This window comes from Carassius gibelio, chromosome A1 (assembly GCF_023724105.1).
Source record: "Carassius gibelio isolate Cgi1373 ecotype wild population from Czech Republic chromosome A1, carGib1.2-hapl.c, whole genome shotgun sequence".
Classification (NCBI taxonomy): domain Eukaryota; kingdom Metazoa; phylum Chordata; class Actinopteri; order Cypriniformes; family Cyprinidae; genus Carassius; species Carassius gibelio.
The window spans coordinates 26421681-26493769 of record NC_068371.1 but is presented as its reverse complement, the minus strand read 5'-3'; the positions used below and the strand labels follow the sequence as shown (position 1 = coordinate 26493769).

The 72089-nt window shown below is 36.6% G+C and overlaps 5 protein-coding genes across 8 annotated transcripts; all 5 read right to left on the bottom strand.

The window, feature by feature from the left end:
* Positions 1-12083: 12083 nt before the first annotated feature.
* LOC128016839 (carboxypeptidase Z-like) lies at positions 12084-19666 on the bottom strand. 3 transcript variants are annotated; one of them, XM_052601673.1, is made up of 11 exons: positions 19471-19664; positions 18784-18810; positions 17223-17597; positions 16728-16943; positions 15914-16110; positions 14464-14625; positions 14114-14275; positions 13894-14029; positions 13617-13756; positions 12824-12923; positions 12084-12708 (listed from the first exon to the last, which is right to left on the bottom strand). In XM_052601673.1, exons 1-11 carry the CDS (start codon positions 19565-19567, stop codon positions 12365-12367), a joined length of 1956 nt encoding a protein of 651 aa, XP_052457633.1. In that variant the 5' UTR covers positions 19568-19664; the 3' UTR covers positions 12084-12364. The 3 variants fall into 3 exon arrangements, 2 of the variants coding, with proteins under 2 accessions (XP_052457633.1, XP_052457643.1); XM_052601683.1 differs by having other exon boundaries at positions 17223-17592; XR_008184294.1 differs by having other exon boundaries at positions 12656-12708; positions 12824-13391; positions 19471-19666.
* A 77-nt stretch (positions 19667-19743) lies between these two features.
* LOC128016879 (G-protein coupled receptor 26) lies at positions 19744-23673 on the bottom strand. The gene is made up of 3 exons (XM_052601743.1): positions 22460-23673; positions 22254-22367; positions 19744-21495 (listed from the first exon to the last, which is right to left on the bottom strand). Exons 1-3 carry the CDS (start codon positions 23128-23130, stop codon positions 21234-21236), a joined length of 1047 nt encoding a protein of 348 aa, XP_052457703.1. The 5' UTR covers positions 23131-23673; the 3' UTR covers positions 19744-21233.
* Positions 23674-38293: 14620 nt separating this feature from the next.
* Positions 38294-45724, bottom strand: htra3a (HtrA serine peptidase 3a). Of its 2 annotated transcripts, XM_052601712.1 has the most exons (10): positions 45063-45723; positions 43466-43565; positions 42995-43217; positions 41007-41201; positions 40862-40894; positions 40656-40770; positions 40368-40427; positions 39522-39579; positions 39249-39344; positions 38294-39065 (listed from the first exon to the last, which is right to left on the bottom strand). In XM_052601712.1, exons 1-10 carry the CDS (start codon positions 45529-45531, stop codon positions 38897-38899), a joined length of 1518 nt encoding a protein of 505 aa, XP_052457672.1. In that variant the 5' UTR covers positions 45532-45723; the 3' UTR covers positions 38294-38896. The 2 variants fall into 2 exon arrangements, with proteins under 2 accessions (XP_052457672.1, XP_052457680.1); XM_052601720.1 differs by lacking the exon at positions 40368-40427 and having other exon boundaries at positions 45063-45724.
* A 1421-nt stretch (positions 45725-47145) lies between these two features.
* LOC128016899 (ras-related protein Rab-33B) lies at positions 47146-50675 on the bottom strand. Its single transcript, XM_052601824.1, has 2 exons — positions 50345-50675; positions 47146-48465 (listed from the first exon to the last, which is right to left on the bottom strand). Exons 1-2 carry the CDS (start codon positions 50555-50557, stop codon positions 47992-47994), a joined length of 687 nt encoding a protein of 228 aa, XP_052457784.1. The 5' UTR covers positions 50558-50675; the 3' UTR covers positions 47146-47991.
* Positions 50676-51083: 408 nt separating this feature from the next.
* LOC128016831 (N-alpha-acetyltransferase 15, NatA auxiliary subunit) lies at positions 51084-64515 on the bottom strand. Its single transcript, XM_052601663.1, has 20 exons — positions 64266-64515; positions 61183-61267; positions 60678-60782; positions 58434-58591; positions 58151-58285; positions 56986-57139; positions 56678-56797; positions 56452-56547; positions 56264-56370; positions 56107-56179; positions 54600-54769; positions 54251-54403; positions 54034-54162; positions 53725-53938; positions 53334-53527; positions 53120-53228; positions 52841-52939; positions 52522-52665; positions 52328-52425; positions 51084-52072 (listed from the first exon to the last, which is right to left on the bottom strand). The coding sequence occupies exons 1-20, from the start codon at positions 64317-64319 to the stop codon at positions 51872-51874; spliced, it is 2598 nt and encodes an 865-aa protein (XP_052457623.1). The 5' UTR covers positions 64320-64515; the 3' UTR covers positions 51084-51871.
* Positions 64516-72089: the final 7574 nt, after the last annotated feature.

Below are 72089 nucleotides of genomic sequence, written 5' to 3'. Positions count from 1 at the left end.
ACGGAGGGGCCAGTCCCAGTTCTCACTGCATGGAGTTTGGGAGGTAAAGAGCCAGTTAATGTGTGTTACTATCTCTATTCCAGCTGGGGCTTGACTCTCTCTTTCCCTCTTTCTGCATCTGTACCTTATTCATACACACACACACACACACACATTTGTTTTCACAGTGATGGTGGAGAATTTCCATTGACTTCTATGTTTTTTTAACGTTTTATAGCCAGTAATATTTTCTATCCTCATCCCTAAATTTAACCCTCACAGTAACACTTACTGCATTTTCATTAAAAGGGTACAGTTAACCCCACAAAAATGTAATTATCATAATTCAATAATTGAAAATGTTCTATCCTTCCTTGAATCTGACCCACACATGAATAGACAAACACACTAAGCCGGCATTTACACAACCCCGTTTTCAACTATTAACGTGAAACTTTTTATGCTTTTATTGGAAGTTAATTTAGATGACAACAGCGTTTTTTGGAATCGTACTTGAAAATGCAAACTACTGAAAACATATTTTAAAGTTCAAGATTAAAAAAAAAAAATGACACAAATATCATCTCTGTGTAAACTACAAAACACAAATTTGTAAAAAAAAAAAAAAAAAAACTGACATTATGTGCAAAGTAGTGTTTCTTTAAAAATGACATCTCTAACTACTGTCCTGGTAAGCATAATACAGTGACTTAAGTCATTTTTGCAGATCTGTGTGAATGGGAAGCATCTGTACATGAAAAAAGCGAAGGAAATCTTTTCTGTTTTTATCTCATCATTGACATGTAAACATACCCTGAGTGCTTATGTCTTCAGAAAATGTGTTAGTTTCAGAAGAGTTAATGCATTCGTAGTAAAAGCCAAAAACATAATTATGTGTGTTCAGCCCAACGTAAAAAAAACAGCCTGTGTTTCTACACTCTTGCTCTGACAGTATGGCTGTGTCCAGATGCACAGATGGTGCACTGCCTTACCCCTGTGTGTTCATGCGGCCATGCAGCCATCTACTTGTTCCTAAAAGTATGCCAACTTCAGGCCCACAGCCATACGGTTACACTAAAGTGTGGTTTCCATTACAGTTGTAGTAATTATATGCTTGAATATGCACAATGGAGTCTGACTGGCTGATTATTGAGCTCTTTGTTTTCAATATCAAAAGAACTGGAGCTAAAAAGCTTTGGTATAAAACTAAATGAACATCTCTTTCCTGGAAGTACATATGTGCAACCAGATTAATTCAAAGGGGCTAATGGGGACAAAAGGAACAGGACATTAAAAGTACCAAGCCTGAGTGAAGCATTCACAGAACGTTCCCAGTGTTAACTCTCATAAGAGCATTGCATTTATACTCTTTCTCAACCAAAACCCACCTAAATAGCATTATTTTAATGGTTTAAAATAACTTGCTCTCTCCTCACCTTTGGAAAGGTTTGCACTTGTTTAAATCTTCCTCTTTTCTCCATTTCAAAGCTGAGCATGGTGACTTTACACCACATGAATTTCAACTTCAATGTAATTAGCTCACTATGTACTAGCAGAAGATCATCTGGAGATTTTCTGCTAGCTTACGGGTCACATGCAGGGGATTGGAGGAGTTAAAGTCTTAAAGGCGCTGGAATATGCTTTACATGCTCTAAGTTCTGCCTGTGATTTGATATTTTTATTCAATGTCTGCAGTGTATAATAGCTGTGTAACAATGTGTATCTGTAGTAATTTTACCAAGTTATCATAAACATTGTTTACAAAGTAATGCTGATTTTACAACACTTGCATTGCATTGCATTTGTGTATTGCTGAAGGCATCTAGGTATAAGTGATAGAATTATTTTCACAAATAATACAAGTTTTGCCAATATCTTTATTAAATAAAAAGTTGTTGTGATTTCTAAAGATTCTAGAGAAGTTTGCCATTTAACATGTACAACAAAATTAACATTAAATCGATAAATGACTTATCAAATTATTGGTTATATTATGATAATCTACTGGCTAACATTAAATGTCACATTTAGCTTGGTCATTAATTACTGGAGTGAAAAAACTCCAGATGATGCTTTTTTTTCAGGACCTCTGGGAAGCACTTCCGAGTGTTTTGAGTGACTGATTATTTGTGTAAGCCAATATTTCGAACATTTCTGCTTGTGCTTGAAGTATAAAGAGAAATAATTCACCATACAGCCAAGTGTAACATTATCAGAAAGAAGGGGCAGGTCTTGGTTGTTGATTGTATATTGAAATCAAAATAAACGCAAGCTTGTAGTCGACTGGAGGGATGGTTTTAGCACACTACATTTTTGGAGAAGTCTGACATATGTCAGCAGAGGGTAATTTTCATATTCACCTGAAGATCACTTATGTCATTTTGATTAAACATTACAAGGTCACATTAGAATAAAAAAAGAAACATACATGGATGAACTGTTCGCAATAAGATCTATGACATGCATTTACAAAACAAAGGCTGACTTTAACATCCAAAAGAGCAGCTTGAGGAAACACTTTACACTTTTCACACAGAGCAGAGCAATCAGGCAGACAGATGTTTGACAGCTGAGTGTCTTGGAGCTCAGAGAGGCGCTTGCTACATGGATAGCAGGACTGTTTCTGGAACTCAAAGTGATGCACACAGACAGAAAACGACAACAGAGGGAACAAAGCTTGTGTACTGCAGCTTGATTTATCAGTTAAGTCAACTATATAACAGTCAGAGCAAGAAACAGAGAGAATGAGAAGCTTGCAAAGTGAAGAGGTGACACAGACACAGTCATAGTGTCATGTGACTTTTCTTAGGCCATCATACTGATTTCCATTTGGGTAAGTTGTTTACCAACAGACAACCAATCATAAACTGTCCCTGCCTTCGCCTACAGAAACATTCACTCTCACCAACTTTCCGCATCAACCACCTTTCAACTTCTATACATTGTAAATCTATATAAAGAAAAAAAAAAAGTAATATCTGAGTGGTATGTAGATACTGAGTAATATGTGGCAACAAAATGGCCTGTTTTCAATATTATCACAATTCTTGCAGGCCAGAGAAAGAACAAACATGCAGATGGGATATAAATCTTAGTGGAGTGAAATATTGTCATGGGTTGGTTCAGTTAAAGTCAACACATTCCTTAAGGCTCAGCCCCGTTACTAACATGAAGTATTATATATATTTAAGGTAACAGAATCCTGCTGAAGACCTAGCTGAGAATCTTCTCTAGTCTGACCTGAATGGATACCATTGTGCACACCTAAAAGAATCAATCAGATAACTGATTCGCTCTATTGTTCACTGATGCGTAGACAATGGCCTCATGAAGAAACGGCAGTCTGTCGCTTGACTTTAATATCCTAAAATCATCTTATTTGTTGAAAAATAAATCATAATTCAACTTAATGACTAAATAGCCGGTAAGCCTCTCAATCAATAGTTCTTTTGATGGGCTAGTTTGAACATTAGACAGACGATGACAACTAAATCCAGAATCATAATCCTTGCTGACAGGAAAATAAAAATCCTCCAACAGAACAATACTTTCAGGCAGCTATTTTACAAACCTGCTGCCTTCAACCGTCTTTATTTCTTATTCTCTGGGCCGAAGCACTTAAAAAGTGAGTGTGCAGTAATGGATGGACTAGTTCCTGTGAGTTATGTAAGATAAATATGTTCAGTGGAGAGATGCAGGAACACTACATGCCGTAGGGCAGTATCTAATTGAATTGCATTTACTTCACTTGTCCAGGCGTATGCCTGAGATACACAAATTCACACGCACACACGCACACAAACTCAGGGGAAAAAATGAACTGTTTTAATCAAATGGTGCAGTTATATGAGGATGAAATGAATGCAATGGAGAAGAAAAGATAGGAGGAAAGAGAGAAAAATAAATAGAGGCTTCACACAAATGCTGCCGCTTTATAAGACCAATGACAGAGAAATGCCACAGAGGATTGAGTCCTGCTCCTGCAATGGCCTTTTGGGAAATAGGCATGCTTCATCTGTAAAGACTGAGGTCATACTGTATGACATTTACACTCAAGAGACATACAAACAGCATTTCTCATTCCCATCCAGCTATCCATGAAATCTGTTTTGGGGGCAAAGATTAGAACACAACCAGTTAAAGAATGTATATGACAAAATAAAAAATAAATAAAAATAAAATCTAAAAAGTCTGTATAGTAATTATATTTAGGAATAATAAATAATCTATTGTCAGCATTTCAACTGCATTTCAAAAATATTTGTCGTCTCAGCAGCTTGAGTTAGGTTTTACACGTGTTTCACTGGCCTTTGGGCATCTAAACCATTAAGCTATTCAGAAGAGTTAATGCACCTAGAATGAGTCACTGAATTTCCTTACAAACTGTTCATCTGAGTTAACCTGACAAATGCACTTTGTGGTGGAGAACAAAAGATGATACGAGAACACAGAGCACTCATTTTACTTAATAATATCGCAAATTAAATCGAATTTAAAAATAAATAAATACAACTAAATAAAATAAAACAAGAATTGCATTTTCTTTATATCTAGTTAGCCAGGTGGATTTTACATAAGGATTTCATAAGAGTGTCAAATGTAGCAAACAAACTAAATATCAAAGTGTGGCTGTAATAATACTTTTTAAAAAATCATATTTGTCCAATATTCAGGACCTTATGAGCATTATATGAACACCCAGACAATACACTAAATCCACCAGAATTTATAGTATGCAACCAGTTTACTATTTAACAATGTGTCTATCTTCATTTTTAGGATATCCAGCAATAAGGCACTTATAAGTCATGTGATAACCATTCAAAATACAAAAATTTACAACATGTTACAAACAGAACCGTGTATACCACTTAAAACATTAATAACATCCTATACAGTATTACTTATTGGGACGAATGAGGTAAAAGCACAAGAAGTGCAATCAGTCAGCCTATAAATCTTTAAGACAGCTTACAACAGAATAATTCTGTGTCTGGTTGAACTGAACTTATAACGCTTTACTTGGGAAAATATCATCAGTGCCTCAGTTAAATAATCCCATAACAAAAAGAAAAGGAGAAATTCCAGGAACTTCTTTTTTGTCTCTTTAAACCAACCAAATCTAGGGGACTACAGACTGTTAAATAGAAATCATAACAAACACAGGAAAAAAGAAGGGGAAATCTAAACAAACACTGCTGCTTGAAACTACGACTATGAAAAGCCTTAAGCCGTCAGATTACTTTAGGGGTCAGAGCTTTAACTACGCATGCTTTGTGTTGAATGACCTGTGAACGTTATGCCTCTACAGCCAAAATCAAATAAAACAATACCCACATTTCTGAGAAATCTGAGAAATTTCACTAAGCACTTTTGATGGCCATTGTGATTTAAGGATGGATAACCACCAATGTGTTTTTGACTAAATTGACTTGCACACACACACACACACACACACACACCACCCAAAACCATCACAAGCACCTCTTGCTCTCTTTTGTGTTGGAGACAGTAACATAACAAAGCTTTGGCATTACTAAACCTGTCTCTGTTAAGCATCAGGAGGTTTGAACAATACAAGACCACAGTGTGTGTGGTCAGAACCATGCTGTTCTATTTCTATTCGTCGTTGTGTCTAAACACACATCTGTGCAAGTGACCGTTTGCATGTGCAGGAGCTTGTGTGTGTTTCTGTACTCAAGCTTTACAACACAATTTTAATAATGTAATAATATTATTAAAAGAGAATTTAGCACTTTGAATTTAACACTTTGAGTTCATTCATTTATGCTAAGTAAATTCGGATGACCATATGCCAGATGCTTTCCAGAGAGTGTCCTGGACTATGTTTTTCAAAAGTGTTATGCGCTAAGCTGATCAAAGAGATCATTAGTTGGCAATGGGTATATAATCTACTAGCTCACGATGCTTTTGGGAAATGCAGCCATGTTTTTTGGTCCAATCACGTAGTGATTATTTTAGCTAACTCACTGCTTTTCAAGCGCTGCTCCTTTATGAAGAACTTTGCCTGGATGAGACTATTGCCACCAATTTGCAAAAGAGACACTGTTATCGATTTCAGGCTAGTCAAATACCATTAATGTTATATTAAAGTAATACTATTTGTATGTACTGTTTTAAAGGGCCAGAACATGGTGTGGATCCATAAATCAGATCCATAGATAAGCTACGATAATGAGTCCCGACAGACGCTAGTGGCTGTAGCCATTTAGCCTCCTTGTTAGTGCATCCGCCTCCCATGCTGGAAGACCCGGGTTCGAGCCCCACTCGTCGCGAGTGCGAGGAGCGTCAGAGAGGACCCGAGTAAGAGGGGTTTCACCTGCCTCCACTCAATAGCACCAGCTTGGACCTGCTCCACTTTCACATATTTAACTGAAGTAGTAAATGCTAGGCAATGGCAAGTGGCAATACTGGATAAATCTGGACATTCGCAAAGGAGCGCTCCACTATTTTTGTAAATAGGCTCATTCTCCAACTCCCCTAGATTTAAACAGCTGAGTTGAACAGTTTTCGAATCCATTCAGCCGATATCCGGGTCTGGCGGTATCCCTTTAGCTGTAGCTCATTGATCATTGAATCTGATTAGACCAATAGCATCATGCTCAAAAATGACCAAAGAGTTTAGATATTTTTGCTATTTAAAACTTGACTCTTCTGTAGTTAAATTGTGTACTGAGACTACTCTTATTCTGGCTTAAGATTCAATGAACTTTGCTGCTGTACCACGGGTGCTGCAGGTGCAGTGATATTACACAGCGCCAAATAATTCCCAGCTAACTTCCAACAGTATCCTAATTTCATATTTGCGCAATATCACTGCACCTGCTGCACCCATGGTATGGCAGCAAAGTTCCTTGATTATTACAATAGAATGAGAGTATAGTTCCTAGTCATATCTTCCTAGAAAATCGGTCTTAGTACACAATTTAACTACAGAAGAGTCAAGTTTTAAATAGGAAAAATATCAAAACTCTTTGGTCATTTTTGAGTGAGATGCTAATGGCCTAATCAGATTCAATTATCTATGCTAAGCTAAGCTAAAAGTGCTACCGCCAGACCCAGAGATCGGCTGAATGGGTTGGAAGACAGTAAAACTCAACTGTTTAACTCTAGGGGAGTTGGAAAATGAGCCTATTTTCAAATAAAGTGGAGTGTTCCTTTAAGTTCCATTACAATTAATGAAGCCCTACAATCCACAATTAGAGCCTTGCTTACATCTCATCTACACATTGGTTGTTATATTGAAAGGATTCGTGAATCGTGAGCATGCAGAACTGAGCACTGAAACAGTTGTGAGTGGATTCTAACTTAAAAACATTGCTCAATGCTGCAAAAACAAGATAATAATAAAACAAAAAGATTATAATAATATGAAAAGCCCTGTCCACGCAAATTAATGGGATTGGTTACATGGAAACAGGAGCTGTTTTAACCTGCGTGAGACTGTCTTTGTACACTGCGGTTTAAGATTTGCTCAGAAGTGGTGCTGACTGATGAATTTGCCTTTGAATAATGAATATTAAAAACACCAGACAAAAATGGAAACAACGTGAAAAAATAGATGTTCAACACAAGGGGTCTTTAATATTTGACTGGAATTAAGAAAGGTTGTGAGGGATATAAGTTAAAGTCCTTTCACTCGGCTGCCATCTTTAAAACGCCTCTCAGGCCACTATATTCAGTCATGCAAGTACATACTTCTGTCTCTTTGAATGGGAAAACATTCATTTCTTCAAAGCTGTTCGCCAAGCGTACAATTTAATTTCACATTTTAATTCACCAATGAAATTTTACATCAAGTGTCTCATAAATTCTGTTTCTTATGCTCAAATAGTGTTAAAAATCTAGACTAGCCAATTCATGTGTGCCGTCCTAAGCATGTGTCTCCTATTCATAATATGAGTGCATCTTTGTAAAGCCTATTTACAGTCTTTGACACTGCTTTGAACAGTTTTGAAAGTTGTGATATCTGACCTTTATATAGCGCATGCAGTTATAAAGTTTTGGGTGGTCAGGTGCGACTTATTTATCAAAATTCATTTGACATGAACTGAGAGAAATGAAGCAAGAGAAAACATTGCCGTCTACAGCAGCAAGAGGGCGCTCTATGCTGCTCATTGCTCCTGTAGCCTACCCCTGAGCAGCATAGAGCGCCCTCTTGCGGCTGTAGTCGGCAATGTTTTCTCTTAGTTCTTGGTTCTAAATAAATGCCACTTATATATGTTTTTTTCCTCGTCATGACGTATTTTTGGACTGATGCGACTTATACTCAGGTGCGACTTATAGTCCGAAAAATACGGTATACACTTGTCTCTCAGTGTGAATTTGTGCACGTCTGTGTATCTTGCTTCTGCTGACCAGTGTGTATTAGCTCTGCAGTTCAGCTAGACCTTCACTGACGCTGAGAGAGGGGACCAGAGAGAGACAGAGAATCCCCCTGTAATTACTACCACTGAGCAGCAGGACTCAATTGAAAACGACACTGGACCTTTATTACAAAATCAAGTGCTGTTTTTGCAAATTATGCTGGTTTGGCTGAACACAATGAATCAGACCCATTGAGACTTAAATCATTCACAAAGTGCAAAGGGCTCACCTTCTGCAAACTCTGCCCTGAACAATGGCCACTTTTCTTTTCTTTTCTTTTTCTCCTTTTACACAGGGTGGGTAAAGAGTTTTCGGACATTGAACAAACCGCATATGAGTGACTGGAGTTAAGAATGCTAGTGTGATGTGAGGAATTCGGGCTCAGATCCAGACTTTTCACGTTTTTCTTGTACAGAGAATAGTGTCCTTGCTCAGGAGGATTATAATGAAAAAGAAAATAGTTTACATATAATTGTTTAATTATACATATATTATAATTAACATTTTTAAGGGTAACAAATCAAAAACAACAATGACAATGCCAAAGCCGGCTTGCTTGTGAGATATTGCTTGTTTCTGTCTTGTTATATTAATAAAACATGCTATGGTTACATGTTAATATTGTCAATGTATGTCTGAAATATTCTTCATGTTTATTGTCATCAGTATAGATGTCTACAAAGACAGTGCTTGTATAAGATATTATAAACTTTTTTAATACATGTTAGTGATTTCAAGTATGTACTGCATATTGGATGACTGGCCTGTAATTCAACAAACCCACTGAGCTGCAGTGAGGACTGACTTTCTACCTGTGAGCAAACAGACATTAATTCAACATGGCAGCCGTGGGATGGCCTCTGCAACTTTCTCAGCCTCCACAAGTAATTGGTGACCCCTGAACTCTGGCTCACATGGGGAGCAGTGTTTGTGTGTGTGTGTGTGTGTGTGTAAGAGAGAGAGAGAGAGAGAGAGAGAGAGATATTTTGAGCTCTTTGTATAACTGTCCTTCACTGCTTTTTATTTAGCAGACATAAGCAATTTCTATGATATCAGTAAAGACACAGACTTAATGCTCACTCTTTTTAACAAATGAACAGTAAAATGAGGTGCTTAAGCCTCAGAAAATGTTATGTGTAAAACTCAGAAGTTCATACATTCATTCATATAGAAGCCATTTTCTTTTCTCTTTACTTAATATGAGGTTTGCATTTTTGAGCAGCCTGTTAGCAAAACCTAGAACATATCTAAATAGAAAGTAAAACTTTGAATTTACTAAAAGTTTTATTAAAACTTTAATAATAATTGTTTTAAATATAATTAACCCCCAAAATTACCCTCAATTAGTATTATTATTAATATTAATTAATTAATATTATTAATATTTAATAACTTCTTTTTTGTCTATACTGTTTAGAAACTCATGGCATCTCATTTTTTTCTGAAAAAAAAAAAAATGGGTTGCATGGTTTGTTATAAGCTGATATATGGCTAGGCTAACTCAGTTACACATTGGTCTGGTTATAGTTTTATTTGGTCAATCACGCATACAGGGCTCAGTAACTTTCATAAAGCAAACAATAGTACATATCACAACTGACTGATTTTAGAACACCACAGTTGTTTTCTCTTAGGTGCACCAACTCCTGAGTTCAGCAGAGAGTGAATGACAGGAACAGTGCCATTGTCTGTCAGACTTTAGCATAAGCAAGTTAGAGCTGATCTGTCTGAGCTGCTTATAGCGCACTACACTCTCACTGTCGCTTTATGCTGTACAAATCAATTTGTCTCCACTGATGTAAAATAATTGAAAAGCAAACAAATTATCTCTGCCACATTGAGCACACCTCACTGCCAGAAAAGAGAGAAAGAAGAAAGCAAGAGAGCTCTTTTACATGGATGCATATAGGCCTAAACCACGGATTCCACCCGACATGCTTCAACTGAAACTGCATTTTTTTATGTACCGTGCCTCCAGTTATGGGGAGATCAATGTAAAGTTGGAGCAAATGTGAAAGAGAAAAAAATGACAAATTAAGATTTGTAAAAATAGAAAGTACATTAAAAAGCAACAAATATATGCACTAAATCATGACTAGCATGTGGAGCCGAACATCTTGTAAGACAAAATGTTCCAACACACACACACACACACACACACACACACACATATATAAATATATATATAAAATTCCATCAACATGTGTTTGGAGGTTGTGAAGTGATGCAGTCATATTACAGGCCATTAGAGACTTTCTTGACAAAGCCACTGGGACAGACACCTGCTCAGCTGTAAAGAAAACTACTGCTGCAGCTGCAGTTGTACTTCACGACTGACTTCTTAGTAAAATAACAGTAACACAGTGACTGATGCAATCTGTGTCAGGAGTGGTACTGTACAAGCACATGACATATATGTCCAAAAATGTATTACAAATACATAAACATATTTGTATGGGCTAGATACAAATGTTAACATATGAAATTGTTCAAATTTCTAATAGGTTTCATATCTTTTTACTTCATATAAAAATATATTTTATTTATAGAATATATATAAATATATAACATTTGTGGTTTGTAGTATTTAGTCTGGTATATCTTATATTATATTTATCATGTTGGATACCTTGTTTTGTAGATATTTGTATCAGCATCAGCCATTTAACCATTTAACTTTTAAAATCCTACTTTTCAAAGACTTTTACTAAGACTTACTTTTAAACTTGCAATATTTCCAACGTTTAAGGGAACCATTTTACAGCAATCGAAATACATTCAACTCAAACCAAATATGTACTTGTGCTGGCCGTTAAAGTTATAGAGAACTGCTATTTAACATTATACAGGCTTTGTTGCCATCTAGTGGTTCAAAAAAAAAAGCATCCTATCTGCATAAAGCATTTAGGCCAGAAATTGCATAATACTACATTTGCAAGTAAAAAAAAAAAAAAAAAAAAAAAAAGCCTTCTGATTACTACAACAGAAAAAAACCCCTGAATACTACAACATACACTTAGTTTGTATAGACTTTTTGTATGATCTAACCACCGCAGTGTTTGTGATAGTGTTCTATGATTTGCACAATTTTAAAATGTACTCATCATCATCACAACATGATTTTTCATTATTGGGTGAACTATCCCTTTAAAAATTGTATTATCTCAATGCTGCACATTAGGAATTCCAGTTCTAATGTACAGTGAATGAAATTTATTTTAAAAATCAGAAATTGCTCAGAGGCTTATTCCTTTATTTATCTTGCACACCTGATGTTCAGTCCTCATTTGAAGGACATTAAGGGAAAAAAAGAACTTAATTAAAAAAGTACAATTAGCACTTCAACCACAGCCTTAAGGTCATGTACAGAACATCCCAAATGTGCCAAAAAAAGATTCATATACAAACATGGCCTTATAAAAGACTGTAAAACCACAGCAATGCTACAATTTACTATGCAATGCCATCCGTCCCATGTCTAGCTGCCAAAACTTATAAGAAGCTGCTTATAGCTGCAGTTGGGAAATTTGATCTAGTGCAGAATAGAAAATTATAAACAAAAAAGGCACATCTGATCTAATATGCCGGTTTGGTGCTAAAGTAACATTCTTATTATTATCAATATTAAAAACAGTTTTTGCTGTATAATATTTTTGTTGAAACCATGATTCACTAACATTCAGGTATTTGGGGTAAGGTTTTAAAAAAAGAAGAGAGAAAAGATATACTTTTATTCAGCAAGGACACATTACAATGATGCACTCTTGTTGAACAGGGACTTCTTTATAAAAAATAAAAAAATACACCACATTCCAGACTTTTGACTGGTAGTGTATAGAATGCAATAGCAGTAAAGCCTTCACTATATCCAGTGGTTAGCTGCACATCTTGCATGTCATAAGGAGATACTGTTACCATCATGTTGACTATCATCAAGTAAGGCTTGGGTGCCAAAAGTTAGTTGCCAGGTTGCCCTCCAATGGTGTTTGAAGGTTCCCTAGTTCTGCAGGAGCCAGGTAGGTGCAGATATACCTAACTGGCTGAAATAAGCCCACCACCAGGGCTTCTCAGTCCTCTCCTCCCCATTCTCTCCCAGTTCTCTCCGGCTGTTCTGTTCAAACTGATTAAATGGGTCAAAACGCTCATAGTTGTCCAGCTCAGGGATGTTAAAGTAGTTCAGAGAAGGTTCTCGTGGGACCTTCTTCAACACAAAGTCCACCCGTCTCACCTGTATGTTCCTTGGCAGGTTGATGCGCTTAGATGCTTTAGAGTAGCCGGAAGCAGCTACACTCACAATGTGGACACCTGGATTCAACAATCTCCAGTAATCACCATCCTCCGCTATAGAGAGAGACAGAGGCTACAGCAACCCTCATTTACATTTGCATTACTCATTTCAGGTTGATGCAAAAGAGAAAAAAAAAAATTGCATTATGACTTTATTATGAATAGTTACCTGTAGTGATGTCATGTCGCATCCCTTTAACAGATATTGTGGCTCCTTTAATGCCGTTTCCATGCTCATCCTTCACAATGCCCTTTATACCTCTGTGGACCTGCAAGTCATTTGACAACCCAGAGTAAAGGGTGATGATAAGCCTTTTTTAAATAATTATTTCTCTCAAATATAGGTAGTAGTGTGTGCATCAGGTGCAATGTGCATTTAGTTAACTTGTTAGGTCCTGTAAAAAGGTTAGCAAAAAAATAAAAAGGTGAGGAAAGTGATACAAATATGAAAAAAATAAGGTCATTTCAAGGCATAATAACATTTAAGCAGCTAAATAAACCCAAGACACCCTGTGGGGAGTGGGTGATAATGTAACTAATAGATATAACCATATTGCCCTAGCTGATTGATTACTTTAGGAGTTGCAAACATATTTCGTTTTACAAGTTTTCGGAAATCATAAAATATGTACTGATTTGCATAAACTTAGCTGAATACTGGATAAAGCCAGGCTCCAAATTATTGTTTCATTTTGTAGAATTATATCCCTTTTTATCACTCCATTGATCAGAATATGCTGTCAACAGCCAGAAAAGAAAATAATAATTCACCATGTTTTTAAGAATAAAATGTTGTATAAGATAACATATCAACAAACCCATTTGTAAAAACATTTTGAGACTGTAATTGAACTGTACTGTACTTTAAATCGACAAACAACTAGATGCAGTTTATCAAATAACTGTTGCAATGGATGCTTAGCTCAATCTCTGCTTATGACCCAATAGAAATATGAACTCACAAACTCCATAAAGCTGAGCAGTGCCTCCTTATTCCTGAGCCACTCGGGATAGAGTTCCTCCTCAGAGGGGAATTTATCACAGCCCAACTCCACAGTGATCTCATAACAGTTACTGTGCAGGTAGTTAAAGTCGGACATCCCTGATACAGTAACAGACAGGGGAAATACAAAGTGATATAGACAACAAAAGATGCCAAAATAATATAAAAGATTTTAATTGGGCATTAAATGCAGCATGATCATCTATATGTCTTCATTGATGAAGAATTGTGTTTACCTCCAGCAAAACTATACCACTGTGCTCCATTGGTTATTCCTCCTTTATTGGCAAATGAGGCTCCGCATCTCTCCGTGTCGTTGTTGGACATAGTGGGATGGGCATCTGCATAAGTCCTAGCCAACCGCCTGAAAATCTAAACACAGCAATGACTCGCAAAATAAAGAAAGTGTAAATGAAGTACGTGCAGGTGCTTTGCCTTCAACATTCATTTGCTCACTTGTTCATCTGGTGTGGGTGAGTACATCCTTTCTTCTTGGGGTTGTCTAGAGAGGTCAAAAGGGTATGAGATGACCAGTTCTCCTCCATGAAGACTGGCAGATATAACGAAAGGATAGGATCTTATCCACTTCATTACAGCATAGGTCTCTGGTGCAACTACCTGGGATACAAAAAGGTGTGAGCATGTAATTATGTGGAATAAATGTAGAAAAGTTTTCGAGAAGATGAAGAAGTTTCTCTATACTTTCTTCTAAAACTTACTGTATTTGATTTTTCATTCTAGTGTTTTTTTTATTTTTCAGTGTATTTTTTTGTTTGATAGAAATGGCTGTGCATTCATACTTCTACCTTGTTCATCCAGTAGGACTCAGGGATTGGGATGTGGTCACTACGGAAATGCCTGAAGCGACGGCGGTTGTAGAAGATGGAGGTGAGGTCAGGGAAGTTGCGGTTCAGATCGAGACTCTGTGCATTGGCCCGACCGCTGGTCCACCCGTTGTACTCATGACCCTAGATGTTACAAAGCTCATCAGTCAAAAACCAATGGCAAATTTTAACAGGGTTTCAAAAAGAGTAACTAAATATTTAAAGGGATAGTTCGCCCAAACATGAACAACATGTGGGTGAGTAAATGAGGACAGAACCTTCACTTTGAGTGCACTATCCTTTTAAGAACATACAGAACATACAGACTTTTTTTTAAGTTACTTGTAAAACATTTGCTACACATCAAACTAAATGACTAATTAACGAGTTAAACACATTGGATGGATCAGAAAGTCTAAATGAAGTCAGAAATTAAGAAGAATATTAAAAAGAAGGCAAGTATTAAAAGACTATACAAAGCAAGTTAAAATAAACAAAAAGAGAGAAAACATCAGAACCAGGCAAAGATATGTCTATAAGCTATAAGTGTTAAAAGAATGGACCAACACAGTTTTATCCTTTTATTTAACATTCAGTTCATTTTTATGTTAGCTAATCTAACATAATTTGGTGGAATAATTTTATACTGTAATTAATTCTAAAAATATAAATTATTATTAGAATTTTATGAATTAAATAAAGTGTCTAAAAACTGCTTCCAACACAATACTTTTCCCGTTTCACAGACAAGGCTTAAGACTAAAATGTAATTCTGAGCTGTTTCAACTAAAATGAACTCGCACTGACTGATCTTAAAACATATCAGTGCCTTTGTTTTGTCTCAAGATGCACACTATTAAGGTTTTTTCTAAGGCTTTTCAATAAAAATTACTTAAATGCCCTAAGTGATCTATGGCCTAATCCTGGCTTAGTCTAAATCCTGTCTGTGAAGCTGGGCCATTATATTTTAAAATATAGTGGTGATCAGTATTATTTTGAGAAGACTCAGATTAATTTACCATTAGTTTTGCAAGCAAATGTTAAAATACTGCTGGCAACTGAGACACAGAAAATGCAGACAATTGTCTATTAGAGTGGTTAGTCAAGACCTCCCTCTACCAGTTGTCTTTTTCAGTTCATAGCTGAATCACTGGACAAATTGTACCTTTTTTATGCTTGTTTTGTTACGGTTTTGATTTCATAGGCAGTATAAAAACTGTGCCAACAATGAAACTCAATTGTTCCACAACAGCAAAGACTGTGGTTGCCCTGACATGGAGTTAATCTGAGGTCTGAGCTGTTCCGGAAGATACTCTCTGGTGCAGGGAGCTTGGTATGGTCAGTCAGCCGACAAACAGACAGGCAGACAAACTCAGACAGCAAAATATTTACTTCCTGTTTGATGTGTTTCAGGGTCGTTCCTATGGGCTACCTCAGAAGCGGCAATCTCATAGCCGTCTGGATTCATGGAGGGTAGGATATGGATGCGTGTGGTGTTGATGATACTCTGAATTCGCTCATTGCCCCGCAGATACTCCGAACACAGATACTGAGCCAGGTAAATCAGCAGCTGCCGGCCAAGAACCTCGTTTCCATGCATGTTCCCAATTAATTTGATCTCTGGCTCCACTAGAGGGCAGTGAAGAGACAAATGGAAAAAGGAGTACAATCAGTGCTTAATTTGGAATAGAATAATACAATAGTACTCTCACTGTTGAATAAGGCAGAAATAGCAAGTTATACTGGTATGGCATTGCAAATTCATTTTCAAGATGCACACTATTGTGTTATAATAATAATTATATTAATAGTATTATAATAATATTGTGAAATATTATTACGATTTAAAATATTTCTATGGTAATATATTTTAAAATGTAATTTATTTATGACAAAGCTGCATTGCTGAATAAGCAGCCATTACTTTCATCTTTAGTGTCACATCATGGTCCTTTAGAAATCAGTTTAATATTCTGATTTGCTTTTCAAGAACCATTTCCTAGCATTATAAATGTTGAAAACAGTAGTGACGCTTAATGTTTTTGAGTAAACATGATACATTTCAGTACTCCTTGATCAGCAGAAAGTTCAATAGGCATTTATTTGAAATGAAAATAATTATCAACAATATAAATGCCTTTACTTTCAATTTAATGCATCATTGCTGGATAAAAGTAATACTTTATTTAATAAAAAAATCATACTGACCCCAAACTTTGTATAACGATAGTGTACCTCATACTCACATAGGTCATGTTGTCCAGGGTTATCAGAGAATTCAATAACCAGTAAGTCTTTTCCTTGCACACTGCGCCCGATGCTGTATGTTTGTGAGATATGGGGGCATTTTGCTGCTGTCTTCTTCAGGATGCTGAACATCTGCGAGTTGGTGTGGTAAGTGAACCGAAGGATAGTGAAAACTCCACCATCGGATATGTCGGCAAAGGCCACCTCCTGCTTTTCTGGGGGAAGAAAATGATGTGAAAATGTTATAGATTTTAAAGGTCATATACCCCTTATCCTTAAAAAGAATAAAACATCATGAATTTATAAACCTATTTATTATCACAACTGTCAGGATGACCTCAATTTACGTGATTTTTACATGACATTCATTAAATAAACAAATAATAAGTATGTAATAAATAATCATTAAATATAGTATTGACTAAGCATCTAAACCTATTAGTTAATAATTGATCTTACCTGTAGTTTTACTGTGATTTCCTCACAACTCTTACCTCTTAACTCTGACAGTGGGTCATAACAGCCCTCCTCACTGCCAACAAAGAATCGGTCGCAGTCCAGAAAGTAAGGCCATGCCATTTGGATGGCCTCAAAGGCATGAATACAGCTCTTTTTCACCATCTCACATGAGCTACGGCACGGCTTCATTATTCTGTTATCTTGACAACGGGGAGCCAACACTGAGCAGCCCAACAGACGGAGGTCTGGAGAACACTCTCCATTCAGCAGCGCGTGGATCACGCTCAAGAGCAGGTACTCGGCACCCATCTCTAAATCCTGCCGTGAACGATGGCCCACAATGTTGGGGAATGTGGTGTGGCTATAGGGCACATCCTGACAGTAACCAAGCACCATCTCCGTACACTGCGCTAGCCACGCGAGAGAAAGAAATTCATTTAGAAAGAATGTCTCACAGTAAGGTCTAGCAGTGTTTAAATTTAATATGGAAACTTTAAGAGTCAAAGTTTATATCAATATTTCTGTCTGCTCCCAGTTCTTGGACCGGAACATTTTGTGAAATGTCATCCGCAGTGGAATGTTTTGATACTACATTTTAAAGCGAGGGCCTAATGTATCAAGTTTATATAATATTTGAAAGTTTCAAGAAAGAATGCTTCACCTATTCAGCCTGTTAGTAATAAATACAGTTCATTGTATGTTACACTCATAATGAGTACAGTATTGCTTTTTCTTTTGACAGAATAGTTCAATAGTTCATAGAAACATTTAACCCGAAATGTATATGAGTTTGTTGCTTCATAAAAACAGATTTAGAGAAATGTAGCTTTACTTGCTCACCAGTGGATCCCCTGCAGTGAATGGGTGCCGTCAGAATGAGAGTTCAAAGAGCTGATAAAACAGCTTTTACACTGGAGGAAACATTATTATGAATAAGAATATGGACTATATATTTTGTCCAGAAGTGACAGTTCAGAATCCCTTAATGATGTACAATATTTCTTTCTTACAAGCATGTTGACTTTTGCTTCACACTGGTGGACTGGAGAATTGTGTAATGTGGATTATTCTGATGCTTTTATCAGCTCTCTGGAGTCTGGACTTATTCTGACAGTTCCCACTCATAGTAAAGGATCCAACGGTGAGCAACTGATGTAATGATAAATCTCTCTAAAACTGTTCCAATGAAGAAACAAACTCATGTACATCTCGGCCTGATGGTGAGTTTACATTTTTGAGTAAACTGTTCCTTTAATATATCACATTAATAATTCGGCTCTTTTAAACTAATTATAGACTGTACCTTTGCATATGCTTTCTCAAATCTTTCACTAGTTAACCCTAAGGTCTTCGAGAATATATCATGCCTATCTCTTTCTACAGTAATGAATAGACAAGTCCCATCTTGCAGCGGTGTTTGGTATTCGAAGTACCTTTTTCCCCCTTACCTTACAGGCTAGAGCTGTGAAACACTAGATGTTTTTGCACTATAAATTTTAGAAAACCATGCAAGAACAATATAACAATTATGTATATGTAACTTTATAGTCGGTAATCTGACCCAGTATGCATAATAGAAAAAAATGAAATACTTACTCTCTTCTGCAGGTGTTCTGCATCTTCCTAAAAAAACAATTATACACAGAGGCAGTTACATCAGCTGAAGTCTGGTGTCTGAAGGCTAGATGGCAGTAGAGTACAGAGTGGAAAGAAAGACGTCGTTCTGCACGAATATTGCGTGACAATTTCAATCCATTGCACAATTGGTGCGTGCATTTGCAATCAAGCAAAACATTATTTGAGCATTTATATTGCTAATCAATATAACCCGTTATATAACCAATCCGTTGCCTAGATCACATTTCTGGGTATTCAACCAACCAGCTTCATGAGATGCAACTTCTAAAGAGTGTTTGAAAGTATACTGGGAACTTTTTTTTTCCCCTTCATAAAGTAAACCATTTTAAAACACTGATTAAAAACATATATTAATATGATTGTTGCAGTAAGTAATAATAACAACAATACTAATTTCTAGTTCTAGTCACAGTTTAGGCTTACCTACTGATCGAAATTTTAGTAGCTTATTTAATTTTAAGCATTTTAAAGCAAATTTAAAAATGTATTTATGATCGTTAAAAATAAATTCAAAAGAGCGTTCAAATTTGAAGACTAAGTAACTTGGATATATTGTAAACGTCTCCTGTTTTCTCCAAATAAAATTGCATGGGTTACCTATAGCCTACTAAAGTTGTTGCAACACTAATGAATGTATAATGTTACCTATTGCTGCTTCTCCTGGAGAACATCTTCTTGGGACGCTCAAGCATGTCGCCAGTGCGCTTAAAAGTATTAAAACCGTCAGCATTTTGCTGTCCATAAACTGAATGATGTGGCAGTCGGTACGACGTAGCCTACAAAGATCATCTTCCGAAAAGTCCCGCTACCCCCATCGCTTAAGGGAGAGCCTGCCTGCACGAGCAGCGCTGCCAAGTGATCAAATTACAGCAAAAAGTTTCTCCGCGGTAAGCTGCAGCTTTTGTGCTGTTTCTGGGACCCAATGTCATTCTGTAATTACAGACCTTTAGGCAAGCCTGACTTCACGTTTACCCCCTTTGCTTTAAAGGCATATTTCAAAACCACTGTTTTTTCTTGTTGTTGTTGTTGATTTGTTTTGTTTTTCTTGGTGTGTCGTTTCTGTGTAGTTGCCTGCACTGTTTTCAGAAAGGCAGGTGTCCACCTGGGTATATAAAGCCCTACTCTTCACTGTTTAAGACCAAACTGTAATGCATGAGACATTAACACAATCAAATATGAAAAAAACACTGAGTTATTTAAGAATCCAATCATTATTCTCTAGAGCTGTTATAAAGTAAAAATAATAATGATAAAAAAAATAAAATAAAAATTGGAGTAGAATTGGAGAACAAAAGTTGTCACTTGTGTTTTCATTTGAACATATTTTCTTGTTAGCACATATTATAGGTCAAAGAGCACAGGGGTCAAAGCACATTGCCTACACTGTGGATGGAGAATGTACTATTTATACACCTGCACATTTTTATGACTTTCTCTTTATGGAACTTCAAAACATACACTGTAAAATCTATTAACTTAATGTGTTGAATTAAATTGCAAACATGACTAACTAAAGCTATTTGACTGCAGTTTGATGAGGTCAACAGATGAAGATAATACTGAATCAAGCAGAAACTGAATTTTGAAACTAGGGCTAAATTTCACCTTTTAGCATTATAAATTAACACTGGAGCAGCTTTAAGTTTTAATAACCTTGCGGCCCAGCCAAAGGCTGCATGCACTCTGCTGAATAAAGTTCTGAATATTTAATTATTTAATTACATGAGAGATGTAGGTTTGTCTTCATGATATTCAATGTACTATTATGGTTTGTGTGTGTGTGTGTGTGTGTGTGTGTGGTCCTGGTATTCCTTACATCACACAAGGATAGTAATATCAGTCATTTTTGACAGCTTAGAAAACATACAGAATTCAGTTTTAAGAAAATCTAAAAATGCTGAAAGTTTTCTGTGAGGGGTAGGTTTAGGGGTAGGGTTCGTGGAAGTGTCCCCTCAATAAAAATTTAGTTCTGGCGGAACCTGTATAGGACCAAAAGGGCACTTTAGCAATGAATCTGTCTAAATTATTTACAACAAAACTAAATGTTATTGGTTAAATCAGGTAGAGATAGCTATTTGTGCAGATCATCACTTTTTACAATGATAAATACCTATACAAATATTACTCTTCTACTATAATTTCTTTCAGAATATACATTATAATACACATTACAATACTATGTTGTCAATAAAGATTCATACATTTATAACAGAGTGTGCAAAACTTCATGGCGATCCAGAGATTGGCAAACGTTTTGACCTACCAAGGTTATAACAGACAGAAATGACACATACGCCATTATTTCAGAAATTATAGGCAGTTCGGTGTGCCATTTAGCCACTGATTAACCAAACCACTGCTGAGCACATATTTCTGAGGGTGTCAGTTGTCAGCCTTTTTCACCTGCTCTAGTGACAGTTAGCCTCCGTCAGCTTGTTAACCCTTTGTGAGTAGCATTCATTCTCCATGCCTGAGGGACTGCTGTTACCAGAAAGTCTGTATAAGTTCCGTCCCAAAATCCTGTTGCAAACTCCAAAAAGGACCTTCTTATATTGTCGGCGTAAGAGGGAGTAGACAAAAGGGTCAGAGGCAGCTTTGCTGTACACTAAGCACTTGCTTATGATCCCCCAATAATGGTCGATTTTTACTGAAGGAGACAGTTCAGTCAGTCTAGGAGAAAAGAATGATCTATATTATTATAGAAACATTTAATATGGCATTGTGTTTAAGAAATAAATGATTCATGGCCATGTGTTAAACAAATTATTATAAATTAGTGTTTTCTAGCACACAGTGTAAAGTCACATTAATACAGAAGTTTATTTAATAATCAAATTACATAATAGGGCCTACTTGCAACAAACTGTTATTAAATATTATTCTTAATAATCTTATTATTATTTTACAGGGCAGTAACAGTTTAAATATTTAATATCTTTATCATATGCCTTGCTTTAAGTCAGTGATCCTCAGATCTGGCTTGCGAGATTCACTTTCCCTAATCAATGTCATATCAGTGTCTTCAGGATCATTTGAAAATCACAAGTACGTTTGTTTGATTAGGGTTGGAGCTAAACAGTGTCCCTTGCACTGTTATTCATATGAACACTAACTATTGCGATTGAATTACAATAATATCTGTTTCCATAGACACAAATCATCTCATATGTAAAAGATGATTTACAAATGTGTAATATTGTCTCTCAGGCAAAATATTCACTGGAGTCAAAAAAAAAAAAAAAAAGAAATGTGACAACTGTACTACTGTAGACATAAACTTATTATTGTCGTGGGAGAACACATACTTGTAAAAAAAAAAATGTTAAATGTTAAATGTTAAAAAGTAGTATCTGTTCTCGCAGAAACTATATTGTTTGTATTATTTCAAGCAATCCATTCCTCCAAAATGAACTGTTATAATGTAATACCGTGTTATGACATAGGGGGCGAAGCACAGGACGAACGACCCGATGAATATGCCGATTTTCTTGGTGGCCCTCTGTCTCCTTTTCTTCTGCTCCAGTAAGCACCGTTGTTTCACACTAAAAAGTTACAAAGACGAGTCACGAATACACATGCTTAAAATATGTAAAATAGAGCACTGTCATTTTAATACATAATGTTTTAAATGTACCTTGGGTGAATGTCGACAAGTAGTAAAAGCGTCTGCACCGTTATTACATCTATCCTCTTACAATGAAAGCGCGCCACTTGTAGCACTTTCAGGTAGGTAAAGCATAGGATCAAAAGCGAGACGACGAAAGTACATGCGTGGAACACTGCGGTGAACACCGTGAAATGAACACGGCTCTCAGCATCGTTTCTCAGGTGCAAGGTGCAAGAAGCGTACGCGGGGCTGTAATCGACCCAGGACAGCAGCAGACTAGTGAGCGAGAATGCGAGCGAGTGAAGCCAAGCATAGCTGACCATTAGTGCGGCATTCTTGAGTCTCATTTTGCTGGAATAAGTCAAAGGAAAAACCACGGCTATCCAGCGGTCTATGCTGAGAGCTGCCATGCTCAACATTGTGTTGGTAGTCAAGAAAGTGTCCATAAAACTCACTGTATAACAAAAGTGGTCGCCAAAAGGCTTTTGGTGTTTTACGACCCCAAGTAGGGTGGAAGGCATGTTGAGAACAGTGATGAGGATGTTGCAGAATGAGAGGTTCATGATGAAGATCCCCGGCACCTGTGAACGAACTTGTGCGCTGCAGGTGAAACATAGTAACACTAGCAAGTTCGCCACGAGCGACACCACTGCAATTACAACGATGAGCGACTCTAGAAATATGTCCAACAAGTTCATGTTCCTGTCCTATGTCAATAGCAGCTGATTTGTTGTGAGCTATTGTCCGTTGTCTCACCTCGGGTCCTCGGTGGCTCATCTTTGCTGCTATCCATTGTGCTTTGGTAAAAATGAACGCCGTCAAGTATCGGTCATTGTCGAGGAGTGCTGTCCATTGTGCTGAAAATACCTTTAACTGACTTGATTATCATCATATCTTCACCTTTAATTGAACTGAATCCCGTCGTCCGCATATACGGAGTTAAAACTGTAATCTTTGTATGAATTTAAATTAGGCACCGTAATACAACACGGTCGACAGTAGAAGGTGAAGTGAGAGCGCGCTGTCGGTGCGCGCGCTCATGCGTATTAGAATTCTCTGAGCGCTCCCGGCTCACGTGCAGCAAGTTTATTGCATGTGACGTTTGCTTGACAAACTGCAGTTCGGCCAGTGGGAGAGATTGTTGATAGAAGATATGAGTTCTTTACGCCGAAGGAAGCTGCAAAGCTCTGCTCAAAAGTAAACGAATTCATGGTATACAGTTGCGCTCTGTGACATTAAAAAAATAAGTAAAGCCTACCCCCGAAGCTCGATTATATACACAATAGCGAGAGTTAAAGCATCACAAGTAATGGACACGACTCAAGTCCAACTACTGTGTGTTTGTAAACAAAATAAATAAATAAATAAATATTATTTAAAGTGGTATAACTTTTACTTCGCTTCTGGCCAAAATACCAGTCCATATTCCATAATAACGCTTCCTCCAGTGAAAAAGTCCATCCCCTGTTGTCCTTTCCCATAAAAGTTCACCAACATATTTGTGGTGCTTGATGTGTGCACATTTTTCTCTCTTCGTTCAGATGGGAAGCAACGGGTTTAAGCTAAAAACGGTTTACAGATGATTTGTTTATTACAAACACGCAGCTTTTCATTTCACAAGATGTTAGTTGATCTATTTGAGTCTTGTGGATTATTGTGATGTTTTTATCTGCTGTTTGAACTCTCATTCTGACGGCACCCATTCACACAGTGATGTAATGCTACATTTCTTTCAATCTATTCCTATGAAGAAACAAACTCATCTACATCTTGAGTAAATTTTTAGAAAACTTTTAATTATGGGGTTGACAGAATGGAAATAAACAGCTAAAGGTAGTGATTAGTGAGCAATTAAGAGATAGGCCTACTGAAATTTTTAAATTGCATAGCCTCTCAGGACTAAGTAAATAGTACATTAAAGACATTTTTGATATAGGTACACAACATTTTCCATTTCTTTCTGCATTTCTTTCTGTCTTGGTAGAACAAATGAAACACGTGTTTATTTTCTATGCACATGCAAACACAGACACACACATGCACACACACACACACGCACGACTGCGCTCAGCAGGTAATGTCAGGGCTATTTTTTCACCATCACCATGGCAACTTGTAAAGTTATTTTAGACTCTTTTTCCAGTCTTTTTCTTCTTCTTCTTTAATCATCAAGGACAATTTTTTAAACACATCTGCCATTGTAGTGCTTTGTGGCTGCTGGTGTGTGTACTAGTGTACAATGGGACTAAAGATGGCTCTCAAGAATTTTCTTTCTTCTAGAAAAATGTTTAAGAATAACTCATTGAATACTGAGAAAAAACAGTCTACTTAGGTAAACTACAAATCACATGAACAAAAACTGCTATGTTTGCAGATGACTTTTGCTAAATACATCCAAAGCTTGGTTAAATGATCTGTATTACATAAATTAAATGTCTGTCTTCTTTTGTTAACATAAATTCTGTAATCTCTTCATTTAAATTTAGCTTTTTAACGCATAAGGTTAAAACACTTTCCAAATATATTATGTTGTGACAGAATAGAACTGAAAAATGTCTCTGTTGTGATTAAATTGGTGGAACCCCCCAAATAAAACAGATTACAGCACTATATCCAGAAACTCTGACAGCACTTAAAGAGATAATAGGTGTAGTGCTCTCATTATATGATTAGCTATTGGCTCTGATCATAGCTATTTTACAGTACGTTGATGGAAACCCTCATTTGAGTGCAGAGGAAGTGTCCTGTGGTAAAGAAGGAAACCTTTTTGGTCACATGTTCAGACCCTTGGAGGATGTTACGCAATAAAGTGGTGATGCCAGAGTCACTTAAGATGTCAACAGTCAGGGCATACCTTGGTCTTTTTTTTCCCTCTCTATTTTCATATGTATAAAGAGAGAGAGAGATTACATAACAGGATGCCTAGAAGTCAGGATGAGGTTGCTTATTTTGTATATAGAGGTGTACTGCTCTGTACACTGTGAGCCAGAAAACTGAATCACATCCACACGGACACCTCTAGCCATTTTTTTCACGCACAAACAAAGTAGGATGCAATAAACATGTTTTTTATACATACTGTATTTGTTTTTCTGTCATTGTGGGGAATTTCCATAGACTTACAATACTGTTTTTATACAAAAATAATGATATTTTCTATCCCCTGTCCTTACATTTCTGCATTTACATTAAGAAATATATAGTGTTTAACAAGCCATTTTCCCCATGACAACTGATGGCTGGTTCCCACAGTTGTGATTTCAGCTTTTACCACCCTTGTGGGAATAGTAATTTAAGAAAACGTGACACACACACACACACACACACACACACACACACTCACACCATATTGTCCTTTATTGCATCAACAACAGTAATAAACCTACATTTGGTCTGATCCAGGATCTCATCTGATGCTATATTTATGTCTTTATCAAATTAAGCGGCTTAATAAAATGTCATAGAATCAACATACTGTTTGCTCTATCCAACCAAAGTAAACCATGACTTCCAATATTACACCCCAAATTTATCAAAGATAAGGAGGACACTAATTATGTTTAAATTTACTGTAAACAGACTTTCATTTACTTTGTATATTAAAATCAAATAATGTAAATATACATGAAACACATATAAGAACCAGAGTAGAAGAGGAAAAGAAGACTGGTGGTTCTGCTATGGCTTCAGTTATGTTAATAGGAGAAGACAGGTTGACCCCCCCCCCCCCCCCCCCCCTTCAGCTTTCCTGCGCCACAGGCACACACACAGCAGGCTGGCTAGCATTTGAAAAATATCAAACTCTTTTCATCCATTATAGATGTAAAATAATGTGCTTTCAGTTAAGATCAAAAGCCATGATGTGTTTTTAAGTACATTAAAGGATATTGTGTACTATGGTGGAGGACTGGTTCATTTATTAATGTTGTAAATGGCCTGAATGTATATAAATATAGTAAATGAAATGGGCATTGTAATGTGATTTGCAAACAGATAAACTGAATCTCTGTGGAATGACTTTACTTTACACTCTAACAATGAAGGTTTCAAAAAGGAGGATTTTATAAATATACTAGATTTTCCGTATCGAATACTGAAATCTGAAAATGTAGGTGCACAAACCACTTAAATACACGCTTTTTCCTCTGCACTGCAGCCTTTAGTAAATAATTCACTAAAACTCCTGTCGCAGAAAGATCAGCTGAGTACAGAACTGGGCTCATTGCGTGCAGTTCTTGTTGTTCTTCTGTGTGATGTCACGTGTGAAGGCATGTTTACTCAATCGTATCAATGTGCAATTGTCTTTTAAATGTTAAATATTAGTGGGAAGTATACTTTAACTCCATAATTCTCCCTGTCCAGTTTGAGGAAGTTTAAGGGAAGGATGGGAAACTGTTTCCTCTTTCCCCATTAAAAGGGTTGCACCTGTATTATACATCTTTCATATTTATTGGACACTCTAAAGAGCATCCACCCCACCAGTACAATTATTACAACAAACCCAAATATCTCACAACACCCAGACAAAATATCAGGTCATAACATGTAAAGAAAGAAAAGAAAATCCATAAATTATTCAAGAGACAACTTCTGTCACTAACTGATAGTGTAAGCATCTCTATGTTGTACCGCATGTTTTTCTCAGGAAAACTGCTTTGTTTGCATTCTTTATCTTGCTTGCTACATAATGTTGTGGGTGTGATTAACATCTTGTGTGACTATGGTGGCTGAAAACACATCCAGATGGTTTGTGCCTGAAAGATGAGGCCGATCATCAGAGGGTAAGTTTGCAAGGATAATGTTGATGGAATAACATGAGATAAGATTTAATAACACTAAGAGAAAGTGGACCCAGAGCCAGGCTAGCCTGGAGTGAACCCAAAGCCTGTTGTGAAATATGCTACTCCCACACAAAAATCCCATTACTTTTCCAGCTTCTCAAGCACTCTGGGGTTTGAAGGAGTTCACTGCTGTGGGTGATAGTTCCCGTTTAATTTCTTTGTTAGCATCATGTTACACTTAAATGGAATTTCAGTTTTGCAATGAGCTTGATTTCCCTTTTGATTTAAAGGGCTTTCCACTTAGGTGTGTGTGTGTGTGTGTGTTGTCCTGGTATTCCCTATAAATGTTCCCACAAGTATAGTAATGCCAGTAAATTTAGGACATTTTTTTTTTTTTTTTTTTTTTTTTTTTTTGTGGTCCCATGAGGAAACAAGCTCATAAATCATGCATGAGGTCGTTTTTGGAAAATCTAAAAATGCAGAAAGTTATGTGAGGTGGTAAGGGCATATAAAGTACAAAAAATCCCCATGTCCCCATAAAACATGGAAACCCCAGCATTTTTTATTAGCTTAATTTTAGCATTTATTTCAGCATAATCCCAAATGTACAGTTACTTTAACAACTTTAATGTATACAACAGCAAATGCATTTTTATTTATTTGGACTCAATTTAATTTTTGTGACTAAGTCATTCTTACCCAGCCTGCAAACCATCTCTCCTTTTGTTTTTACCAATAACTAAGCTTAATTTTACCTTATTTATAATGGAATTGTGTATACACTGTGTTAATAAATGCTGTAAAATACTGATCATTGATCATACTGATAACTCATGCATTAACTAATGTTCATTTTTATTGTACCTCCATGAAACAAAAAATGTTTGATTTGAATTAATAAAACTAAAACTAATTGAATATAATTCATAAAAATAAATTGAATGAACCTTAATTGAGGTATTAAATAAACCAAGGATTTTCTATGTGATTATTTGCTTTGATTTTACTTAACACATGCATTACTCATTCAATGTACACAGCCACACAAACTGCAGTGGTCTGACCGTGTCTAGCGCTCCACAGCATCCTGAATGTGACAGGTAAGAGTGAACCAGTTGACAGGTAGTTCTTATCACCCACAAGCACCTGCTTCTCTGAGAGAGAGGGTCTGCTATCGCTGGAGTGACATAAATAAAAAACAAAGCAAGTGCTCTCTTCCTCTTCCCATCTGCTAGCAGATCTGTAGAGTAAAATTAATTGAGTGAATGTGAAGAATGTGGTTTGAAAGAGGTTCACAGGACAAAAGAAGAAATAAGAAAAACAGAAACAGAGAAAGATAGACAAAAGCACCTTCATAAAGAGCATTCAAGAGAAAATGTGAGGGAAAAGTATGTGAGGAAAAACGTATATGCTTTCAGGATAGCCCTTTAATCATGGTGAGTGCTAAGAGAAAATGTGTCTGCTATTTAAAATCTTCAAACAATGCCAGTTATCAGCCAGGAAAATAAAACACACCCTGTGCGCTCGGTCTCATCATCTCCATCATAATGGTTTTACATAATATGTGTTCAGATTAGCTTCAAAGGTGATTTACCATGGCTTAGATGCTCCATTTGTAATAGTTTTTTAGTGTGTGTCTCTGTGGAGCTGAGATTCAGTAATTGGCAGAGTATAATTGTGCAAAAGCACTCTCTGCTGTTCCCTCTCTCCTATCAGTCTGTGTGCAAACTCTCTAGCGAGGCGGGCTGAAGAAATGGCCACATATGCTTACTTCAGCCTCCAGAAATAGAGCTCTGAAGGAGTGAGTGATTAAAAGCCTGTTCCTCTGAGGTTATGAGGAAAATTCAACAGGGGACACAAACATATCCATATTGGGTCTTATTTAAAAACCACTTCAATACATTTTCAGTAAAATATGCACTTTTCATGAGGAAATCATGATTCAACATTATGTTAACAGCAAAATGTATTATAAATAATTTTCACACACACACAAAAATCAACTACTGCTTTTAACATTGATAATAATAAGAAATGTTTCTTGCTTAAACTACTTTCTGAAGGATCTTGTGACACTAAAGGCCAGAGTAGTGACTGTTGGGAATTCAGCTTTTACTGAATTTCAGATCAAATATGCAGCCTTGGTGAGCAAAGATACTTCTTTGATAGCATTTAAAATTCTCAACTACCGTTAAACATTTAAATTGTAATTATCATTTCACAAGTTCACACATACACATAATAAACAGTGTAAAGATTAAGCATATTTGGCGTGCTGTCTGAGAGCACCCCCAGTTTGAGATAGAAATAGTTAGTATTAGTACAGTCTGTATGTATAAAGTGCTTTACAAATAAATGAATAAATAAAGGAGTTAGAAGTGAGGTGATGGGGTGGTGGAAGGATGCTAGGAGGGAAGTCTGCTGTGTATATATACACCTCTTATCTTGGTTATTGTGTTCATTACTGATTGTGCTCCACTCGTGTTAATTAGGTTCATGATCTGAACGTGCTCCTCCGGAAATTTGTTAATAAAACATCATAAATGGAATAAGCAAGTAAAGCATTGCTTTTTCTCTGAATAGCAATAAATACAAATAAAATGATAAAATAGCTTGTATATGCACAGCTGTCAAATGAGGCCAAATTAGGTCCAGAACACAACTGTGTGTAGTGTGAAGGCCTAAAAACAGTTTATAATGTATTTCAACAGGTTTTGGGAATCTTTCTGTGTGTGCTCAAGCAAGAGTAATATATGAGAAGGAGAGCATGAGTGAGTAGAAGAGAGAAAGGTGAAAGCGCTTTTAGACATGGTTTGAGTGTAATGTTTCATGTAAATACTGGCTTTGCACATACAGTACACCCTCTTTTAGAATAAGTTGGGAAATAGTGGGTATTGACAAAAGAGGGAAAAAAACATATCTAGGCCACACAAATGTGTATTTAAATATGTGTAATTCATTTTTGGACATGTGTCATATTAAACCAATCAATATCAATATTAAGTATTGCCGTTTGGGAATCACCATAACTCAAACTCATAGTGGTTTGTAGCCAGTGTCATCACTACTGTAACTGCAAATGACATTCAGGCCTAAAGGAAGCATTAGTCAGCAGACCAACATATATTCAGAATGAATCATATTTTTCTCTGAGATGTAGCTCATGGACACAAACACAAACTCAAGAACATACAGCTCAGCGCCTGCATATGATATACACCTTTTCTTAATAAATCATGAAATTACCATGTAGTTAGTCTCCCCATTTTGATGCTGCTTAGTGACAGCTGTAATCTCTCATCTGCCAGTGCCAGAGATTAGAATGATTATCTGTTCTGATTTGTATAGATTATCTCTGATTGCACAGTTTCTTTTGTCTGGGTTTGACCCAATAAGATCCTGTATTGTCCCCTCATGTGACCTTTACCACATAATCACTGTATGACTGACATGCATTACGCATAGCAAGTGTCACATCTTTCAAGTATATACTGTAAGACAACAAATTGTCAATGATTGCTTGTGGGCTTTTTGGGGTCAACTCAGGACTCATTGAAATGCAGTTGCCATGTAGATGACTTTCTCTGACAGATGGGTCATTTACATATCACAGCCATGAACCCGGCAGATCGACCAAATGATTCAGTGTTTCTACTCAGTGGTTTCTTTTAGCAAGTTTTAATAACAATAATTGACTGATCACAAATGATTTTAACTGGTCTTTTGGTGAGCATTAAAGGTAATGTAATGAAGCTGGCTTGAAAAAGCCACCTTACTGATATCCTGGGCGAGTTCCAAACAGAAGTGAGCATCCCTGTGCCCCATTCCCTTTGAAGGGCAGTCTTTGAAGTGTGTTCTTTGAAGGGTGTAGGGCATGGGTCGGCAACCCACGGTTCCCCAGGCCGCATGCGGCTCTCTCACTCCTCCGCAGTGGCTCCCTGTAGCATGGGCATAGAATATTCGGGAGACATGTTCCCCTGACTTTTAAAGAGGTCCTATGATTTTGCTAGAAATAACATAATTTTTTTTGCATTTAGTGTAATTAAATGTTTTTACGCAGTTTAAGGGTAAAAAACATTATTTTCCACGGTCTGTACATTATTGTTTCCCTTCTATGCCCTGCCTTTCTGAAATGCGCTATCCAGTGCGTTATGATCGGCCGAATGCCTTAAGCATGTGACGGAAATGTTACACCCCTTACCAGACTGAGATGTCCCAGTCAGAACACCGGCTCAACAAAACAAAAACATTAAAACCCATTACAAAGGAGCCATTTGTTGCATACAGTGGGGACATAATTACGGAGTATAATGACTTACTCTGTCTTTTTATGATTTGCATTAAAACCATGTCTGCATTTGTAATCAGAGAAATGACAAACAACAAGTACTACTCTACACTGCTCGGAATCATCAGTGGCAAATCCTTTACATATGAAAACGTACTTACAGACTGTGAGTCAGAAGCGCCGGCATTGTAGTCATTCTCTCCCAGGATCAGGAAACAGTGCTCCATAAAATGCACTGCACACATCTGTATATTTGGGTTGGACTGTTCCGGAAAAGTGTTGTAAATACAACTTAACCACTGATTTCTAGTTGTGTCCTCTTTTGGAAGGCCAAAAAAAAGTTTTTTTGCTTCCACAACAAAACAGCGTCTCCACTATATAGACTTTGCAACTTTAGGGATCTTATCTATTCACGAAAAGATTGTAACACTTCAACAGAAAGGAAAACCTGAAATTGCATCATATGACAACTTTAATAAAACCTAAACTCTTCCCCTGCAATTTTTTGGGCAAGTGTGTTCACGTAGACATATTCAAGGGCCAGTGTGAATAAATCTCGATTTAAATTAAAAGAGACTAGATATATATGTTTTATTCGTATCCTAAACGATGAGAACATTACGAAGCACTCAAAACTCTCTTGCAGTGTCTGTTTCAATCATGCGCGAAGCTGGAGGGTGCTCTCCCGCAGAAATCAAAAACATACTCATAGAAGTAGTAATAACTTTTGACATGCAGGAAATCCCTAATATGGACAAAGGCATCCAGCCATTGCTGTATAGCTAAGCTGAATAACAAGCATCAACCATAACTAATGAAACGTAAAGACAATAAACGATTGCGACAACATACTGTATGTGTTTTTTGTCTTCTCCAGGTAATAAATTAAGTATATGATTGATACAGTGCAAACTGACATAGCATTTATTACAGTAGCTACAGAAGCCATAATATATATCATCTATCTTATTCTCTAATAAAAAATGTAAAGTGTTTGTAGTATATAAACCAATCATAATGATACAATTTTCATTAGAAAATATATAAATAGAATATTATAGAATACAAATTATTGGTTAATGTCCAGCACTGTATTTTATTTCTTAGCCAATTAAAAGACATAAAAAAAAAATTGTCAGTTAGAAAAATATACGTGAATAATAATAATTATTTATTTTCATTATTATAATTACATTTAACATTTCTGCCCCCTTACTTCTGAAATGATTGCAACGCCACTGCATTGGAACATAACTGAATATAGAACTTTAGCTATATGCTGTGTTATCTTCAGTTTAGGGATTTTTTTTTTTTTTTTTTGTGGGACCAAAATGGCTCTTTTAATGTTAAGGTTGCAGACCTCTGCTCTGGTGTAGGGCATTATTGTCTCTTTATAAGCATTTGGAGCTCCCTTGATGAAGTAAATGACTGGCCAAATGTTACCTTGACAATGGTATGCGTGCGTGCAGCATTCAACACTCCATCAGTTGTTGCAAATAATTATTTATTATTATTATTTTATTCAAATATTGTCCAATTGTGTCATATTTACAATAAAACTTTTTCATACAATGTAATGAATACAATGTAACTCAGATTGGATTATTCTGAAAGAAGAAAGTCTCACACACACCTAGGATGCTTCGAGGGTGAGCAGAACAGGGACAAATTAAAATTTTTGGTTGAACTAACCCTTTAACAACTCCCTACTGAAAAACAGCGAAAACCATCCTAAGCTGATTGACTGCTTTGACTGGTCTCCCAAACTGGTATATGAAGTGGTTTTGGCCACAGCTGGTTTTTAGCATGCTAAAAACGTGCTAGCATCATGCTAGTAACATGCTAATCATGCTAGAATCATGTTAGTAACATGCTAGTGACTCGCAAACCATGAAGTCGGAAGTCGTGGCCTAGTGGTTAGAGAGTTTGACTCTTTGAGTCTTGGGCCGGCAATACCACGACTGAGGTGCCCTTGAGCAAGGCACCGAACCCCCAACTGCTCCCCGGGCACCGCAAAATAAATGGCTGCCCACTGCACCGGGTGTGTGTTCACTGCTCTGTGTGTGTGTACTTTGGATGGGATAAATGCAGAGCATGAATTCTGAGTATGGGTCACCATACTTGGCTGTATGTCACATCACTTTCACTTAACAACATGCAAGTAACTTGTTAATCATGCTAGTAACAGCCTAGCAACCACCCTGAGAACCCTAGCAACCAATCTGAGTACCCTAGCAACTGCATAGCAACACTTTAGCAACCAACCCAGGTACCCTAGCAACCACCCCAGGTAGCCTAGAAACCACCTAGCAACACCTTAGCAAGCACCCTGGGTACCAAAGCAACACCTTAGCAACCAACCTGGGTACCAGTAGCACCACATTAGCAACCAGCCTTGGTACCATAGCAACCACATAGCAACACCCTAGCAACCAGCCCAGGTAGCCTAGCAACAACTCTGGGTGCCGTAACAACTGCATAGCAACACAATAGCAACCACTTTGGGTACCCTAGCAACAACTAAACAACCAACCCAGGTCGCCTAGCAACACCTTAGCACCTATCCCAGCGAGCACCCCAGCTACCCTAGTAACCACATAGAAACACTCAATCAACCACCAAGAATACCCTAGCAAATGCATAACAACCTCTTAGCAACCACCTTAAATACCCTAGAAACCACATAGCAGCACCCTAGCAACCAACCTGGACACCCAAGCAACTGCAGATTAACAGCCTAGCACCCACCCCAAGTACCCTAGCAACCACGTAGCAATACTTAAGCAACTACCCCAGGTACCCTAGAAACAGCAATGACCTTGAGTACCCTAGCAACTACCCTAGAAGCCACCCCAGGTACTCCATTGATCTGTTTTTCTATGTCTGTTCTTCTGATAGCCTGCATTGCCTTCAAAACATTCGGACTTGAATCTTTAAAACTATTTTAAGCATTTCAAACCACATCAAACTGAAAACTTCAAGCTTTTAACATTTTTATAAACTTTCTGGCTAGGCTTTTCCAAACAAACTTGAAGTTTGTCTACAAACTTAACTCTCTAGCTCTATTTTGAGGTAATTCACATCAAGCACCTTGCTTTTTAGTTTAACAACATTTAATTATTATCCAAAAATGATCATAGTTGATTTGATCAATAAAGCAGATGTCATAACATGAGCATTAGCAGATAATCTGTCCTGGCGCAGTGACAGTGGAGCAGACGCGTGTGTGTCTGTGACCGGAGTTTAACCGCTTCTGTCTCTGTGTTCCAGGGGTATAAATCCCCAGTGCTGTGCTTGCAGAAGGAAGGACGATCATACGTCCTCTTTTTCCTGAACATGTCCTGACAGGGATTTGCAAATTGCATTGTTTTCTTTTTGACATGCTCTCTACAATCATACATTAAATGTATGTCTATTTGCATTGCTTTGACAGCTCTCTGTAGATCCCACCTTGTCGCAAACCACAACTGATTGAGTACAGTACAATGCCTGCATGCTACTGGTCAAACTACTTCTCAATATGAAAACAATAGAAAACAAACAGCATCATCTAGTGGTCAGTCAACAGTACTGGCTTCAAAAGGATGAGAAAAATATTTATAAGTATTGGCAGCTTAAGCAGATCAGTCACAGCTGGAACCAAGCAGTGTTTATAGTAAAATGAAACATCTCACAAGGAAATTCATGTCAAAACATGTGATAACATCAAACAAGTGCACTCAAGCACTATACACAGTGGACTTATGAAAGACAGACATGTAAATATATGAATTCATTAGAATTTAAAACAATAAGATCAACAAGGGTCAAACTATCTGCTATATCTTTTTATACAGTAGATACAGGTGCATATGGCATGAGCTGGTTAGGTTTTCTTCTTACGGTCTGTTCCTCCAGAGGGTGCTCATACTGTACCTAGTATAGCCTCACAAACCTAAGCCTGACGGGTCTAGACAAGTATCTGTCTGCCTTCATCACCTTAAGCTTTCTCTAATATTGTAGGAAATGGAGATGTCAAACATAATTTTAACTTTTGCCTTTTATTACAGATAGATGACAGGAAATAGTAGGAGGGAGAAGGAGTGTGTGGAATTAGGAAATTAGACACTGTTTGGACTTTTTTTGTTTTGTTCCTCATAGTAGCACGAAGGTCTCGAGGTTTCAGACTGCTTTGTCACAGCTTTGGTTTTATTTGCTCCAAAATAAACTAGGACACATACATGAGAAAGTGTTTTGGCAGACAAAAAGAATACTACGTCATTCTTCTAACTCATGATATTTAAGATCTTTCTCACTAACATACATACAGCCTGCAATAAATAGGGAATGTGTAAAAGCTAAATTATCAGGTTCAGTTATGTGCACTTCTGAAAAGCATATTGTTTTTTTCTAATGTTAGTAATGCTAGAATATTTGTCAATGTTGCAAAAATGAGCTTTGCCACCTCTTGAACTAAATTTAGGCCAATCGTTCTTGGTAATTACAAATCATTTCTAACATCATCTTGCTTACTAAATTAGGCTGCTGTTGTGACTGTTAGGTTCACTTATTTAGAATCTTATTTAAGGTCTTTAAAAATGTATATACATTTTAATCATTATTAATCATAGGGGTCAATTTCCATTGATCTATGATTTGTTAGGATAGGAGAATATTTGGCCCTCACCCTCAAAATTGTCCAAATGAAGTTCTTATCAATGCATATAACTAATCAAAAATTTTGTTTTTATATATTTATGGTAATTTATGGAAATTATTATTATTATTATTTATTATTTATGGAAATTTACAAAATATCTTCATGGAACATGATCTTACTATCCTAATGATTTTTGCCATTAAAAAGAATGATTTATCATTTTGACCCATACAATGTATTTTTTAGCTATTGATATACCCCAGCAAATTAATACTGGTTTTGTGGTCCAGGGTCAGATATTGTCTTGTTTTCTAGTAAAAATGTCAAGTTCACTTGAGAAGCAAAATTACATATTATAATAAAAAAGTTGATTCCAAGGAATGTAAGTTGAATTGACTTTTTAAAATGGGCATACATCTAATAAAATTGGTCTTAACATCATTCATTATTTTGATAAGTACATTTTATCTTGTTTATATATTGTAAATGTAAAATAATAGTAAAGAAGATGGCCTTGCCAACTCCTGAAATAACAATCAGGCACCTAGCCATGTCTTTTCCTTGTCCTTTCATTTACAAACATCATCTTGCTCAGTGCTATTAAATTATTGCTGTGACTGATTACACGCACACAGTCTCACAGCCTATGTCAAAAAAAGTGCAAATACGTCGAAATTACTCTATAAACATAAACCAAAAAACAAACAACAAACTGTAAACAACAAACTGTGGAAGATACACAAACACTTTGCCTCTAAACAACCTCAGAACAGAGCAGAGATGAACTGGTGTGTGAGATAGAAGTGACCTATTTCCAGAAAATGGTTGCCTGTGAACTTGATATGAATCATCCACTCAAGACAGGATTATGTATCCTGCCAAATGATGCAATTTATCAACATGGAGTGTTTGACGTTTATCATCTTTTGGGGGTTGAACCAAATTGCTTTTCTTTTTACATTTTTACAGAATTTTTCTCAATGAAAAAAAAATTATATATATATATAGATATTTTATTAAATGTGTTTGATATAGTGTCCATGTGAATCAAGCACCCAACATTATTTTATAGTTGCAACTGCTGCTAATATGTTTGGAGAAACAAAATCAAGTGTGTTATAATTTGTTTGTGCTGTGCGTTTCAATGAGATGTGTTTGTCTGCACAGATAAGTGTCACATTCCAGCACTGTGCCGATCACACCTACCTGTCTTCAGGACAGCGCTGGAGTCACTGCAGGCTTTGAAAGTTGATTTGGATTGTGCCTTGATGAAATAACACTGCAGAACGTCTGAGATCACCTTAAAAGGAAAGTAGGTTACAACAGAACATGGTATCCAGCAACATTCTTCAAATGTATTTTGAGAAACTATAAACTGTGAATTATTGGGAGCAGAGGAAGTTCTGGATTGCTGCAAGCTATTTCATAACAACGGTCTGTGAGGATTAAGGACAGTAATGAGAGAGAAAACATTTCCAGGAAGTGAAGAATAAACTCATCCTCCACCAGTCCCAAATAGAACTAAGAAAAAAAAAGATTTCTTTTTAAATGGCTTACCATGCTTAACAAGCACTTTGCTTGGTTTTAATGCTGAAAACGTAGCAGATATTTTCTCACATGCTGGAAATGTTAAACATACTGTATGTCTTAGCCCTTCAGACAGGACGTGTTTTTGCACTGAAATACATGAGAGGTGAGGAGTGGAATTTACTATTCAGGTTACTATTGCTTGGTCTGTTACCAAACTGAAAATAGTTCCAAACAAAACCCCCTTTTGCAACACACTGGTGTTTTGTACCTGTATTAAGAAATCGGTTGAGTAAATGATCCAATGAACCTTCAAGACCCATTTCGTTCTTGAATGAATCAGTGTTTTTGAATGAATTAGTTGAGTGAATGATTCAAATGACTCACTCACAGAGATTTTCACTTGTCATCATATACTGGCATAATCCTTTTGAGACTGACGTTGCTCTGGAATATCAATACATTAATAAATATAAACAATAATAAATAAAAAAATTAATTTAGCTCTTTTTATTTATTCCTCTACATGAATGGTACAGGACTGAATAAATGTCACAAAGTCTGGATTTCCTCTGCATGTTGCTGCTCCAGAATACAATGTGGGATACAAATAGTAAGTAAACTGATTGTGATGGGATCTTAAACGTTTATTTGATTGCAATCATAAAAGTCCTTGTAAATTTTAAAACAGTGTCAGACACTTTAAATCAGCTTTGAAAAACAATTCCAGAGTCATTTATCAAAATACATATTCATTGTACAAATATTTTGCCTGCGTTCAAACTAATAAACAATATCAGCAATTGGTTTTTCAAAATAAATGTATCATATAAATATCAAATATTATATTTGATGTGCAAAAACATTCAGTAGCGTATGTATAAAGTGTATCAACAAATTGCCTATTTTTCATATTTCTAAATTATTGCTGATATCTAAGGTCAGTCCAAGTCAGTCTTGAAAGAAAGGCACTGTAATACTGTGGTGTTGTACTGTAAAATAGCATTACAAATTTTTAATTTTAAAAAAGTATGACACTGGTCAGAAGGAGTTCAGTACATAATAGTTTTTATCTTCCTAATTTTTCCTTTGAAACCCAGATGCAAAGACATGTTAATTGTGCTCCTCTATCTTCACATTTCCATCCATCTGAAGAAACTCAAGCACACTTCTACCAGTCGCCTGTTTGTCCTTCATATCACACATCCGGGTTCCCATCTCTGGCATTGTCACTGCATGAGGACATGAGGCTCAATGTTAAATAGTAGATCATCATTACCACGCCGAACTTCCAGAAGGAGGGGCATGTCTTCCTGAAGCGCCTCCTGTAATTCTCCAGTGTTGACCAAAGGATGGCCGTTTAGCTTCACTATGACATCACCTGTTTCGAGCCCACCTCTGTGAAAATGAACCAATCAATGAAAGGAGAATAACATGTGATTTGTTTTGGATTAATCATTTCAGAATGTTTTCGAACATACTGTATGGAACAGCACGATTAAAAATGTATGCTTAAACATCATTTAGAAAAGAGTCTTATATGTAATCTTATATATCTTATATTTTTTGGCTGAGACATACTTCTGAGCTGGGGAGTCTGGGACAACTTCATGGACAAGAATTCCACTGCCGATATCTGGAAAGTCTGAATTATACCATTTTAACCCCTGGACTACGCTGCGGAAAAGAAGAGAAACAAAAAACCTGAGATCTGAGGAAAAGAAAGCAGACACAGTTGACTACTTTTGATTGAACCTTGATACTAAAGCTATGAAATCAGTCTGTGTTAGCTTTATTTTGTAAATCCGACACTATTAAATGAGCAGAAAGCATTGCTGTTGATTGACAACATACTTCTCTGTTAAAGTGACCATTTTGATTCCAATAAACCTTTTCTTGGGGACTTTTAGATCTGGAAGAAAAATTATTATTTTTTAGATATTTGTACAATTTCATGGTGCATTCAAGTTATATCAGAAAGATTGTATTTACAACGCACATAAATGCTATATACTGTATATATTGTGTATATATATATATATATATATATATATATATATATATATATATATATATATGTGTGTGTGTGTGTGTGTGTGTGTGTGTGTGTGTGTGTGTGATATTACTGTACAATTACAATAAGATAACGATTCAGTTTTACAGAACCATACAGTTAAAACATTTTGCACTATTTTCAATAGTTTTTTTTTTATTTATTTATTTTTGTTCATGCTCCAGCCAAAGTGATTTTAATGCATCTGATTTTGTTATTATGACTTCATTGAATACAAACTTCCCAGGAAGACTTGAACACACCATTAGATAACTTTAGTCCTCTGGACGGAGTGTTATTCACAGACAATAGCTTAGCATGAACACTTGAATTGAGCAAATAACTTGTCTTTTTTTATTCGTTAAACACTGAAGCAGAGAGTTATATTGACTTGCAGTTAGCTAACAGCAGGTGACTGGGACATATTCATGCAAAGCAGTTTCACATTATGTTTGATAAACATTTAACAAACGTTTAACAGCCTTCTGGCAAAAACACATCCTCTTTACTTCCTCTCATGGTAATTTAATGCCATAACAGACCAGTGAAATGTTGATTCTGTTGTAGCTTGCCGTTTTTATTTCATCAGGCTGGCAAGATGACTAGCCGCTAGCTAGCAAAGTGAAATTTGCTAGCAATCACCTCACCTGGGGCAGTCTTCATAGCTTGAGACTGTGTGAAGTTTGTCCTGACTACCCTTTGTTTGACTGAAATCAAAGTAAAGGACATCAAGGATGTAATAGATGGGGCTGTTTCACACATTTGTGTTTTGTAGCCACACATTTGTTTTTTTAACTGGCAGGCCATCATTTAAGAGGTGGCACTCACAAATGAAATGAACATCCATTGACCGTTTAGATTTCTGCATGCTAACATTTGTGTTGATGCATTAAATCTTTTGTGATTAGTGCATTCATTCTGTGCTTGATGCTTACCTTTCTGCTCTTTATCATTAGATTCATCAAGGAATTTACTGATTCGGTCTGACGGAATTGCAAAAGAGATCCCTGCTGTGACTTTTAGTGTGTTAATTCCGATCACCTCACCATCCTAACATAACAGAAATATTATGTAAAAAGCTAGTACTATAAAATGTATGTCACCAATGTCTAACTAGATGTAAATATTCATTATTACTCACCAGATTAACAAGTGGACCTCCTGAGTTTCCATACTTCCCATTGTTGAAGATTAAAAAGGGGAAGAGAGAATCAAATTCAGCCCAAACTGTTTTTTTTTTTTTAACAACTAGTGTAGCCTGCAAACAGCATTCTCTTTTGTCTTACATTGATGATAGCGTCAGTCTGGATGTAATCCATGTCAGAGTCATGGATGCCGAGCTCTTTTCCATCTCTCAGTGTTGTGCTGACGATGCCTGTTGTGACTGTGTTCTGAAGCGCAAATGGACTGCCAATGGCAACCACAAACTCACCGGGCCTCAGGTCAGCAGACTGACCCAGTGACAACACTGGCAACTTTTTCTGCAAGTGAATTAGCACAAACAATTCATGCAAATAAAATCAACTGAAATATGATGCAGTCCATCTGTTCACCACTGATGGATCTTTTTTCTTCATCAACGCTCCCTACAGGATGCAGGTTATGCATTTGGTCAAAACAATCATTAAAAAACAAGTAACTTGCTATATTTGGAATAACTCTTATATATTATAAGTCATATCTTTAAGATTTTTATATGGCATAAATTGTAAGAGTAGTATGGTAAAGTGCTTTTCCCAATTAAGCCAATGTTTTTATGAGGGAGTCATTAAATTAATAGTTGAATTACTACCATAAATAGTACAATACTCAATGTTTTTACATCAACAGCAAGATCTTTTTAAAAATAGGACATTGAAACAGTGTCAAATTATCAGCCTTGATTTGATTTGCAAAATTTAACAGTGATTCGATGACGTTGATTCACTTCAACAACTGGGAAGGGGATATGAACTCCTGCTCATGGATTTTTAATTTATAGGTTTTGCTTGGCTCTTGTTCCTGTTTCCACTTGTCATTAGACTTATTGTTTTCCAGTTGTGTCTAGTTAATCTTGTTTAACCCAGTCGAAGTATATTAACTCTTGGCTGCATCATGAAAAAGCACTCATGAGTAGGTATGTATTTTGCATAAGTAATTATTGCTAAAAACGTATGCTGCACTATATAGTATGAATATGTGTAGTACAAATGTAAACTGGATGTACTACATATGCCATGTTGTCATTGTTTCATGATCTACCAGCATCAGTTGTGTCAATTCTCTGCCATTCCCAAATTCTCTCCTGTGTTCGGCTTCTTTTTGCATACTCTATTATGAGTACTGTGAATTCAGACATACTTCCTTTGACACATACTGTTTTTCACCTGCTGTATAGTATGGACATTTGAATGCAGCCCTTGTTTTTTTAGATTCCTGGTTTTCTTGTGTTTTTGTTTCATTTTAATAAATTGCTTGCATTGGATCCTATGCCTGTCTGCCACTGGGTTCAGCAATTTGACAAGCACTACCTGAACAAACTGGACTGATTTCAGTACTTGCAAAAACACATGGGCAGTCTGTCCAAAAGATCAAATTTGAAAAACAACTCAGAATTGGGTGCAGTGTGGAAAAAGTCTAAGGCTGCAGAGCAAAATATGGGGAAATGACATGAGCTGCTATAAACAGAAACACAATATCTGCAAGCAATCCAGACTCTCTGACGTGGGAACATTCCTCAGGTTTATGTTCTGAAAGCGGTCCCTACTCTAAATATTTTTTTCTTTGATACTCTAAATCAAAAATGGGCTATGGAAATGATCAGATCTGCATGAATCAGGAAACAGAACAGCTCTTACAACACAGCACCTTTTAAATTCCCATACACAAATGTAGGTCAACATGTGCAGCAGACTACCATTAACAAGTCCAAGTGTGTCTACACGAGGCGGACTGTGTGATATAAACCATCTGCCTCTAGATGATAAACATGGGAGTTAAGAGTCAAAGGTGTAGCCAGTTTTGGATGATGTGTGCTGAGGTTTTATACTCTGTAAGTGTTTGAAAGATAAAGTCTGGACTATTGACTAATAGGCTTTGTGCCAGAAACCACTGTAAAGGGAAAATAGGGTAACAGCAAGAGAGGTTGAGAATGTACATTTTCAGCCTCAAGGCCTTATTCCACATTCACAGTACGATAAAAAAAAAAGAGACCAGGGAAACCATTTAAATTGTCTTGTTATTTTTAACAGTCTTAAAAAGACTAAGTCATTAATGTTTGTGAAATGATTCTCACCTTCGGGTTAATTTTGATAGTTGCGATGTCAGATTTCTTGTCAATGTCTCTGATGGAAGCCTCATATGTCTGGCCATCGTGTAGCTGCACTCGTAGATTTTGACGGCCGGTAACTGGTGCACTGCTAGCAACCACATGAGCATTGGTCACAATCAGACCGGACCGTGTCATTATGAATCCAGAACCGCTTGACAAAGGTACATGACGGCCAAAGAGTGGATGGCTGGGAAAAAAATATTGAAAACAGTGGTTTTTGCATGACTAGGTGAACACTTCTTTTCTAGTAGTGCTTGGGAAAAAAAATATGCCAAAGCAACTGTTGGCCATCAGTGAGGTGAAATGAGTAGATTGCTACATTAAAACACATTTTCTTGCAAGTCTTCAATCAGGTGCCAAAATAACACATATATTTGGCCCTAAAATAGTTATCACCAATATAAACATTATCAGGAAGACCAGAATTGTATTTACTTCAGGAAGAGCTCGACATGTACCACAGCCGGGGCAATCTTCTCCACCACATCAGCGATAAAGTTAAACTTGTATCTTGGGCTGTTCAGATGTGCAGGACCTATAGTAGCAGGAAGAACCATTCATGTCAATGATAGGACATGATATGCCAGATACTGGCATGTATTAGCAGTACTTTACTGTTTTTGGTAAAAAGCCTATACATGTGTAAAAACAGTTATTTTAAGTTAGTTTTTCCCAATATTACTGGTCAAATAAATGCAGTCTTAATTGAACTTTTGACCAGTAGTGTAACTATTAGAGGCTTCCACAGTACTGCTCAGAAATAATTGTTCTATTAGGTTCATGTTGCTCCCATAGAGCATATAACAAATAACAGATAAGAAATCCATTGTAATAATTTTGATCTCTGCTCATCTGTGGCTAGGTGTGTCACATTTATTACTTCCCTCACATTCTGTGGGCTGGATGCAGATGGCATTCTGCCCAGATTGTTTCTTCTTTCCCAAAAGCTTTGGGAAGAATCTATAAACAGCGTTGCATATTTTGTTTTGCACTTCAATACAAAAGGAATAAAAGCTGCATTTAGATGATGTCTATGTTCTCTGACTCGGAGTTAAACTACAGCTGGCACTGGAATAGTACGAGGAACTAAGAGCCCACGTCTTACTAAACAAACAAAGTCACACTGATGTTTCTGCACTGTGCATATCTTAGCACTAAGTAATTGTCTCTAGGTGAAAGAAAAAAGTTGTTGTTATGTATAGAAAGTTCAGAGTAGAATGATAAAAAGGAATTGGAGACGGTGTGAAATTCCAAGAAGTCTCAATCAGACAAAATCAGACATCACACAGGAAGTCCAAACTAGTGGATACATAACAACTGTCCTACAGCTGACTGACTCATGCTTCATTCAGATTGGCTTCTACTTTTAATTATTAGTCCAGATCCACCTAGCAGTACTACATAGTACCTATAATGAAATGTAATATACAGCATAGGTAGCACTTTATTTTACAGTCCTGTTCCTCATGTAAATACTATGTACTTATTAATGTTATTACAATAACTAGGTAATAAATGTACTAACCTACCCCTCATGACCCTACCCCATTTAGTTACCTTATATTACCAGTACTTTCTTAAGTACACTTAAGTAGGCTACATGTGTAAGTGCATGCACTGTAAAATAAAGTTCCATTTATGTTACCTATAAAGTGTATAATATATGGTGTATGATATTGAATTTTTTTACATAGGTCTACATACATTCTCTGAACAGATGAAGACACGTTTATAAGATATATAAAATCCCCATAGTAAAATGTGTGTGCAGGCTATGTATGTCAATAATGTAGCCTACATGATGGCATGATTTGATTAGCAACCATATGTCAACAACAAACATTTAGTTTATACATTGTGAAAATATTAAAATAACACATGCAAAAAAAAAAACAAAAAAAAAATTAATGTTTTAAATACATGTCAAACTTAGCCTATATAATAACTCGTATAGATATATCCTACACATAACATACATATCTAGAAATGTATTACCCACATAAAAAGGTAGTTGAAGTGATCAGTGACTGACCTGAGCTCAATGGTGCACATGGACCCTTATGCGTTTGGGATATTATGGGGAGCCCTCGCTGTTGCGCTTTACGCGCGGCTGCCCTCATCTTGCACACATTTCCGTAGGTCTTTCCGTCGCTGCCACACACTCTATGAGTTGTCTTACACTGGCAAACACCTTTGGAAAATCGCTTACCGGGTGGAAATGTACATTCTAGCCCGTCGCCACACGGAGCATCGTCCTTCCGACCGCACGGCGCGCCCTCGCCCAGGCTGCACACCAGACAGCAGTTGCAGTAGTCGGGCACGTACCCGCTCGGGCAGCTCGGACTCGGACATTTACTCACATCACACTTAGATGGACATTTCGTCTTCGGCTCGGCCACGGCGAGGTCGTGCGCAAAGAGCACAGCGGCTGCAAACAGGATTGCCTGCATGTTTCCGAGTTGAGAGAAACAGTTCATGTGCCAAGTTTGAGATGTTTCCATTGAGAGCACCACACGCTGATTTAAGCTAATGATGTGTGTGCGTTTGATGTGAAAATTCCTAAGGTTAAAACTTGCTCTTCTTTGTGCTCTTTATGCTGTCATGTTGAAACGGTTTTCCTGATTCTCACACTCAGACAAGCACTCGCTCCCTCCACTCCACTGCTTCTGAAGGCTAATTACACTCACACACACACACACACACACTGCGAGGTATGAGAGAAGAGCTCTTCAATGAAGTCACTGCTCCACTGTCCAGTACAGATCAAGCACGTCGGATCAGAACATTCTAGACTATAACACTCATTATTATAAGGGTTAATGTCATTTGTGTAGACAAATAAAACCACAAAAAATATTTTATCTTCACGTTGTCTCTACTCTAGGTTGTGTCAGTGTAAGTTGTGTTCAGCAGTGTATTGCTTGGTGAAATGGGTTCATTGTTAGACTTCTAAAAAGGAATTAAGTCCCTGTTATTGACTTTTGTTTCTTGCCCACGGTTCTTTTCCTTAATTAACCCTGGAGCAGTGTGGAGTACTTTTTATGATGGATGGATGCACTTTATTTTGCTTCAAAATCTCGACCACCATTCACTTCAATTATAAAGCTTGGAAGAGCCAGGACATTTATATATATATATAGTTTTTCACATTTAACACCAAACCCCAATCTCTGAGCCAAGTTCTTAATAACCTAAACCAATTTGTCAAATCACTCTTACTGCAAAACCCTAAAGTAGTTCAGGCACTTTAGACAATGTTTGCAGATCTCATGCATTGGTTTTTGCAAAACTCTTAACACATTCTTATTCACAAAAATGCAATTTGCACTGTGATAAACTTGTGATGCAAAACCCTTAACACAAGAAAGCAAATCTTAAGCATAATGGCAACAAAGTTGTAATTCAAAACTGTTTCTAAACATATGAAAGTACAAAATATAAGCCAGTTCAATGTGCACAAATGCCATGGGTGCATCCATCAATCTGAGAGGTGAAGAGCAAGACCAAGAACAGTCATTTCAGATGAAATCAGAGCTACTGTGATAGACCATGTTCTAGTGAACATGAACATCTAGTTCAACCTAATCTGAGTAGATTCTCTGTGGCCATCATAATTAATACACAACACACACTATTATATGTTATATATTATAAACTATTGTAGTGTAATCTATATGTTAATATTGTTACTGATCCACTGAATCAACCATTTATAATATCAAACAAGGCAGCAAAAATCAAGGGAAAAATTGCCTACAAAGGGACACAAAATGGAGAAAACACCCCACCCAGAGGAGAACATTAGCACTACAAAAGTGTGCTTTTGAGATGTGTTTGTGATATTTTGAATGCAGTGATTCATTTTGCAAGAGATGAGAGGCTTTTTGCATTCTGTGTGTGCAACTGTTGGATTTGTGTGTAAGGTTTTGAAAATAAGAGGCAAAGTAAAAAAATAAAATAAAAAAACTAAATAGCTTGTTAAAAGATTGAGTATACTGTATTAATTTGCAGTGAGATGAAACAGCTCTACACAAAACACAACATAATGCACAAGATTATTCTTGCATAATAAACAAGGATGGCATTTTTTTTTTTTCATTTCACCAACCTAATAGTTACTAGTTATAGTTTTTATTGTGATTGCTTTAACACATTTCTCAAAATAGGTGTTTTTTTTTTTACACAAATCCATAACTTCTCACCCAATTCCCCAAACTTCCTTTTATTCAGGTCAAAATGAAGTTTTCCACTCAAACCAACTCAATCTTGCTAAAAAACTAACTTTGCTCTCAGTCATGACACACACACACACACACACAATAAGCAAAATGAATAGCTTATTTGTGAATATATGTTAATTTCCAACCTTATCCACCAAACTTGGTATATGACACAACAACATATATGGTGTAAAAACAGATGAAAAACAAAGTTTAAGCTGAGGAAACGAAAATTTTTCTGCCACATCTATTTTCCAATGCACTGCTTTATTGGAAGCATCAAAAAGAAGAAAGCATCTACATTTTGCTTCTCTTCATACCTCGCCTTCCTTTCTGCTTCCCAGTCATTCAATAATTTGCATAGAAAGTTGTAAAAAAAAAAAAATAAAGCAAAAAAAAAAAAAAAATTTGATTTGACAATTGTATTATTTTACTGATTCATACAAACACGTTGCTAGCTGTCAGGAAAACCCCAAAGAAACTGGAAATTAAATCAAATCTCAGTCTTGCTATTTGTTTCATTATAAGGCATTTTTTCATACAGATAATGTTGTTTGAAGTAACCTAGACATTGTCTTCCAAACCAAGACTGACATAGGACTATAAAAATCCACCCAAATGGCAATTGCAATTTAAACTAGCATTCATAATATCAAACATAGAGACATGACCAAAGTACCCACTGCTATTTACTGTGCCTCTTTTAGTGAATATACTAAAATAACTCTCATGTTCCATCCATTAGCAGATGCAGGCCCATTTCTTCTTGCTCTCTTGTGCTGTTACGACTCTTGCTGGGATATTGAAGCTCTCAGATCTGCACTGTAAGACACATTCGTTCACATTCTCCCTTCTCTGGCTCTTCAACCTCTGTGCCAATGTCACAAAGATGCGGTCCACCTGGTCCCCTTTGAGACCTTTTGCTGAAGTAAGATAAAAAGACATTCCGTGGGCTTCAGCCAAATGACGAGCCTGAGCGATTAACACAGAAGCAGTCGTGGAAGGGACCAGATCGGTCTTGTTGCAAACGAGGGCACGGGGTATATCCAGACCAAGAGAGTGCTGACGACACTCGTCCATCCACAAGGGAAGATTGCAGAAACTAGACGGGTTAGTGACATCAAAGACAAAGACAATTCCATGCACATTGCGATAGTAGTGCTGCACCATGCTTTTACGAAAACGCTCCTGACCTGCCGTGTCCCAGAGCTGTATCTGAGGTGAGACAGAAAAGGAGAGATTTATATTTTTGTACATATATACTTGGAATTGAACTTGTTACCTTGCTAATGACATGCTTTACCATTTGCGCAATAGAAACATTGAAAACTGAAATTAAATCTCCATAGGGTTGATCTGACCTGAGGGCAGTGCTGGGTAGGTTACTTACAAATTATAGTCCGTTACTGATTCCAAATTATCTGACAAAAATTGTAGTTAGTAACGTAATCCATTACATTACACATTTTGGATCATTTGCGACCGAATTCTCATTCATTTAAATAGAATAAAACTGTATCATTTTGATTAAAAAAAAAAAAAAAATGCAAAGAGAACGAAAATATTAATTGTTAAATTAAGAAAATGAAGCATTAAACATTTAGTCAAGGTTTCATAACATGGGGTTCATGCAGGAACTGCAGGGGGTTTGTGAGTTTAAATGAAAAGCTACTAATTAAATCATGAATAAATCCCAAATTCAAATAAATCTCTTTAAAATAACAATAAAAATAAAACATTTTGTTTCCCTGCATGTCACCTAGCCATTTACCAACATCAGAGAACTGTGAGCATGCAAATGTGTTATTCATTTATGACCTTAAAGTTTGGGAAATCCCTGCATTACATGTAAATAAGAAATAATGTAAATGTGTGCATTTTAATTTGTTTGAAAGACAAAAGCCTTCCAAGGACAAAGACTTCGATTAATAATATGTAATCAATAAAAAAGTAACTGTAACCCGATTATGAGTAGCCTATTTTAAAATGTAATATAATTAAAGTACTTAAAAAAAAAAAAAAAAAAATCTGATTATGGAATCCAGATTACATGTAGCCTAATTAGTCACTACTCCGCATTGTTTGAGGGTATTATAATGAAAATTAGTATACATATACATACATAAATAAATACTGCAAATTAGTTGTGGCCAAATCTGATTACTTCTTTATCACAACAGGAACATAAATGCCAACAAATATTACGTAAGATGTTCACAGGAGACAGACTCATAAACAACACAGTGCTGCACTGACTTTGCAGAAGTCGAAAAATCCCAGTGTAGGCTACTGCTCAAATCTAGACAACATCTTAAAATTAACATGACACGCTTAAATCACAAACTTCATTTGTTCTCAGACAAAGGCATATGTATAGGCTACACAAACGCAAATGTAATGTGGCTATCTTTAAGGCAGTTGTTTAATATTTGTGCCTAGTACTATTTCTCTTTAAGTAAAGTCCAATTCCTCATTTTGAAAAGATATCTCTAACATGGTGAAATCCCACTTTTTGCTCTTGTTCCTCTACAAGAAATACATCCAACGTTACAACTTCAAAATTAAAGCAGTAGACATTTAAATCGGTTATTACTGACATCAGAGTCGGTAAATCCAAATTATTCTTTCAGTTTACGAGTCAACAATTCAAGAAGTACCGTTAACTAACAATGTCTCTTTGAAACGACTTCAATTAATTAATTTAAACGATGTGTAAACCACTAGTAAGAGAATTTGTGTATTTAGGATTCACTTTGTGGGTTAAAAAGTCATTTAACCGTTACAAATAAAAGGTTCTGATAATGATTACGGCTTGATTAAAAACAGAAAATTACACTTCATTAACAGGTAACTCCTCTCCAGCCAAGTGATGTTGAACTTTTACAGCATGACGTAAAAAACAAAAACAGCTGAATCGTCTTTTTCCTTTTAAACGCCTTTCGAACGAACCGATTCTAATCTCGTTTTACCAACTATTTTAGTTAATTGCCTAAATTAGCTTTATGCAAAAGTTTTACACAAAACTTTGTAATAAGCTCACAATATAAACGTGTTTCATGATAAACCAAAATACTGTAAAACGTAGAAGTCTTACTTTGATTTTCTCGCCTTCGAACTCGAGAATTTTCTCACGAAAATCCACCCCGATCGTAGCCTCTGTTCGGCTGGGAAACTGTCCGGTACAGAAGCGGTGAGTCAGACAGGTCTTACCGACACCGGCATCTCCAATCACAATGATCTTACAGGTACGACGGCAGCGCACCGGGTTACCGGTCGATGAACCGGAGCTCTCTATGGACGAATCCATCTACCGTTCCAGTGGCGAATCAAACATGTGAAATGGATGTTAAAACGAGGCTGAAAGCTCGAGCACTCCTCACATGCCCATGACTGGCGGTAAAATCAGAAGAACTTCCCCTTTAAATACGAAACTTTTGATTCGTTTTCAAAGCCCACCTTTACAAGACGTCAAAGCAGGTAACTGAAGAAAATGTTAACTTTTCTCTCTCTTTTTACAATATAATAATAATAAAAAAATATTCATTTCATTCATGAATTTATATATGCAATTATGCATACAATACAAGGGGGTAAGAACAGTTTTTAAAAGGGAAGTCTGACATCCAGCTTGGACAGAAACAAAAACAGCCCACGGTTATTTCATATCCCTCTCAGTAGCTAGAACTAGTTTTCTAGTAAGATTAAAAAAGAAAAAAGAAAAAAAAAGGACATAAAAATAGAAGCTAATTATACTTATCTATGTTATCTACTATGCTTTGAAGACTCATTGTCAATGTGAAGGAACAGTGATGTGCATGGACTGGTGCCAAATGTGTGCTCTCACTGATTTTTTTTATTACAAAAAATCTATCATACAACAAACTCTTCTTTGAACACTGTAACCCATCTGGATCAAACAGAGTAATAGAATGAAGTTAAGATGAAGGAGAAAGGGGGGAAAGGTTTCTTCTGTCAACTCCACAGACTGGATCACAGTTTACAGCTGTTTGTTGGATACAGCCTCTTCCTTCTTCAAGATATGCAATATTAGGAACCTCTACACATGCCACTTCCCCGTTATGACATCACTTCCTGTCCATGTCCAGTCTTCCCCCAAAAGTACGTCCAATGATTCAGCTGCCTTTACACACCAACTCAATCCAGATCTTTTGCACAAGCCACATAACATTTTTAAGCTTTTATTTTTCATATAAATTACTCAATAAAACAGGGGGAAGATGGGTTCGAGTGCGCTTCTCTTGCTTGGTTTGTTGCCTATGGGATTTGCTCTCGCCATTGCACAAAGTTTGCATTCAGACATACTGTATTTCAAAATGGGATGCATGTTTGACTAGTTTTCAGTTAGAGAGTAGTCATCAGCAAAGTTAAAAAAGTAAAATGGGCATTTTATTCTCTCCTCCCACCCCAACACCCGCCCCTTCTTCCTCCACTCCAAAACACAGTCATTGTCTGTCAGTCCTAACTGCAATTTCTGGGGGCGTGGGAAGTTCCTCACAGAATCGCATTAGTCAACTGCAACCATCTCAGGTGTTTGACAGTGGCGGTGCCACATTGCCTCCAGTTCCATCTCCTCCCTCAGTCCTTTACCCTCTTCAGATCTTCACATATCATTGGCCAGCTCCTCAGTTTCTGTGGAGACATCTCCATTGACCGCAATCTTCATGTTTTCCTCATAGCCTGGGGGCATGAAGGCCATCGTATAGGGGTAGATCTTTTGACACTCTGCTCGGTATAACTCTGCGGTTTCCTTAGCCTCTCCAAGGCTGCCATCATGCAGGCTTTCCAAAACATCTGTACAAATCTGCAAAAATTAAATAGTAATATAATATATGTAATATACTAGGGTTTCCCAATTAGGGGTTTGTGAAGGAACTGCCGGGGGTTCTTGAGTTGATGTCAATAATACATTAAACAATGTACAACTGAAATGGAATGTTGCTGCACAACTAAATGAAATTAAAACAAAATCATAGACATCGTCTTTGTCAGGTGGAAACCTCACATGTCATTAACCAGCTAGTAAAATCATCTTAAGGTCATGTAGCCCATTATGTACCTGAATATTTCTGTTGTTCAGTGATTCATCAAGTGCTACAGCCAGTTCCACGGCTTTCTTTTGTGTTGAAGGGTCTAAGTAGAACATCATTTTGGCAGCTGTAAAGGAAGAAAACAGGTGGAATTGAAAACTGAACACGAAAAAGTAGCCGTTAAAAAAAAGCTGTGTGCATATAAAGTGTTGCGTATGCGCACCTGCTACTCGATGAGGGATGGAATTGAAGTGCTTGGTGAGGAAGGCCTGGTTGAAGCTCTTAGCATTACTTTCCCCAAACAGCCTGGAGATTTCCTGCTTGAGAACCATGCTGACCGATTCTGCAAGGTCTTTACTTTCGGACACTGTTAGCCAATCAACATGAACACATTACCAACCAACTTTGCAATTCAACCAATGCATGGAGGTGAACATGGTGTCAACAGCAACAAATTAAGACATAACAGTGACGAACTGACCAAATGTAAAGAAAATACAACCAAACCAATAGCAAGAGGCACCCTGGGTTCACTCACTCACCTCCTTTAAAGAAGCGCACTAGACACTGGTGAAGCCAAGGGTGGTCCGGGTCTATTGCATAGGCCCTCTTCACTGACTGCAGCATTAACAGGTACTTTTCTGTGAGGAAATTGAGGAACACTGAAATCATGCAGCTATACAAGTTGAGATGTGGCCACAGATCATTTGTTTCATATTCTGACTAAGAGAAATGGATCATTTAAAAAAAAAAGGAACTATTATTAGTCTGTACAAATGGAGATGAGAATGGAATTCAGAGATAAAGCATATACCATATACCTTTCCTAAAGTAGATCTCAAAGGCCAGAAGGTGTGTGTCTATCTTATTCTTCACCAGGTTTTTCAAGGGTGTCAGAAACTTTACAGCTTCATCTAATGGGTTCTCCACCTTAAAAATGAAAGCGAAACAAAACATTTTTTGTCCAAGCACAAAGAACAGGCTTCGGATTTCTTCCAATTTCCCCTTGGTATTTGCTACTAAAGAGATACATACCCTGGCCAGTTTCTCTGGTACAAGTTCCTCTTTAGGTCCACCGATCTCTTCGTCATCATCCTCTTTTTTCTTTTTCTGGTTCTTTAACTGTTTCTCTTTCTCTGCGTTCTTTTTTTCCTCCTCCAGCTGTGCTTTCTTCTGTGCTCTCCGTTGCTTGTTCCTTAACTTCTTCAGTTCTTTGTCAGTCAGGTTTCCTGTTTGGATAATCCAAGCAATATTAAGCACACTTCTTTTTAAAGAAAACACGGTAAACACATACAAGTTTGCTTCCGTTTCTAGCATGGAATAATAAAGGTAACTGCAACTTTTTTCCCCCTCACAATCCTACAAGTGACTTTTTCACAAAAGAACTGTAGCAGAATCTGGCTTCCATATATTTATGGCATATTACCGGTATCAGCCTGTAGTTCCTTGCTGTCATCCGTAAGCGGGTTGTCATGCAGGTTGAGGTAGATTTGGATTGCGGTCTGTGAGGCTCTGAAGTAGAATGGGTGCATACGTAACACATCTTCCAGTTTAAGCAGGTCCACATAGGAACGCAGCGTCATCTTCCTCATACAATACGTATGGAAGTCAAACTGGTCATCTGTTATCTCTACAAAGTGCTGTAATGAACGAATGTGAGAGCGAATTAACCAGATGAAGAGGTACAATCAGCACACAAATACCATGATATAATGACAAAGCAAAAAGGACTCACCCTTTCAATCTCATGGCATTTTTTGAGCGCTTCTCCATATTTCTTCATGGATTTATAAGCCAGAGCACATTCAGTCTGGAACCACATGCACTGCATCTCATTCAGGTTCTCTACCGCGGACGCTCCCTCCTGAGAGAGAGAGAGAAACAGAGCTGTTACACATAAAACACCTGTGAGTAGAATATATACACAAATATAAATCACACATTTCCCTTACCCTTGTGAACTTGGCGCACATTTCCTCAGCCTCCTTGATCAGACCTGCTTTAAGCAGGTACTTGGCGCATTTAGAGTTAATAAAACGATCTGCTGTGTCCAGGGCCTGAGCCTCGTCCATCCAACGAGCTGCCTCCCGGATGTTCCCAGCATGCTTGGTAAAGAAAAATACAAATGGGATATGACAAATCAAATCACTGAACCCACCTAATTATTCTACATTTCTTTTAATTTATCACACTGTTTGGTGAGACACAGTTGTTGCAATCGTCGCTTCAATTAGCATACTGCAATTTGAATTAAAAGAATTACCCAAATGCTAATTGTATGCAATGTGTTTTGGACATCACCTTGTATATCTTGGCTTTAATGAGGAAGAGCTCTATCAGAGTGGGTGTGCTCTCAATGGCAGCATTGATGTATTCGAGAGCCATGGTGTGCTGGAAGATCTGATCATAGTGCTGAGCCAGGAAATACTGCACCCAGAGTAATGTAGTGGGCGGCTCTTCCTTGCCATCATCTACATGTAGACATCAAAAGAACCAATAAAGGTACCACTAATGCACTAACACATCAGGTGGCTCACCAAAGTGTCACGTTTTTCATTATTAAAATGTCTCAAAAATTGCAAAAGCTATATATATATATATATATATATATAAACCAGGGCTCTGCAATAAGGACTGCCCGGTGGCCTGGGGTCAGTGTGAAAGGCTTGGGACAGTTCACATATTTGTAATTGGCCCGATCGGGTCACTACTGGACTGTCACGAAAGTTTATCATTTGCACGTGTTTTTAAGACTTCCTAAAAGACCACTACATTCAGTACTTGTGCACTGTGTTCTTGTGCTTGAAAGGACAAATATAAGAAAGTATGTCAAAATATCCATCTTGGCGAGTACCTTTGTATCTTTAACAAGGATTAATCTAGATTTCATTTATACAGTGGAGTACAGATGCACTGCACTGCAATCATATTAAAAATGTAATTTGTGTGTAAATATTACTCTGTGTGTAAACGGACGTTAACAGAGGCCAGAGACACGGACGCAAATATTAGAAAACACTGTAGCAGGCAGAGCAAGATCACTGATCACAATGTCAAAATATTGAAAAAAAAATCTGAAATGTTGAATTGGGGTCTATATGAATGTATCTCTGTGGGGAACTGACTGTCTTCAGAAAAGTTTACATGGCGTTTTATGGATTCAAGGTAATAAGTACAGCGGTAACCAAAGAAATGCTGTTCCATAAGCTCCACCTACTGTCAGAGGGCAAATTTGCATGCTCATTCAGCCCATCTGCTGTTTTTCAGAAAGCTTCATATCATTTGTATCTTTGTTTTATACATTCATTTGTGCTACTGCTTGTAATTTGTTCTTATTTACTGACTGCTGAATTGTCTTTAACAATGTCTTAACTTTATATTTATAATTAGGCCAGTAGTTTTGGCTGTGGTATCAAAATTGGAATCAAGAATTATACAATTGAATTGGTATCTACAAGTTTGGTTTCATATACACTTAATTATTAGAATAGAAAATAACAGGTCGAAAATTACAATAATTTCTTTTTTCTTTTTTGCAGGGCAAACACACACACACACACACACTAGAATAATTTACTTGACCAATTCATAAAGACAGAAAAAAACGTGACATTGAAAAGTGACATTTAAACTGTGAAGTCCAGTATGAAATTATCAGTGACTTGATAACACAAATTTTGTGTTCTGAAAGTTAAAGTACAGATTAAGATTTTTTTATTAAAAACAAATAATAATAATTTGACATTGCCCTAATATTTCAAACCATAAAAAAATAAATAAATGGAATAAAGAAAATATATCAACATACCATCTGGGCTGAACATTCGACAGCTCCGTAAGGACGTTTCAAAACCAACAACTAATTCTTCAATTATTGACACCTGCAATTGAAACAAAATGTCAAAACACATCTGGACATAAATCCCAGTTAGTATGTTTTCTGTATGCGTTGATTATGTCCTCACCTTCTCTTTGTCCTGATAGAGAGATCGGAGTGTGGTGAAGACGGGAGGACAGCCCTTACTGAAGTTCATTCTTAAATACCTATCTAGACACTCCCGAAACCCATCTCCTGAACAACACAGAAAATATTTCATTCAAAAACGTACAACTTGCAGAAGAAGCTGATGTATTATTAGGAAACACTGCCTACCAGACAGGAAGCTGAGTGGTAATCTGCGAGGCACCAGGCCTTTAGGGTATTTCTCCCAGGCCTCCTCATAGATTTTCAGCTTCTCTTCTGTACTTGCTGAAGAAAAAAAAACAACAACATTTAACGCCAGAATTGCTGTGTTTTGTTAAAATGTTACTAATGTGTGTATAAGACGAGAAATAAAAATAACTAAAAACGCAAACAAATCATTTTGTTGTGTGTGTACCAGGCTTGAGGGCTTTTTCCAGGCCATGGTAATAAGACCAATTTTCAGGATTTCTCTCCTGTAGTCGCCTGTACACATCTGCCGCCTCCTCAAACCGTTCCAGACTCAACAGCAGCTCCCCTACACATCCACAACACAAGCAGAGAACATTAAAGTGAGAGAATGTTCCATTGGGCACCAGAAACAGGAAGTCAATCTGCTAGACAAGCAAAATGTGAATAGGAAAAACTGCATGATGGACGAAATAATATAGAAGCAGAAGAAGAAAAAAAGTGGAAGATGAGAAAGAAAGAGGCGCACTGATGTACCTTTGGTTTCCTCCACGGCCAGTTTGTCACAGATCTGTTTCTCGTAGGTGGTGAGATGCTCCAGAGCTTCTCTGAAGAGTCCCGCCTCCCTCAGGACCTGATTCTGATACAGCAGCAGCTCACTGTACTCGTAATCCACCTTGTCAGGGGACGTCTGAAAAATCAAACATTCATAAACCGCATAAAAAACAAATACAGGACGGATTTGTTTTGTGAACTAATCCCTCCGAAGCACTATATAACAGTTAGGAATCTTTTATTTAGCCTGCCAACTTGTAGTTTCCAGTTGTGCTAGAAACCAATGAGAGGAAGTAAGCGTCTTATCTTAGACGCCACAACAATCGTTTGCCATTGTGTTGCCCGTTGACCTGGAGTGGCAAGTTGACGTCTTCACAATACCTCATTAACCACTCCTGTGACCTCTGTCCCTGTTCTTTCAAATCTATTCCAAGCAAACAGGGATATAAAGAAAATACAGGTACTTTGAAACTAAGCTGGATATTTCTTGCATGCTCTAAGAAGAGTGTTTGTGTCTTGATACAATGCAGATGTGTGCATAAAATGCCCTCCACTTTCCTATGTAATAAACGCAGAAAGATAAAAAGTCTGTCTTTAATATAAGTGCAACAACAACATTATGAAAAAACTTAATTGTCTTTAAAAAAAAACAATTATAATAATTATATAAATGAGCATTTAGGTTAAAAATACTTTTATTTGTTATTGTTAACTAAAAGAACTAAAAACTGCTGCATGATTGAAATGAAGCTGATATAAAATAACATAAATATTGGATAAAAAAAACAAAGTTAGAACTGTTGCTTTAAATTAAATTATAATTTATTGCTTTATAATAAAGCACTAAAAAAAAAAGTACAAGTTTACATATGTGCGCAAATTATAATTAATCTGACTAGTACATACCATTGTTTTAATTTAATTTGTGTATGACTTTTCACAATCCATGCTGTTTCATAGCATATTACTATATTAATATTATATTTAATGCATTAATTAGCATACTTGTTTTCACTATAAAAAATTGGGGTTTAAAACCGTGTTTTCGCTGGTACTGTCATGAACTACTTACATTTAGTTATTGTGACCTCCCCACAAAACCGAGAACACAAATCTTGCTGTTTCTGCCTGTCATGTCGGCATTTACCTGTTGTGTTTTTCTAAACTCCTCAATGATTTTGGCAGCCATCTCATAGTCCTCCAAGAGGTGATACGCAATGGCGTAGCCAATCCATGACGCTCGCTGGGCTGGCCGCAACTGCAGCAGCTGATACCGCGTCTCCTATAAGAGAGTCAATGCAGTCAGAACAGTTAGGGTTTAAAAGGTTCAAGCCTTGTTTAGAATCACACTGACTCCAATAAAGAAGTCTTTCTGTACCATACTGTACTATTCAACTAATAAAATGAAACGTACTCGTACACAGACTCACCCTGTAACCCTCCAGGTCTCTCATTTGGATCTGCAGGAGCGAGAGATCTCGAAGGATCTGCAAGTTGTCTTTGTCCCATTTCAGTGCGTTTCTGTAGCACTTAATAGCCTCGTCGTACTTCTTGTCAGACCTCTGGAGCAAACCGTACACGTGCCAGCCTGAAAATCTCACGTTAAGGACTGCAGAGACAGTACAGAGCTGGTAACAGCACAATACTCTGTCCAGGACAATCACTACAATTTACAAGGCCAGAGGCAATTTGTTTTTATGGATGGTTGCCTATACTAGGGAGTACACCGAGTACGCCTGTCATGATAACAAATTTTGCTGGACAATAAATTGTCCAAGAAATGATCGCGTTATAAACGATAATATTGTCGTTCTAAGGCCAGTTTTGACTATATAATGATAATGGCATAATATAGCAGGTACACCTTTTAAAAGATCAATAAACTTTTATTTTATTTTATGGCAGATTCCGAGCAAGAAATACCAACATGTTGACTTTGTGTGGCTGAAAATGTATTAATTTTGTATTTTTGTATGTTATATTATTTTTAAATGCCAGTTAGGGATGCTTGTATTGACAATTTAACTGTTAACCGAAAGTAAACATTTTGACCGATGAAGGGGCCGTATACATATCGCGTGTTTGGGATGCTCAAGTTCGTTATTTCAATGAGGTATGCACGCTCATAATGTAAGCGATGTGGTACAACGCGCTCATTTTTTCCAGGCCCGTCTGCACCACATCTAGCTAAGAACATCTCAGCTTTTCGAAAGACACAAGCATACCAGCTCATGTGAAAAGAACCAACTCAATCAGCTTCCTTCGGGGTGAAATTCCCCGTGGTTTTTGAAAAATGGGTGCACCCAAACACTGCAGTTTTTTAACTTTTCTTTGTAAATAAATCTTGTAGCAGAGTTACAGCAAGAGTTTGTCGGTGGAGGAAATCCATTACTGAAATTTCCTTGTTGTAACCGATATCGCAGCTGATGGATGCCTAGCAACGACAGACGCCTCCGGAGCGCAACTGCCCGAGCGCTTTGGAAAGAAGGAGAAAATGACGCGCCTAGCATTTTCCATGCATTTTAGGCGACATGTGAATGGTCCCTGTGTGTGTGTGTGTGCGCCTCACTGGGCGCGTTGACACGCAACCACTCGCCTACAGACATATTTAGCTGAGCAAGCCAAATGAAGCGAGCGAAAAGAAGGCTACAATGTGGGACCATTTCGACAGAAAGGGTAATGAAGTTACTTGCAAAATATGCTACGTGGTATTAAAATAAAGCAGTAGTGCAAGTACAATGCAATATCACTTGAGACGCAAACATCTACAAGCAAATGAAAAGCACTTCCCAAAGCTGGTCACTCTAGCAAGACGTTATCTCCGGGACATCTGTGCCATCGGAGAGGGTGTTTTCTGCCGCGAGCTGTCCACAGGCTGCGCTCCAGACTAACCCCACATCATGACGTTAAATGTTTTTTTAAATAAAAATTGAAAAAAAAGAAATTATTGCGGCTGAAAAAATTAATCGAGCTAATTTGTTTTTAATCGTGCAATTCATTGATTCATCGACTATCGCGAAAGGCCTAACAGCACGATCCCACAAAATATATTATTACATCTATACGTTTCATTTATACTATGGAAAAGGCAGAATGCTAAAATAAATTAATAAGTAAAGTTGCATAAACAGTACGTTACAAATTTATATAATTGGCTTATACTACATATTTTCATCATGGACAGTCTCCATTATTAAAAATTCAAGAAAATATCTATTATAGAGCTGACTTGGTCTGTCTTCTGTCTGCTCACATTAAATTCAAATAAATAAACATTTAAAAAAAATCGGTAATGGTGTCTCACGAAGAAACAACCACTAAAAGAATGAAATCATTAATTCTATGAAATTCTTCTCTGTGAAACATTGGAAGCATTTGACTAGCAGCGAGGAAACACTGTCCTGTGTGTGTGGCTCTCTGAACAGTTGATGGTGTCACTGCACATCACAGTCAGACACAGGGCAGGAATCTTGGCTGGGGTCCATCACCCCCACCGGCCGCAACAGGCTTCACATTGAGACAAACACTGACATGCTAATTCTGCTGCTGCTGTCAACATGAGGGAATAAACTCATTCCAACTGCTCCAACACATGGACCGTTATCAGACTACTGTGTATAGATGCCAAACCGGAAGCTTTCAAATGTGTGGTCGCTCTCTATATCCAAGGATACAGACGTGGCTCTTCAGGTCATTTCGGAGACCTCTGCGGACAAGTTCATAGGCTTCTTCTTTCTTCCCCAGGCAGTTCAGGGTCAGGCCTTTCATCGCCAGCGTCTCTGCAAAGATCATAACCTTCATCTTACCCATCAACCCTTAGTAAGCTTACATGGGATAAGTAAACAAACCCCTACTACACCTTTTACTCAGGAATGTTTTATGTTGAAGACTATACACTTTCAGCTGATAACTTTGTTTTTATGAAGTATTAATGTGCCAGACTGATATTTGGGTATTTTGAAAAGATCAGTATCTGTTTTAACAGCCTAACTGGTCATTCGGCCCAGTCGCTGATTTTGTCTTGTCAATGTACATGGATATGGACATGTTTGAGTGAATATTGAATACGTTAATTTAAATTCATTTCGATTTGTGTCCATGTTATTCAGGTTCAATTGTATAGGCAGTGAAATCCGAGTGTACTTGTGTGTCAAGAACTCTTCCAGGTAGGGTTCTTACCTCCATGTTCTGAGAATTTTGGATTGGAGAGAATCTGTTTGCAGAATTTCAGTCCATTTCTGTACTGTTTGTGTTCATAACATCTCTGATGACATAAAGAGAGGATAATTACTTTAAAATTAATACTTAAAAAAAAAAAAAGAAAAACAACAACAACAAAAAAAAACAGGACAGTGTTGTAAACTAAAACTGTTAAAATAAGTATCTTTAATTGAAATGAAGGTGAAAAAAACACCTCAAAAACTAGAAACGCATAGTACTGACAACTAACTGAAGTACTAAAATTAAAAAATAAAATATATATGAAGCTAAATAATAAAAAGAAAACAAACAAACAAAAAGATTAATGCACATTCCTAAATATTATTAAATCAAAATGTAAAAAAAAAAAACTTAATTACTTAAAATACATAAAAGCTAATACAAAATACTAGGCTAGTATATAAAATAATGTCATATAATACTACATAAATATAACTAAAATAACACCGACTTAGACTGATTTCTTAGGTTGGCAAAATAAAAATTAAGTGTGGTTAGAAAAAAATACTTTTTAAAAAAGAAGAAAATACTTTTATTTCATGCTTTTTATATGACATGTATTCATTTTAACTTATGGCTAGTGCTTTCTAAAAGACAATCCATGGCAGGCTAAACTTGATACACACACACACACACAAAATCGCACTGTCCCCTGTGAACTCTGCAAATGACGGTTATTTGCTCTGAGACGTTCTATTCGGAGCAGCTTCTGTTTCCTCTTGATCCCACCGGCCTCTGCTCAGCCAGCAGGTGGTGAGATCACTGACATAACATCACTTCATTCTGTCAGTTCATCTGGAATCTGCTTTTCCACATTCAACACAGCAGCACTACTGAATCAGAGACTTCAAATCAGTTCAGGCAGGGCAGAGGCTTCGGAAACTATCCCGACAGGGATAGGAATATATGATATGATTTCAGAAGCTGACAACTTTTTTTCAGTTAGTGGCTTAGCACAACAGAACAATGAATTCAAAATGTTAAAGTACACTACCTACTCCAGTTTCCTTTGGAACGGCAAACAATCTAGCTTCTCTTAACAGAAATATTATTTTAAGCTTGTGTTATATAGTTATTAGAAAGTCACACATTATGAGTCTCTGTGTGTAACCATGGTAACATAGTTTCTCAGACTCCAAACCAAACATTTACATTTATATTTACATGTACGTGTTTGGCAAATGCTTTTATCCAAAGCGACTTCAGGCCAATTCAAGCTGCACTGACAGACAAAGAAAACAGCAACAGACACGTGGCACGTCTCAGACGTCCGGTTACCAGTGGCCAGTGCTTGTTTTCACCAATCGTGCATGCGGAATCTGCATTTGTTGGGTCTTGGGATGTCTGAGAAGTTACACATTGTAATGTGGTGACTTGGCCTTAAAGTGCATTCAAGATATACATTGGCTACCACTACAAGTATAACTTTTCAAGTAGCTGCCAGGATAAAATTTGGGGAATCCAAGATAAGAAAAGATACAAGCTAACAATTTACAACGATCTATCAAAGTTGCCTTATAACATAGAAACAAGAAATCTACCTCATGTAGTGACCCAAGTACTTTTTTTTTTTTTTTTTAAATTGAGTCATTTAATATAAATTACATATCAGAAATTAGGATGCATGTGTTATTTAGCAGAGTTAAATAGTCTGATATACAGACCAATATCAGCATTAGCCAGAAAAAAAAAAAAAATAATACATACGATAATAATCGACCATGTGAATTTATGAAGACAATGTGATTAATCATACAGATCAGATATACTGTCTTGAGCATGAATGATAAAAGAAGCAGTTTTGTATTTTGCATTTTATATAAATGAATTAAGAGTGATAAAATGCTCTTAACAACATTTGTGCATCATAGTTTTTTTTGCAGACTCGTCTTGTTATAGGTACAGTTCAACATTACATATGCATTGAATAGACTGCATATGCAAGACTCATTATATCAAAGCCACAACACAAACACTAGAATCTTTACTACTGCATGGCAAAGCTTAAAAGGTTTTTTTTTCAAGAAAAAAGCTACAATCAATGCATATCAGTTCCACCAAAGTAAAAAAAAACTCTACATGCATCTACACGTACGAAATACAGTGATGCTTTAAATTCTTTTAAAATCAGACAGTATGTAAGTGCTGAAAGTTGAAGAGTTTGTTGTTTGCAGGCCCATCATGCTGTCAGTGTCAACTCTCATGCTGTATACCAACGTATGTCCATTTTAAATTAGAGTCCACATCCAAATCTAATACATTTAAGGGTCTGCAATAAGAAATGCAATGCAAAGTCCTTCAGCAAAGATAATCTTAAGAAACATGAACAAAATAGGCAAAATGCAGCCAACACAATCATAGTCATTTGTTTTAAGAGCCCTGACTATCAAAAGTCTGCAGTTTAAATTCTTACATATATAAGGAGTTTGACAGGGAACGAGGCGAGTATAAACTCGTCGAGTGTTTGTAGCTCTAAAGTTGAGCATCACTAAACTTCCAGGTTTTCCATCAGAAGAAATATTGCAAACATGTTCATCCCTTCCTATCATCTCAAACTACTCCGGAAAGCTCACTAAATCAAAACTCGACTAAAATTCTAATTTTACAGAAATAGCCTAAGAATCTTTCATGAAGACAGTGGTTTGCTGGATGAACAGGCCAGAGACTGACTTGAGCCACTGATGTGCAACATTTAGCCTCACAGCAGAGCAGCTTGATCGTATTAACCTAGTGCTAATGGCGTTTAAAATCAAATAAACCAAGACTAATGTTACACCTCTCGTATGGTTTCATCCAACCACTGCCAGTCTCTTTCAAACAGCTTTGTGTCTGTATGTTAAGCTACATCAACACACTGACAGGCAGCTAGCAGCTAATAGGCTAAAAGCTAACCTCCATTTGACAGAAAGCGACTCTTTGGCTGTTCACTTTTGCACGCACTAAACAGTGCTGCATTAACGGCTCTCCATCACACTCATGACGACAGCCCGGGGGATTTATTTGGAAGATGGATGTTGCTGCACTGAAGTATAAGCACTCACCAGGATCCTCTTGAACAGAGCGTTTTCTTTGGGAGGCAGAGTGACTGTCGGCATCCTTTACACTCTCTCTATCAGCACATGTGAAGCGACTGCGAGTGTGTGAGGCAGCGTCTAACTGGATTTGTACCCCCTTGTTTTCTGGGTCCTCGCTTGGCTCGATTTAGTGCCAGTCTCGGACTAACTAACCCAGCCCTCACGTGGTGACAGAAAAGCCCCCTTTGAGCCCAAAATGGCCGATGCATCCCCACATAGTATGTTCCTGCACAACCGGAGGCTGCAGATTCAGGACCGCAGTTGTAGGACCCTAGTTTTTAGTGACAGCGCCACCTACCGTACTGGAAGATATAGCGATGGCTTATGGAAAGCCTTTTTAACATTTATTCTATAAGCTGTACTAGTATCTTTTTTTCATGTTACTAGTACTTATTTTTTAGACACTAGTATCTTTTCCATTAAGTACTAGTACTTATTCATTAGGTACTAGTACTTATTCGCTAACTACTAGTGCTTATTCTTTAGGCACTAGTGCTTATTCTTTAGGTACTAGTGTCTTTTGTAAAGTTACTAGTACTTAATCATTAGATACTAGTGCTTAATCATGAGATACTAGTACTTATTCATTATATACTAGTGCTTATTTATTAGGTACTAGTACTTATTTTTTAGATACTAGTACTTATTAATTAGGTACTAGTGCTTATTTATTAAAAACTAGTTCTCATTCATTAGATACTAGTACCTATTAAATAAATACTAGTACTTATTTAATAGATACTAGTACACATTTATTAGATACTAGTACTTATTCTAAATGTTACTAGTATGATTTTTTATTTTACTAGTAATTTTTTTTGTTGAACTCTACTGTAGCCATTTGGACTAGTCATAACATAAGACGAGTGAAAAGGCAGATCTGACTAGTAAGATAAGAATAGTTACTAGTAGTGATTAAAAAAGGTACTAGTGTCTAAAGAATAAGAACTGGTACATAATGAATAACTATTAGTATCTATTAAATAAGAACTAGTATCTAATGAATAAGTACCAGTATCTAAAACATAAGTACTAGTATCTAATGAATACTTACTAGTAATATTTAAAAAGATACTAGATACAATTGCAATAATTACTAGTCAGAAATTAAAAGATGATATCAAAAACAGAATAACTCCGAGTCCCTGTTCGTTTGGAGATATCTTCAACCTCATTAAGAACTAGTAAGAATGCATTTGGAGATATCTTCATTTAAACAGATCATTACATAAACATGAGTACCTCTCCACCATCCAATCAGAGTCCACATGGTAATACAACACGCAGAATAAATTTGCATTAGGATTGCGTTTTAAACTTTATTCTCATAAAAATACGCGCGATGGTTTGAAGAGCAGAGATAAAAGCATATATTGTCACAGTAATTGTTTATTTTCATCAAGTTTCATCAGTAAAATGTCTATCTGAATGTTATTCAGCTACATCTACAGCGAAAGCTGAGTTTCCTGGAACTTCATCAGTGAGTCTCACTTGTAGAGTTTCTGCGCGAGGGCGCCCTCCGGCGACGAGTATGAATTAAAAATAAATTCATTGAGTACTCATTATTGCTTGCAAAATCCTAATTTGAGTAAAAATAGCTAAAATAATTAAGAACTTTGAGGTAAAAAAAATTGCAATTCCTTATGTTCTTCTAAAGAAGTGTGCATTTTTTTGCAGCTATATTTATATTTAGTCTTGTATAGGCTTCTCAGTTTTGTATATTATAGTGAAAGTGTTATTACAAAAGTAATGTTCCTTATTTTGTTTAGTGTTTTTATTTAGAATTAATAACCATAACCATTATTAGTTTTATTGATATATATATATATATTTACTAAAAAATAAAAAACATTGGGCAAAATTCTGCAGCCCTTCAAGTACAGCAAACCTGGTGTTTTATTATTATAATTTTTTATTAATACCTTTTGGCCTTCTTTTCAAATAAAGAAAATGTTTGTCTGAAAACCAAAAGGTTTGGATTTTGTCACGCTGTCTAGTCTCTGTTTCCCTGGGTGTCCACTAGTGGGCTCACTTCCCCTTAGGCACTTCACCGTAGGCACTAGAATTCCTCTAGTCTGGTCCTGTCTTCACAGTAATTGCACTCCACGAATCGTCACAGATTTTGGGTGCCCTGTACAGAATATTAATGTAAAAACATTCAGTGTCTGCAGCACCAGTGCTACAGTCATGCCCAAAAATATGGACAGCTTTGGTATATATGATGATAAAGAAGGCTGTGAAAATTAATCTGCATTGTTAATCCTTTTGATCTTTTATCAAAAAAATTCTAAAAATTCTAACCTTTCATTGAATAATAAGAATTTAAAATGGGGGAAATATTATTATAAAATAAATATTTTTCTCTAATGCACATTGGCCAAAATTAAGGACACCCTTTTATTGAATTATTCTTTAAACCTCCATTTGCCAGTTTAACAGCTCTACATTTTCTCCTATAATGTCTGAAGAGATTAGAGAACACCTGACAAGAGATCATAGACCATTCCTTCATCCAGAATCACTCCAGACCCTTCAGATTCCCAGCTTCTCCTCTTCAGTTCACTCCTCTCATTTTCTATAGGGTTCAGGTCAGAGGACTGGAAAAGGCTATAGCAGAAGCTTGGTTTTGTGCTCAGTGACCCATTCTTGTGTTGTTTTTTAGGTTTGTGTTTGATTGTGATCCAAACATGGTCATTATAAGATTTCTAACAGAGTCAGTCACTTTTTGGTTTTTTATCTGTTGGTATTTGATATAATCAAAGATGCCATGTGTCTAAACAAGATGTCCAGGACCTCCAGCAGAAATATAGGCACACAACATCAAAAATAGAGCAGTATATTTCATTGTACATATGGTTTACTTTTTATCTCTGTGTTCACCGAACCCATCTTCAGTGTTTGTTTTTGGATGAGCTAGGATAATTTTTATTGTAACCATCCCAAACAACATGTGGTGATGTAGGTGCTGTTTGACAATTTTTTAAAAGGTTTTCTGAGCCCGAGACTCAACTATTTTCTGCAATAACAGCTGTGATCCCTGGAGAGTCTTTAGCCACTCAAACTGACCTCCTCACCATGCATTAGGATGATAAAGACACACATCCTCTTCCAGGCAGTTTTGTAACATTTTCTGTTGATTGGAAATTCTTAATTATTGCCCTAATGTTGGAAATGGGGATTTTCACTGCTCTAGCTCATTTGTTAGTCACATCTTGCAGTCACTTTCTAATTTGTGAAGCTCAATTATCTTTTGCTGCACATCAGAAATATATTCTTTGGTTTTTCTCATTGTGATGGATGATTAAGGGCATTTGGGCTTTGTTTTCCCTCTTCTTTATATTTCTGTGAAACAGGAAGCAATGGCTGGATAATTTCATGTTCATAATCACTCTGGAGTGCTCAAAATTGTGAATATGACTGGGAATATACTTTAGAGTTATTTTACTCATAAGAATTTCTAAGGGTGTTCTTAATTGTGGCCAATGTGTATTGTAGAAAAAACATTTATATCATAATGATATTTCCCCCATTTTAAATTATTATTATCCAAAGAAAGGTTAGATTTTTGTGAATTTTTAAAATAAAAGATCAAAAAGATTAACAATGCAGATTAATTTTCACAGGCTTCTTTGATCATGTTTACCAAGGGTGTCCATATTTTTGGGCAAGACTGTATATGAAAAAAAAAAAAAACATTTACATACAGCTTGTGTATCATATTTATTGTTTTTACTGGAGGAAAAATAGGAAAATAACAGCTAATACAATTGGTGTCGTATCTACATCCTGCCAGCAGAGGTCACTCAAAGACCATCAAACACATTAGGCTACTATATTTATGAAATTACAGTTAAAAAACTGACAAAAATACGTTTTCAATGTGCTTGTGTAAAAAAATAATTGTTTCTTTTCTATTTGGTTTTCTAAAAAGAAGTACATCCATCTCCTTGTTTCTGTTTCCTGATTAATCTCTCTCCTATATGTTGTTGGCTCATTAATATTCAACATACAATTACCATACTGGGCAGAAATGCAAATTTAAAAAGTACTAGTATCTATTAAGTTCAGGATATCTCTGGTCTAAAAAGTCACTAGTAACTAAAAAATAAGTACTAGTTCTATTTTTTGTTAACACGGGTAGTTTAATAAATACTAGTCACTATTGGAATAAGTACTAGCATCTAATGATTAAGCACTAGTATCTAATGAATAAGTACTAGTAACTTTACAAAAGACACTAGTACCTAGAGAATAAGCACTAGTACCTAAAGAATTAGCACTAGTAAGCCGCGTTTCCACCGCAGGAACTTTACCCAGGAACTAGGGACTTGGTCCGGTACTTGGTGTGTTTCCACCGCAGGAACCAGGAACTAAATAAAAGTTCCGGGTAAAAAAATGCGCCCCAGAAAGTCCCTGCTGGCGAGGTGGTACATTTTTAAAGTTCAGGAACTTTCGGGGGCGGGACTTTGGCGCTAAACATCCTGATTGGTTGAGTTGACGCAGCATTGGTTGAGTTCAACCACCATTTATTCGGATCAACATTTTCAAAATATTACTGTTATTGTGTCATGAAATGTAATTTTAAAAGTATTTCAGGCGAGAATGTAGTTGTTTAAAACTCAAATCTGTTGTTTATTTATAAAGACAGCGCCTATTTAAAAATGTGTTTCGCCGATCTCTGAGACGGTGAGCTCCACTCGATCAGCGAGAGCTCAGTCCTCATGTATCCGCCGAGATGCAGCCTCAAATCGGCTAGACCTTCTGATATGTGCCGCTGGCTCTGATGTGTCTTTAGTGGTTAAACATAACATATAATTCAGCTGCGGGGTAAATCTAACAGGTTTTCTTTGGTCTGTATTCAATTTATCTATATGTTAAAATGAAAATAAAAAAGGCAAGTCTATATAATATTTCGTTTCATTGTAATGGCTGTATATAACGTTACACTTATCCCTGAACTAAGTACATTTCTGCAGCTGTTATTATGTTTAAATGAAAACGAAAGGAGGCAGTGGTATTTTATATCCTATTTCGTTTTATTGTAAATGTACTGAGGGGAAAATTGCAGTAGCCAAAGCGATCTGAGTTCACGCAGCATTGGTTGAGTTCAACCACCATTTATTTGGATCATTTTCAAATATTACTGTTATTGTGTCATGAAATGTAATTTTAAAAGTATTTCAGGCGAGAATGTAGTTGTTTAAAACTCAAATCTATGGTTTATTTATAAAGACCGTGCCTATTTAAAAAATGTGTTTCGCCGATCTCTGCGACGGTGAGCTCCACTCGATCAGCGAGAGCTCAGTCCTCATGTATCCGCCGAGATGCAGCCTCAAATCGGCTAGACCTTCTGATATGTGCCGCTGGCTCTGATGTGTCTTTAGTGGTTAAACATAACATATAATTCAGCTGCGGGGTAAATCTAACAGGTTTTCTTTGTTCTGTATTCAATTTATCTATATGTTAAAATGAAAATAAAAAAGGCAAATTTATATAATATTTCGTTTCATTGTAATGGCTGCATATACACATATCCCTGAACTAAGTACATTTCTGCAGCTGTTATTATGCTTAAATGAAAACCAAAGGAGGCAGTGGTATTTTATATCCTATTTCGTTTTATTGTAATTAGGAAAATTGCAGTAGCCAAGACGAGCTGACTGAAGTTATCAAGTACGCTGCTGTTTATAGATTTACCGGACTTGCGTCGTCGCCGACATCACACTCCCGAGTCGAATGCACAAAGTCTGAACTAACTACCGAGGATGCACGTCCAAAATCAGCGTACTTTAAAAAAAGCAAACAAATCAGCAGTACTTTGTATTGAGAAACGCGCGCAGACCTACGTCACCAGTCTATTTGCCTAATCTTCCCGGTACTTTACACCGCGGTGGAAACGCAGAAAGCAACAGGTCTGGGGGAAAAAAGTTCCTGGGAAAAAAAGTTCCTGGTAAAAATGTTCCGGGTAATTTCGGTGGAAACGCGGCAGTAGTTAACGAATAAGCACTAGTACCTAATGAATAAGTACTAGTACTTAATGGAAAAGATACTAGTGTCTAAAAAATAAGTACTAGTAACATGAAAAAAAGATACTAGTACAGCTTTTAGAATAAATGTTAAAAAGGCTTTCCATATGTGTATGATATTTATTGTTTTGACTGGAGGAAAAATAGGAAAATAACAGCTAATACAATTGGTGTCATATCTACATCCTGCCAGCGGAGGTCACTCAAAGACCATTAAACACATTAGCTACTATATTTATGAAATTAGTTAAAAAACTGACAAAAATACGTTTTCAATGTGCTTGTGTAAAAAAATAATTGTTTATTTTCTATTTGGTTTTCTAAAAAAAAGTACATCCATCTCCTTGTTTCTGTTTCCTGATTAATCTCTCTCCTATATGTTGTTGGCTCATTAATATTCAACATACAATTACCATACTGGGCAGAAATGCTAATTTAAAAAGTACTAGTATCTATTAAGTTACAGGATATCTCTGGTCTAAAAAGTCACTAGTAACTAAAAAATAAATACTAGTTCTATTTTTTGTTAACACAGATAGTTTAATTAAATACTAGTCACTATTGGAATAAGTACTAGTATCTAATGATTAAGTACTAGTATCTAATGAATAAGTACTGGTAACTTTACAAAAGACACTAGTACCTAGAGAATAAGCACTAGTACCTAAAGAATAAGCACTAGTAGTTAACGAATAAGTACTAGTACTTAATGGAAAAGATACTAGTGTCTAAAAAATAAGTACTAGTAACATGAAAAAAGATACTAGTACAGCTTTTAGAATAAATGTTAAAAAGGCTTTCCATACCACTTATGGCTTAACTTTTACAGACATATGTTACTAGTGCGGCACCTCGTGCGGCTCTTCTTACAGGTAGTTCACCAACAACTATTCTGATAGCAACATTTAAATAATTCCCAAGCGGAACAAAATAAAAAATAAATAGATTCCCCCTTTTCTAAGGTTTTAGCTGAATAATATGAAATTAATTGACATGTATTAACAAAAATATATTACTTATCTATTCCAATGATTATTCTGAACATTTTAACTATTAATTGACCTTTTAAATGTAAAGTACATATAATGAATGAAATATATGAGAAGTTGCATCTGACGGCAGCTACAACTTATCACTTAGATACTAGTACTTATTTTTTAGATACTAGTACTTATTCATTAGGTACTAGTGCTTATTTATTAAAAACTAGTTCTCGTTCATTAGATACTAGTACCTATTAAATAAATACTAGTACTTATTTAATAGATACTAGTACACATTTATTAGATACTAGTACTTATTCTAAATGTTACTAGTATGATTTTTTATTTTACTAGTAATTTTTTTTGTTGAACTCTACTGAAGCCATTTGGACTAGTCATAACATAAGACGAGTAAAAAAGCAGATCTGACTAGTAAGATAAGAATAGTTACTAGTAGTGATTAAAAAAGGTACTAGTGTCTAAAGAATAAGAACTAGTACCTAATGAATAACTACTAGTATCTATTAAATAAGAACTAGTATCTAATGAATAAGTACCAGTATCTAAAAAATAAATACTAGTATCTAATGAATACTTACTAGTAATATTTAAATAGATACTAGATGCAATTGCAATAATTACTAGTCAGAAATTAAAAGATGATATCAAAAACAGAATAACTCTGAGTCCCTGTTCGTTTGGAGATATCTTCAACCTCATTAAGATCTAGTAAGAATGCATTTGGAGATATCTTCATTTAAACAGATCATTACATAAACATG

Bases quoted from the DNA above. Each gene is read 5' to 3' on its own strand.
- LOC128016839 (XM_052601673.1), bottom strand. From the start codon at position 19,567: ATGGACAGCAAAATGCTGACGGTTTTAATACTTTTAAGCGCACTGGCG. The intron at 14,276-14,463 runs GTAGAAGTATGA...TTTGTATCCCAG, and splicing joins AGTCCTACTGGATGAACAAG to GTAGTTGCACCAGAGACCTA. The intron at 14,030-14,113 runs GTGAGCAAATGA...TGCTGTGTTTAG, and splicing joins CACCCACACCAGATGAACAA to ATTTTCAGGCGGTTGGCTAG.
- LOC128016879 (XM_052601743.1), bottom strand. From the start codon at position 23,130: ATGAACTTGTTGGACATATTTCTAGAGTCGCTCATCGTTGTAATTGCA. The intron at 22,368-22,459 runs GTACATTTAAAA...GTAACTTTTTAG, and splicing joins CTTGTCGACATTCACCCAAG to TGTGAAACAACGGTGCTTAC. The intron at 21,496-22,253 runs GTATTACATTAT...CTTTTCTCCTAG, and splicing joins GCCCCCTATGTCATAACACG to ACTGACTGAACTGTCTCCTT.
- htra3a (XM_052601712.1), bottom strand. From the start codon at position 45,531: ATGGAAACATCTCAAACTTGGCACATGAACTGTTTCTCTCAACTCGGA. The intron at 40,895-41,006 runs GTAAGACAAAAG...AACAATGGGAAG, and splicing joins AGACTGACGCTATCATCAAT to TATGGAAACTCAGGAGGTCC. The intron at 40,771-40,861 runs GTGAGTAATAAT...CTGTTATGTTAG, and splicing joins GAGGTCCACTTGTTAATCTG to GATGGTGAGGTGATCGGAAT.
- LOC128016899 (XM_052601824.1), bottom strand. From the start codon at position 50,557: ATGGATTCGTCCATAGAGAGCTCCGGTTCATCGACCGGTAACCCGGTG. The intron at 48,466-50,344 runs GTAAGACTTCTA...GTCTCACCTCAG, and splicing joins TCGAAGGCGAGAAAATCAAA to ATACAGCTCTGGGACACGGC.
- LOC128016831 (XM_052601663.1), bottom strand. From the start codon at position 64,319: ATGCCGACAGTCACTCTGCCTCCCAAAGAAAACGCTCTGTTCAAGAGG. The intron at 58,592-60,677 runs GTATCCTTGGAT...TGAGATTTTCAG, and splicing joins TGACCTGAAGAGCCACGTCT to GCTGGCACGTGTACGGTTTG. The intron at 54,404-54,599 runs GTGATGTCCAAA...TTCTTTACCAAG, and splicing joins TTAAAGCCAAGATATACAAG to CATGCTGGGAACATCCGGGA.